This window comes from Urocitellus parryii, chromosome 7 (genome assembly GCF_045843805.1).
Source record: "Urocitellus parryii isolate mUroPar1 chromosome 7, mUroPar1.hap1, whole genome shotgun sequence".
NCBI classification, from domain to species: domain Eukaryota; kingdom Metazoa; phylum Chordata; class Mammalia; order Rodentia; family Sciuridae; genus Urocitellus; species Urocitellus parryii.
In genome coordinates, this window is record NC_135537.1 from 112,330,106 (window position 1) to 112,401,400 (window position 71,295).

The following is a 71,295-nucleotide window of genomic DNA, read 5'->3' on the forward strand; positions in this document are numbered from 1 at the left end:
TTATGTCCATCCACGTGCTCTGCTCCATGCCATCTTGTCTTTCAGGCTCCTGACAAGCTGGGCACTGTCTGGGAACCTGTATGCATTTCCCCCTTGGGCCACTTTATTTCCATACCAAGTGAATGACCAGTGGCACTACTTGTAGATTTGCCCGTTAAAGATATTTTGGTTTCATGGTCTTTCAAGGCCACCCCAACTAGCCTGTGTGGCTGTGATGCAGATGCTATTAACTTCTGGCTGACATCCCCACATTGAAGTGACCTGCATACAGACCTTTCTCACCTCTTTCAGCTGGAAGTGTGGCACGATATGACCATAGGTTGAAGCTGAGGGAAGGACACTGGTGCAACGTGGTGGGTGAGGTGGGCATCTGGGCTAACTGCTCATGCTTCACATACATGCCCTCCCTGCAAGGCCCAGTTCTGGAGGCTTCCTTCTTACTTTGTAATTTGATGGTTTGAAAGGACTCACCATAATGGACAATTCTAATAATTTCTTGGTTCCTTATTATGCACGTGTTCTGTCACCACCAGGGCCCAGGAGTCGATCAAGAACTATTTCTCAAAAAAATGTACACTTTTCTGCTATAGAGAATTCTTTGCTGGAAACATATTCATAGTTATTTCCTTAAGTCATCCTCTGCTCATGATGAATTTTGAGTTTCTGAGAACAACTTGACTTACCTTTAATCTGGAAAGAAATTTTGCAGAGTATGGAATGCAGCATTATAAGGTATTATCTGTCGTCTGCTGGTTTCCACTATTATAGTAGAGAAGTTAGCTGCCAGTCTTCTGCTTCCTTGAAGGAAATATCTTTTTATTTTTTTGCCACTTCTACTATTTAAGTTTTGTCTTTGGTCCTATAGAAATTTTATTCTGATGGGTTTATATGCACATTTCTTTTTATTATTGTACTTGGGATTTTTTTTTTTTTTTTAGTGTTTCTTGAACTTGTAGCTTGGCATCTTATAGCTTGGGTTTTAGGATGTGTCAGCCATTCTCTTTTCAAATAGTGATTCTGTCCCATTTGTCTTTTCTCCTATGACTCGAATCAATGTTCCAAACCTTCTCACTTAGTTCTCCAAATTCTCTCCACATTCTTTTATATTTTCCTGCATTCCTCTGTCTGGGATGCAATATGTGTTCTTCTCATTTACTTTCCAATTTACTAACTCTCTTCTGTGTGCTGCTGAATACAGTTATTTACTTTATTGATTTTTTGTATTTATAGAAGTGCTCCTTGGCTTTTTCAGTCTGTCACTTTGCAAGGTCTTCTATTCAGAAAAAAACTTGTATGTTTGCCATTTGTTTCTTCAATGTGGTTAGGGTAGTAGTTTTAAGCTCAGTGCATAATCATTACAAACTCTGAAGATTGTGTGGGTATGCACCTGTTGTTTCCTTTTGTTTGTTTCTTTTCCTTTCTCCCTCTTTGGTTCTCTTTCTTATGATCTTATTTGCTTGTATGCCTGGTAATTTTTAACTACTTGTGACTGGTGCCCTTTAAAATCTGAGTGTTTCTGCCTTCCTCTAAAGAGGCTTTCTTTTGGCTTTTGATGGAATAAGTTTGGATTACATTAAACCAAATAAAATTTGAGTTCCTGACTCAATGAACTTGTGAGTCCTGAGGTGAAAATCCCTGTGAAGGTGTGTCTACGGCCACAGCTTTCCAGCGATAGCTTCTTTGAATCTTTCCCCTTTGTTCTGTGCTGGGACAGCCCACTCCACAGTTCCCAGAACCCTGGAGAAAGGCAAAGGCGGGTCCAGATCTTGTGAGCTGTCACGGTCCCAGTTCAGGCACACCCTGAGCCTTGACCTCTTTCTTGTGCTGGTGTGACTACATTACTGAGCATGAGTGTGTGCAGAACATACAGCAGTTTTGATGCTCCTTTATTTCAGATCATGATTTCTTAGGTCTGGGTTGGGGCCTGAGATTTTGCATTTCTGACATGCTTCCAGATGATGCCAATGCCTCACCCACAGATCACACTTTGAGTCTCGAGGATGTGCACAATTGTGAAGGCTGCAAATCCTAAATCTGAACATGTCTTTCTAATATAAGCCTCTTACTTTTGCATCCTGAATACTATGTTAGTTTGGGTTGCTCCCAAGGCAGACTCTGGGTGTGGGGATCTCATTTGGGAGATGATCTCGGGAATGTCAATAAAGGGAATGCTAATAGTTACCATCATGGGTAACTGGTCCTGGGATCCCCATGGGCTGTCTGAGGAGCTCTCATATTGTCCCACCAGAGGACGGAGAGGCTGGGATATTAATCCACCAGTCCCTTCACCTATTGTCAGAAGTTGTCCATGCACCAGTAGACTGGTGCTGGGACCCACCAGAAAGGTTGGGAGACATCAACAGCATTGTCTCAGCTTCTCGTTGGGGAAGACCTGATGTCAGGCACTGCAGGCTCAGAGCACTGGGGCACCTGGCAGCCTGGCTCCCTTCCCCTGTAACAGCATAGTGACCAGGAGTCCACTGAGGGGGACAAGCCCCAGGAGCTGGCCTTGCTGTGGGTGAGGCTCCTTTGGTGGAGAAGCGGCATGCATGGTAGCTTTGAGAAGCTGGAAGAGGGCCCACTGAAGTCGGCATTTGCCTGGTCTGAGATTGCCAGAAGATGAAGTGACCGTGGTCTAGGGCTGGCTAGCAGCTGTAGAGGTCTTGGGAGACCTATGCAACCTTGCAACCTTGCACCCGCTGGTGGATCCTGCTGTCAGGAATAATGTGGCTGCATGTCATTTGACATCACAAGAGGATAGTGATCTGCCCTGGGACAGTCCCATCATATTCTTTTCCTCAAAGCCAGTTTCTGTGACACTATTTCCTGGTTGTTGGTCTTAAAGTCTCCTCCTTTTGTAGAAGGCTTGGATAAGTCATGACTATGCTACAATTGATATTTATTAATATAAATACTAAGCAAATCCCAGGACACCAGGAACTAGTGATTACCTAACCTGCCATGTAGTTCCGGCTCTAATGATGCAGAACCTTCTTCCTTCCCTGGGTGGATAAAAGACCTGACCCTGGTGAAGCACCCGAGTGCAATAGAAGCCACAACTCACAAAGGCAGGGACACAGGGTCCTGCATAAGCAGGGAACAGTGATAGCCAGCCCCTGGGAAATCTGCTGACCTCTGCTTTCCTCTTGCTTCTGTCCTGTTAGGAGTCTAGGCCCAGGTGGAGCAGGAGTCGTAGGTGTGACTGCTTCTGCTGAATCCAAGAAGTTAAGGAAGCCTGGTGCTTTATGAGAGCACAGATTTTGACTGGGGTCTCTGTTGGGCAGCCCTCCAACCCTGGGTCACACTGTAGCTTGGGACTGACTCACTCAGCACAGAAACAGTTCTGGAGCTCAGCAGTTCTGAAGCAACACCACCATAATGGCCAAAGGTAAAGATCTTCACCAAAAGGCAAGGGCTTGGAAAGGGGGCACCCTGAATTCTCTGCTGCACACATTGGCATTTGACTTTCTCTTCAGCATTAGCCTCGGAAGTACCATCCAGGAGGTATGTTCAGGATCTCAACCACCGTGCATGGGTTCTTCAGGACCAGATCCTCATGATAGTCCCAAGGAAGGAACGGATGGTTCCAAGTGAGTAGCCAAGGCCTGGTGCAGGCAGCCCCTTTGGCCAGTGTTGCTGTGGACAGCCTTGCATTTCAGTGTTGGTATGGTTTCTGGGTCTCCAGAGAGAAGGCCCCCTGTGGCCAATGATGGACAGAGGGTGGTCCTGGGGTTGTCTGGGACTACAGGAACGAGTCCAGGCAGGCTGAAGGGAGAGGGTGGAAGACCTTCTCTGTGAAACTGCAAAGAGTTAGACCAAAGAGTGGGATCTACCAGAAGGTTCGATTTTGAATCCACCAGAGGCTGACTTTTATAAGGGAAGGAACTCCTCAGGGACAAGGGGGTGGCGAGGGACAGGGTGGCCACTCTGTAAGAGATGGTCAGGCAATTGCAGCCTCTGCTGCTTTCAATTTCTACACAGAGAGGCCATCTGTGGAAGGGGCAACGGATTCACACTTCTTGCATTGTTCCCAGTCACCGTCACCTTGATGCCATGCAGACACCTGGAGACCCTTGAGAAGGACAGAGGGAAACCCATGTACCTAGGACTGTTGGAGCCCAATTGCTGCCTGTTTTGTAAAAAGGACGGGGAGCAACCAGTGTTGCAGCTTGAGGTAAGGCCAGCAAGCGAGGGTCTACCGTTGCCCGACAGGGAGAAGATGCCCACCTGTCTTTCAAGGTGCTCATTTGAAGGAACCTGTGATTTTAGAATCTTTCAGAAGACAGCTCGCTATTCTTATGCATGTTTATTTTTGGTTCTTTTGGGGTTGCCAAAGGTATTGTGAAAGGTATTGTGTATTGTGAAAGGATAAGAAATAAATGGTAGTGGTGTTTTGAATCCATTCGCTAAAATTACTCATTTTATTTTACAAAAGTGATTTAGCAGGGGGAGGGCTGAGCCTGGACGGGAGCTGATTGCATTCCATGCTTTTGTGATGACGTCAGGGTGTATCCTGGTGTTACATGTGACTAAAAAGAATTTTTGGAAAAGGATTTTGACAAGGAGAAAGGCTCTTAAAGTGGTTCCTGACTCCAACACACACACACACACACACACACACACACACACACACACACATTCTCTCTCTCTCTCTCTCTCTCTCTCACTGGGTAAAATCACCAAGGACATTTTTAGCCAACCTATCACAAAGGGCATGACTTGATTAAAAAAATTTTTTTTGAAATTGTTTGCCATTTTAAGTAAACAAAGATAGGTCTCTAAAACAAATATTTCAATAATTGTGATTTTTCCCATTATTTTAAAAAAAGTATACCAGACACTCAATTCAATGATAAGATATGAGACAGTGGTTGTAAAGTTAGGGATGATTTTGTCCCCTGGCTTCTGGGAAGAGCTCAGAAACAGTGATGGCCAGGCCAGTCCCCAGGGTCTTCATGATCCTCATTCCCTGGTGTGAAACCAAGCTCTCCAGGCCTGTATTAGAGACTGGGGATGCAAATGTAGATGGGCAATGCAATTATAGAAATACCAATCTGCAAGGAACATGGGACAGTTCCAGAGGTGACATTTCTCCCGGGGCCCTCTTCTTACTCTTCAGGAAAGAAGCATAATAGATCTGCATGCCTTCCGCGAGCCTGTGAAGCCCTTTCTCTTCTATCACAGTGAGACCGGCAGGACCTCGACCTTCAAGTCTGTGGCCTTCCCTGGCTGGTTCATTGCCGTCTGCTCCAAAGGAGACTGTCCACTCTTTATGACCCAGGAAGTGGGAAAAACCTACCTCACCGACTTTGAGTTGATTAGACAGAATTGAGGTCAGCCTGGGGCTTGGGTTGATTTCCCCAGTCTAGTTCTAAAGTGCTTCTGACACAAACATTGTCACACCAACCCCTTCAAGAAGGAGAGGTAGAGTTGCCACTACTGGGCCCAGTTTTCAAGGATGGAAATCAGGATGAAGGGAAGAGAGAGACAGTACAACCTCAGCCTGGGATAGGAAGAGAGAATCAAAGGTTGGGTTTTCCATCCAAGGATTTCTGGCTGCGCCCCCCCAATACATCCATGCAATGACCTAGGTTGCTTGGAAAATGACCAGGGGAAATCGAGGCCTTTGCCACAGCCATACAGCTGATACACCAAGAGAATACATAAAGTTCTTCTTAATGTACATGCTAGTGATGCTCCAACCAAGAAATGAGGATGGAACTCTTTTGCCTTAAATTCCAGATCTCTGGATTCTCTGATACGTCGCTCTGTGGCATTGTTTCAAGACCTTTTGGATCCCGACAGGAAGAAGCAACTATGGAAGTTTCCACAAAGAGGAGAGATCAGAAGGAAGCCGAGCCCTCGTGGGCTTGGCTTCCCCTCCGTGAAGTCTGTATTCTGGTTTGGTGTCTGTAAAGTCCTCACCTGAAGTCTCATCGCTCCACCTCACCAGGAGTTAAACTTGTGGAATAAAGTCTTTTCACGCAGGTGCTGTGTTGCGAGTGGGTGACGTTAATGGAGTAGCTGGTTGTGACATTGATTCCTTGCCTCACAGGGCACTTTAGGCGCTATGGTAGGCTCACACGAAGTCTCCTGTGGCAGTCAGGGACCAGCGAGATGGTTGGAGAGGGTGATAAGTTCATAAGCCGGCTTCTCCCGGGCCCCACACTGGGTGGCTGGGACAGCAGGCTCCACCCACAGAATCATACTCTATACCTCTGTGCACGGTGGGGTACACAGCCACCGGAAACTGCCCTCTCTGCCCTGGCAAGGGTGTCTGGGAGCCTCCCATGGGCTTTTCCTGTGAACTTACAAGCCACAAACAAATAGGGCTGTCCCTCCTTGTGAGGTGTTTATTAGGATGAAGGCCTGTTCTTTCCCGTGTCTTTTTAAACACACAGTTTCTTCTTATAGAATATCACTTGAAACTTTATCCTTTGCAATAGGACAATTCTTCAAATCATCTGAATAGTCCCATGGTAATTTTTTTATCTTTATTTTTTTTTAACTTTCTATCATGTTTTCACTTTTCCCCAAGCATTGGACATGGATGTGGGGATATTGGTGACCCCTGGGCCTGGCAGGCATCATCTCTTTTTGGCATTTGAACAGCCGTGTTGCTGTTGGAGATGACAGTTTTCTCGGCACAGAGCTCTCTGAGTTTTTATTTTCTTGGGATTCCTTCAGGAAGAGGGGCTAGTTCTCCCTGTGTGATTTTCCCTGGAGCTGTGGGGTGACCAGGACACTTAAGGGTATTGATTAGCTGGGTTAATAATTAATAATTAGCTGGGTTGATGGGCACATACTGAGATGCTCATGGACCACCTGAGGCAGATGGTCTCCTAAAGACAGAGCTGTGCAGGAGCTGGGCCACCTTGGACGTCACCTGGAATTTTTCTAAAAGGAATTTGATTGCTTTAGGAATTTCTATTACTTCTTCTTCTTCTTCTTTGTTTTCTTATAAATGCTTAGGACTCACGACCTTTCCTTCTAGTGCCCCCTGGGATACATGCTGTAATTTTTACATTGGCAAGAGCCCTTGACACGTGGTCACCTGCCTATGATTAGGTGTCAGAGCATCATTACCTGAAGCTCACTGTAGTCCAGACAGTCTCCAGAACTTCATCATCTGCTGCACTAAAGCCTGATACTGTGGAAAAGCAGCTCCTTGTTTTCCTTCCCCTGGGCACCACCGTCTCCTCTCTGTTTCCACCAGTTTTTCTGACTTAGGCTCCTGTCTTGAAGGGGATCACGCGGTCCTTATTTGACTGTCTGTGACTGGCCCATTTCACTTAGCACAATGTCTTCCAGTCTCATCCAGGCTGTCCCCAAGGCTAGGATTTCCTCTTTGTTAAGATTTCATAAAATCCCATGGCATGTGTATGCCACGTTTTCTTTACCCACCCTCAACAGGCACTTAGGTTGTTCCATGATGTGGCTTTGTGCATCAGGCCGCAGTGAACTTGAGAGTGAAGAATACACATCTTTAGAAGTTGGCAGGAGACTGGAAACAGGAAACTCCTAGGCGAAAACATAGGGGAAATCTGCACGACGAGGTTTCTTGGACTTGACCCCAAGGCAGGAAACCAACGCAAATATGGCCAAGTGAGACTCAGGTTGAAGGGAAAAGCTTCTGTATAGCAAAGCAGGGTCAGAGAGCCAAGGAAATGTATGGAGCAGGAGGAATACTTGAAAACCCTGGGTCTGGTAAGAGGCTCAGACCTCAAACCCACACAACTCAATAACTAAAGGCCAGTGTTAACTCGGTTTAGAAATGGGCAAAGGCCTTGAACACACACTTCTCCCAGGAAGACACAGAAGTGTCCAGCGGCCTTTGAAAAGCTTCCCAACATTTACTGATAACCAGGGAAACGCAGAGCCTTGGTGGGATGTGGTGGGGTGCAGCTTGCGCAGATTGGGCAGGGAAGCCGGGGTGCAGTCGCTGCAGGAAACAGCCTAGAGCTCACAGAGGTTAGGGGGGCAGCACTGTATGGTGGGAAGCCCCTCCTCTGGGCATGCATGGTCCCTAACCAAGACCGGGACCTGAAGGGCTGTCCGTGCTCCTCTTACTATTACGACATGTGCTTTTACTGTGGTTCATCTCCACTGTGGTCTGTTTCCAGCCATTATGTGAAGTTCACATGCATTATTTCTAAATGTCTAAGTGGGTAGGGGTCATGCTTTAATGCTATTAGTCTCTTATTGCCTATGGTCAGGTAGAATGGCCTGTATGATATTGATTTGGGGCTACTCGTTATTATTTCCTTTGTGACTTCGTGTATAAGTTTATAGATGCTCTATGAAAGCCTAAAAAATGAGTACCATGCTTTTTAGGTATGAAGTACATACACTTACACACATATGTAGACTTTTATTTATGTGTAATATAAACATGGTATAAAATTATGTTATACAGAATTATATATTTGTATATTATATGATAAGTACTTTAATATTAACAGATATATCATGCCTACTATTAAATATTGAATATATATAATATATTTATAAATGAATTTTGTTATTTTCTTTTTATATTTGAATTTATGTTATCTTGTCTATTCAGTCTATCAATTGCTGAGAAAGGGGTCTTAAATTATGCTACTATGATAGCATTTGTTTTGGTTTGTGTTTTGGAAACTGAATGTTACTATCTTGGCCAGGCTGACCTTGAACTTCTGGGCTCCAGCCATCCTCCTGCCTCAGGGTCCTGAACAACTGTGATTATAGACATAGGCAACTCCACTTAGCTTATGACTTTTTAGCCAGATTATCTTACTACTTTTCACGGTTTGTTTAAATTACTTTGGGCTCTAAATTGCTGGGTACGCCATGTTTCCCACGTGCCGTATCTTCTCTGGTTGTTTTCCTGAGTCTGTTATTGGCTGTCCGTGCACACCATCTTTTCATCATTTAAAGGTCACATCTGCTTTTTTGCATCTTAGCATCTCTGTAATCATGAAGCATTTCACTAAAGTAGATGGCATCTTGCATACAGTGGGCTAGGTGACAGTCATGCCTTGGTTGTCATGTGTGCAAGTACGTGTTTGGACCAATGTTCCCCTTTTGATATTTCATTCAATAAATCATCAAAAAGCCTTTTTTATTTTCTTTTTTGGTACTGAGGATTGAACTTAGGGGCACTTCACCACTGAGCCACATCCCCAGCCCTATTTTGTATTTTATTTAGAGACAGGGTGTCACTGAGTTGCTTAGCACCATGCTTTTGCTGAGGCTGCCTCAGCCTCCCAAGCTGCTGGGATTATAGGTGTGCACCACCGTACCTGGCCAAAAAGCCTTTTTTTTTTTTTTAAAGGAACACAATCCTGGTTATTGTTCACGAATCTTCCATTGACACCTCTTGAAGGTCCACAAAAGCAGCATGGTCAAAAATGTGGACAGGAGGCCAGCAGCCCCCAGCTTACTGTGGAGCACTGTGTGGGAACAAGGTGGACAGCCCACCACTAAGTGCTGTCCCCTGTGTCCTCGTTGGCAATGAAGAGGCATCATGTGGAACAAACACTGACAACTTTGTATGTTTTCTGATACTCAAGTCTGACATACTCTACAGAACTGTATTTGGCACACAGAATACCCCCTAACAGTTCATTACTGTTAAGTAACTAGCTAAGTAGCCTTTTAATACAGAAGCACTGTGGTATTGCATAGAGATTTAGGGCACCTGGTGCTATTTGGGAATTCACTTGGATTTTGAATGGCTTGGGAAAGTGTCATCAGTTTCTAATTTAATATAATGACATGATTGTTCTGTCATTTGCAGTCCATTTGCTACCCAAAACATGGTTTCCATAGGGAAGAACCTACTGGGGGGAAAAGGTGAGCCAGGGCCTCGTGGCTGCTGCCTCAGTGTCCAGGAGAGAGTGGGAAAGAGACATGATGGAGTGTGACAGAGGCGGGGGCCCGGGGTAGCAGGTCCTTGGGCTTTTTCTGCTGCGGGGATAATGAGCTGACATGCTGTGCTCCTTAACCACACCTGAAAGTTGTCTCCATTTTACAGAAGGGGACTCTGAGGCTCAGGGCTGTGAAAGGCTTGACAGATGTCATACAGCTGGAAGGTAGTGACATGGAATTCTGAACGCACAGCTGCCGAATGGAGTCCCAAAGTCCATACATCAAGGTGATGCTCAGAACTGCCTCCGTGTTTCCCCTCTGTTTCCAGCACTGGGGAAGGACAGGGAGAGGAGCTGGGAGCTGGAGCTTTGGCCCTGGAGGAGAGGCATCCCTTTCTGCACTCCTGAAAGAGGCAGCCAAATGAGTGTTCAGAGACCTGGGTGTCCGCCCGGTGGCCTTCCCTGGGACTTGTAGGGAGGGGTTGTGCTTACTGGAGCTCCTTTGCTCAGCCCCACGAGGGGTGTTCCCTGACCCCAGGGAGCTCACAATCTAGATGGGACGATTTCCAGGCGCCTGGCTTGGGAGAGTCCCACCACGTGCTCCTGTCACTTGTTTTGTTCCTGCAGTGCTGGAGATTTCAGCAGCTCTGAGCTGTCTGGCCAGTGCTGCACCTGTCCTTGCCCCACCTGTCCTTGCCCCACCAGGAAGCAGCTCTCTAGAGAGAGGTACCTCCACGTGCTCCTCTGGCCAAAGACTGAACCGCCCCCCACCCTGCCCCTTCTAAGCTGGTCAGAGCACAGGGAGCTGGAAGAGAAGCCAGGTGTCCCCCAAAGTATACAGGTGAGATAGATATGGATTGTCACATCCTGCAACCTGGTGTTCACAGGAACAAGGAGGCCCGGTCCACACTGGCGTCCCCCAAGTCCTGCTCATGCTGGGAAGCTGCTGGCTGCCATCCCAAGCTCACTGCTATGCCCCTGGCCTGACCACAGACGGAGTGTCTGGGCTGGAACCAAGGGACAGCTGCTCTCCTTGAGCCGAGCTGGTGGGACCTGCTCCCTGCACCTCACAGCAGTGCTGAGGCCGGGGAAGGACTGGGGACACTGCATTTGGAGAGAAAGTGAAAACGGGAAGGCCATTCAGGGGGCCAGACTAATCCTGCACAGAGGGGACCAGCTGCCAAGTATCAGGAAGCAGTCCTTCTCCCAGGGACGTGCCAGTTGTAAGGAGTCACAACACCTCCTTCGTGAAGGGACTACCACGTTCTCACTGAGAGGATTTGTTCTTTAAAACTACAGACAAAATCAGAAATTCGACTGTCTGGATTATAATAGGAAGGATGAAGCATCTCATGCTAAAGTGATACGAATCCCTGTTACCAAGAAGCAGCCTCAATTTCCAGTCTGGGTGCAGAGGTTCAGATAAAAGGTTGCTGGATGTGAAATTCCACGTCCATCTCACCTGTGCACCTTTGGGGACACAGACCCAGACCCACTTCCTGCTCCTGGCCTGACACAGACTCCTCTTCAACCAACACTCTTCCTTGATCCCATTAAAATGTAGAATACATAAGGGGAGAACAGTTCTTCTCTGCTGTTGGTGTTTCCTTCTGCTGTACATCTGACTTTCTTCTTCTCACTCTACCCAAGTGGAGGCATGTCCATACATCCTGGTGCACACCTGCTGTCCCAGCATAATTACTGAGGCCACCTTCCACTCTTGAAAGTGCCATGTAATATGGTAAACGATGTGCTCATGCTACTTATGAAAAATAGGGATTGGCCACTGGGAGACACCTGAAACGAAGAAAGCGTCCATTCCACCCTGCTCCCTTGTGATTGTCATTGTTGGAGGACCATCCTCACATGAGGAGGCCAGGGCACTGTGGAGCCACTGGGCCTGGGTGTGCCTGCCACTCTCACAGCCTTATTCTGTTTGTTGGTTTGTAGGAAGTCCACACTGTCAATACCAGCACCTACTGTAATAAATCAATGAATGAATAAACTTAGCCTTGTCTTAATTCTCTGTTGGTGCATACTCAAGAGGGGAAGAGGGACATTACCCGTCACACAACCCCTCAAAACCTAATGATCTACATGGCAGACCCCGATCCTTGGTTCACTGCCAACACCACTGGTATGGATGGATGCTCCCCATGCCGGACAGGCCTACTGTTGGGGTTAAGCTGGACTAACAGCTGAACCTGGGGGCAGGGCAGCACTGTGGAGGGCACCTGGCACATCGCTGGGCAGCCGCCTGTGTGCCCATTGATTTAAGATGTCATGACGCACACTTGGGTCTACCATTGGGGTCCAGCTGTGAAGGGTCATGCCTGACCCTCACGCTGCTTTAGCCCCATTAGACTGAAACCACAAGGGACTACTCTGTGACCCAACAAAGTCAGGTTCATTGACACTTCCAAAGGGGGACTGTCCATAGCATGGAGGGCCACCCCATCTGGGAAGACACAGGCATGGAGGGCCACCCCACCCAGGAGGACATGGGAATAGAGGGCTACCCCACCAGGGAGGACATGGGAATAGAGGGCCAACCCACCTGGGAAAACAGAGCTAGCGTAGGAGGGAAGGTAAGGGAAGGATAATCAACTTATAAGGAGGAAAGTGTGGTTTTTGGCTCACAATTTTGCAGGTTTCCATCCAAGGTCAGTTGGGGCCAATGATTTTGGGCCTGTGACCAAGTGACACGTCATGGCGGAAGGGCATGGTAGAGCAAAACTGCTCATCCCTTGGCTGGAGACAAGAAGAAAAAAGGGCCTATGGGCTTCAAGCAAGGGCACATCCCCAGGGAGGTTCCAGGTTCCTTTCCCAGCAGCCCCCAAAATAAAAGAGAGAAAATAACAATGGAATAATGCAATGGGTCAAGTGGGGAAGGACCAAGGGAAATGAATACACTGATAATGAACTGTGCAGGCAGGAGATAGGAAATACAGAGGAAGTTCATTCTCATACTCTGCTGCCTCACAAGTCATCTCCAGACCACAGCGCCTGACACTGTGGGGACATATCAGGAGGTGACCTGAAGGAGGCAGCCATAGATTGGAATAAACCAATCAAGGTCAAGGACTGTGAATGGAATCAGTGTAGGTGACAGTCCTGGGGCTGTGAGAACTTGGCACCTCCAGGGAAGACTGCATAGCTGAGATGTCACAGAGAGAAAGTCACCTGGAGCAGGGTTGGTGCAGGGGCCAGGTCCTCTAGCTGTGAGTTGTGGTGAAGAATCTGCTTTGCTTTCCAAGTGCAAATGGCCACACGGAGGGCATGTAACACTGGGATGCCAGGGTTGAGATTTCCCTTGTGGAGCAACCCCTGCTCCACGCGGAGGACCGATTCAGTGGGCACTGCTGACAGGTGACGAGAGGCAGATCTGCAGGCCAGGTGCACTTTGGTGGCAGCTATGGTGGTGTGATGGAGTGACTGAGGGGTTTCAGGGTAGGGAGGAACAGAAGGTGACCCCCAGATGTCTGTCTCGAGGAGCTGAGATAGAGAAGCCTGGGGGGTGGAAGAGGCAGAATTAAGGGTTCCAAGTGTGACACATTCATCCTGGAAGTTCTGAGACTGTCCAGACTGGCAGCCCCCCAGTCAAATCTGGGGTGAAGAGAGAGTTCTGGGCCAGAGATTGATTTGTTGGGTTACAGCTAGAATTTAAATTCATGAGCATCCCTAGTGTCAGCCAGAGAGATGGTAGAAAGACTAAAGGATGAGTCCTGAGTAACTTCAGCCTTCAGAGGTCACTGGGAAGGAACCAGGAAATGGGAGCCAGAAGGGAAATCCAGGGAGATGGGGAAAACCCAGGAGCAGCTTGCTGCAGAACGGCCTGCAGGTGAGCGTGGAAATTGAGGACAGGACAGGCTGGGCCTAAAGCACCGTGTCCTGGATTAGGCAACAGAGGTGTCACTGTGATGCTCCCGGGACAGGCTTGGGTGGAGAAGTCAGAAGTCAGCGTCAGACTGCAGTGTGCTGAGGGGTGGGTGGCTTATTAGTAATCAGGGATGAGCAAGTTGGAACGACAGTGAGTTGTCCTAGACACAGGGAGGGCTGGAAAATAAAGAACGTGCATGCTCCACAGTCAGGCAACTTGCTCTCTCTTGTAAGGAAAGTCGTGGGTGTGTGTGGGAGGCAGGCGCTGGGACCTCTGTTGCCACATTATTTATAAGGGAAACTCCCAGAAAATGGAAACTAACTATGTAGGAAGGAATGACTGGCAGCTGCTGTAGAAACACAAGATCAGGACATCCATCCTGAGAGAGTCCTCTAGGGAGCCGTGATGCTGAATGCAAAATTGCACAGAGAAAAACATGGTGGTGTTACACCAATCAGGGAGGTGTACTGATTTACATGTGTACTGATTACATGCGAGCACATGTAAATACATGCACAGAGGCACCAACAGAACCACCCTGTGTATTTTCACATTCCAGGTATGAGAAATAGATCAGAGGGATCCCAGCACATAACAATGATTACCATTAGGGTGGGGAGAGAGGAACCAGGATTGGAGGAAAGGAATTTGGATTTATCTGATATGGTTTAAGTTTTTATTTTATTTTATTTTTTACAAAGTAAATGAACCAATTCATTAGTGACAGCTGATGATCAACATTTTCTGAAGGGGGAGGAATGCATGGCAGGTCAAGACAGGAGTGTGAGCAGGGGCTCTGAGGGCCTCAAAGGCTGGGGTCCTGGCCATGTCCTTGGACTTGGACTTCTTCTGGCAAGATAACGAGCAGAGGGGTGAGAGAATGAGTGCCCAGGGTGGCCACTTGGTGGCCGCTGGTAAGAGGCCTAACCAGAGCCACCCCTTTCTGCTCGGCCTGGGAGATCCTGCCTTGGAAGAAGTAACTGACTGGGCTTCCAGGCGGGGTCCACCAACTTTCCACTGCCATAATTTTTTATTAATGGATAGTAGTTGAACGTCTTTATGGGCCATAGTGTGACACTTGGGTAAATGTATTCATTTTTTAATGTCCATTTATTTCCAGAGTCACATCCAACCATATGGCCTAGGCTGACTGCTCAGTGTTATTCTCATAATTAGGAACCTTCTGCTTGTAAGGGACTCAGCACCCGGTCGGTCCATCCGTCCGTCTGTCTTTGGCATGTTTGTCTTTCCTTCTCATTGGCAGTACAGGTGTTTTCTTGTTCCCTGTTCACATTAGGTCACAGAAAAAATAAAAACAAACTTCTTGACTAGGAAGCAAAGATTTTCAATTATAAGTTTGTAGATTCTTGAAAAGTTTCTTTTTCAAAGAATAAAGGGAACTGGATTTGAGGGAAGGAAAGAGCAGACATGGAGCTGACCCAAAGGAGAAAGGAAGGATGGTAGGAGCACTTGAAGTGGACTCGGGCCTGCATCCAGGTTGCTGACTGGGGGAGATTCAGGACTCTGTGTCCAATCATACACTGGAGGAAAGAGAGATAGGAGTCCATGCTTCAGAGACTGAACAACCTTCTCCACTGTCTGTCTTTGCTTCTCCTGTGTGTTGATGTTGGCATGATTCTCTCCATGCTGCAGATGGACAAGGGATTCACCTAGCTCCTTGCAAAGGAAGCATTTCCGAAGGATGCCCAAATCATGGAATCACAATGTTTGGGAAGTGCTTTCTGATACCCATGGAACAGAAATCCCTTTTCCTGGGCGTCCTCCTTTGGTTCTTAGCTTAGGTTCAAGCAAAGAGCATCCCACACCTTAACCCAGGGAGGGGGATATCCCGACTCCTCTGTGGTTCCACATCCTCTTCCTCTTTTCCCTCCCGCTACCACTGTGTCTTTGCCCCTCTCTTGGAGGCCATGGGGCAGTGTGGGTGCCAGTCTCTTGCCCATTTCCAGGGCCTCTGGAGTTGCTGGGAAGCAAACATTTACAAGCACATCCCTGTGACACTGTTTTCCAACACCACCCGCCATTCTTCCTATAGATTTCACTATTTACAGGCTCACATGCTCTGCAGTTGTGACTACTATGTGCCCAACTTCACTGTCATGAGTCTTTCAAGCCATCATTAGGGTCCTCCTGTGCTGAGTCCTGACTCAGTCAGAGAAAAAATTTGCAGCCTTGAATCCCGCCGGCTTCTTCTCCTGTGTGCCCATGCAGTGGTGCCTGGCATGCATGCGTGGGGGGGGGGGGGCTTGGGAAAAGTGCACACTCTCTTGTGCTGAGCCCTCTGAGAGGCAGGCGGTGCACACTGGCTGGCAACCTTGGGGGATGCTCTGGGCTGTGCTTCATTTCTGCAGCACACCCAAGTAGATGTCCCAGCCACCTCACAGTCCCTGGGTCACACTGGCGTGGGGGAAAGGAGGAGGAACAGAAGAGGCAAGCCCCAAGAACCTCTCTGTGCTTCCCCACTGCATGTTCTTTGAGGGAATCTCAGTCCCTCAGATGTTCCTCGAAGCCGATGGCTGCTTCTGCTTTTGCAGTTCAGGATCCTGCCTGACATGCTTCCCTATCAGGGGGCAGATGCTATCACAGACCTCACGGCACGCAAGGAGGATTCATTTGTTTCAGTAGTAGTGGAAACTGTTATTCTGAGGCAAGAATGGCACAAAGTCTAAGGAAAGAAATTGTCCCATGAAAAGGCAAAAATGTGATTTAAAACAAAAGAAAGTGACATGGGGAAGGTGAGAGGCCTCTAAGCCCTGCAAGCAGATTTGGGCTATGAGAAGCTGGGGGAGGTGGGGTACATGGTGGCAGATGGGCTGCAGATGTGTTCCAGGCACACACAGGGGCACAGAGGTGAGGTGTGCAACATGGGGGTGGCGAGCAGAGAGGTCTGGCTTTGATAGAATCAGTCTCACCAGAAAGCAGAGCCTGAGACAAGGGTTTGTATGCAGTGTGACCAAAAGTGAGTCCAGGGACCCAGAGAGGGGCCTGGGAGTTGAGCAGGAAATGGGGGAAGCCTCTGCAGGGGTGGGTCTCGAGTCCAGCCCTGCTGCGCCACTCAGGACTGTCCTGGTGGGGAGGACAGCTGCTCCCACCCCCATGGGTCAAGAGGTCCCTCTGGTCCCTTCCACTTCTAGGTTTATGCCTATGAGAGTGCCAGGCAGATTCCTGCCAGTGTCCTCCCCAGGTGTCTCAGGAGCCCTGGCTCAGGGAGAGCTGCTCAGTGGGGCTGCCATGAAATGCTGGAAGAGCCAATCTTTTCACATCAAAAGGGAGGCTAACAGGACGTGAAGGGGGATCAGAAGTCTCTGGAACAGCTCCGGGCAGGGAAGCAACAGGAGTTGATGCTGGAAGACAGGGTAGGGGACCCAGCTTGCCTGGCTGGGGCACTGAATTCAGCAGTGGGCATATGTCACAAGACCCGATACCTCTGCACGTCCTGTGCAGAGAGGGCTTGGCCTTCTGAGGGAGGAGGGTTTGTGATGCTGACGGATGTCCGTGTGCTGCGTGTTCTAGAACACGGCACCCTAAATGTACTCCGGTAGAGAATGTGCAGGCTGTACCTGCAGGAGCCTCACAAAATGAACAACGGGCTTGAAACTATCCCTCAAGAGAAGCTGTGAATTGAAAAAGACCACTGTAATTCCAGGAGATAATAAGGAAATATTAATATGTTCTTCTATTTCTAACTGCTTTAGAAAGAAAAAAAAAAGACAGTGCGATTAGCTCTGAGAAGTTGCCTGGAAGAAATTCTAACTGATATGAATGATTATCTGAAATGTGGATTAATTTAATCTCATCATGGTTAATAATTAATCATTGCCAAACTATACACTGTGTATTGAATGATTAACCAATTAGATTATGAATCCATCATGCTTATCAAGATATGTATTCATCTCATCCTTTCAATTTATCTTTTGAGATTATAAACATTATGATGTTTATATTATAACATAATGTTTATAATGTAAACATGTTATATGAATAGTATGTTTATATTAAATGTCTATATGATGTAATGTTAATATTATGACAACACTTATAGCATAAACAGAATGTTTATATTATATGATGTATTAAATAAACATGCCCCAAATCATTACATGGCGTTCTTTTATTGATGGGATTTACTGATGGCATTTATCAACGGGCCATGATTGGCAGAAAGAAGAGGGTGGAGGGTGTCACGTGAGAAGCATGTGGGGTTGACTTAGCTGGATGTGGCAGCTGAGTGGACAGTGGGTCGAGACCAAGAAAGAATAAAAAGCGACTCTGAGGTTTCCTGTGGGGATGGTGTTCAGGCGAGGGACATGGGGAAGAAGTGGATGTCCAGAGGGGCAGAGGTTTGAGGGGGGACAGAATGAGGTGGGCCACGGATATGCTGAATTGCGGATGACCTCGTAGGGGATGGTGACCTGGTCAGATGGCACTGTATTTTCAAGCAGAAGCATTCTCTGACAGCTTGATTGTATATCCTGAAATCTGTCACCCTCCGACCAGGCTGCATTTAATTCTCACGACCTAAATAAAAGTTTGTGTTAGCGAGGCCCCTCTCCTGGGTGAGCGTCACGGGCTGCTTGGCTGTGGAGGACGTGGCTATGAACCAGCCCGGGTGGGAGGCCAACTGAAAGGCAGAGGTGGAGCCCTCCAGGCTGTGGAAGAAGAGAAATGGCGTCCGAGCTTTGTTCTCCCTGTACAGTTCCATGATACTGACCTCCTGGGGGTGAGAAAGAGGCTCATTAGTGAGGAGGACTGCAGTGGGGAGCTAAGCTAACTCAGCCCTCTGTGCACAGCAGGGAGGGTCGGAGGCTAGGGACACAGGGCATGGTGGCCTATCATCCTAGTAACTTAGGAGGCCCAGGAAGGAGGAATGCAGGTTTGAGCCCAGCCTCAGCAACTTAGTGAGACCCTGTCTCAAAACAAAAAATTTAAAAAAGGGCTGGGGATGTGGCTCAGTGATAGAGCTCCCCAGGGTCAGTTCCCAGCACCGGGGTGTCGGGTAGGACCAGGCTGTCAGGGCATGGACCTAGCAGGTTCCAGGAGCCTGGCTCTGCAACACAGGTGCTGTCTTCTCTGTAACAGGGATGGGCATGCTCTCTTCCCTGAAGCTCCCAGGGTATCTTCATCTGCAGACTCTGGCACTCTTTGGAGTCCCAACCTCCCTGTGGATTCAGACATTACACTTCCCATCATGAGCAGAGGCTCAGCTTTGTACCTACTGATCTTCCTTTGGGTACATGGATATAAACAAACACTGTCAGAAATCCAGATGAACCCTCTCCCTCCACTTGTCAATGTGATAGTCTGTTGAAGTGGGAGCCTCCCATTCCCTTGGGGGCTTCTAGGGGGTAGCAAATCAGGACAGAGAATAGAGAAGCCATGTCCCCTGTCTTTTCAGGAACATCCCCGTGTGCATCCTCTGGCTTTCCGAGGAGCCATGCTGTGCATGGACCCGAGTGTGGTACCCCCCCTCCAATGGCACCACTGATGGACTTGGGGACCAGCCAGGTTAGATTTCCTTCCTTGCGTGAGACAACCCAGGATTGCAGGAAGATTGTTTCACGGTCACCCGTTAAGATTAAAGCCCACTTGCTATGCTTCCCTCATCAACTGCACAACTCACCTTCAGCTGCAGCGTGGGCTGGCCCTCAACTTCCGCACAGCAGAAGCTGAGGTCTTTGCCCTTGATTCCCAGGAAAACCAGGTTGCCTTTCTCTTCATCTTGTAATGCTGTGTCCCTGCAGGCTATCAAGGTGAGAGTGACTGGAAACACAGGAAGAACGGAGAAGGGTCAGGCCTCCAGCAGAGGGGAGTCTGGGCCTATGGCCTGACACTCAGGAGGCTAACAGGGACTGTCAGGGACTTCCCCAGATGACTCCTCCCATTAGCCATGGCAGGTCCCTTTGTCGCTTTTCTGAAACTCATTTCCTTTTTATTCCTGAATATCAGAACCCTAATTGTTCACCAGGGCACAGAGCTTCCCCAAATAAAAAATAAGATTTCCTACCCCTCTGGCAGATAAATGTGGCCACACACTTAGGCTGTGAACCTTGAGCCAGAAGTGGAAATGTTGGGTGGGATTTCTAAGAATGCTCCTTAAAGTTCAGGGAAGGCCACTAAGTGAAGAGAGAGAAATCGGGGCTTGAAAGAAGGGCTCACAGGGAAAGGAAAGTCCTTTCTGCTCAGTTCCACACATAAGAAGGTCCCTCCTGAGGCTCTACGGAGAATGGATTGGAGGTTCCATGAATGAAGTGGGAAGGAGAGTGGGGGCGGGGGCCGGAGATGATACTGACTTAGAAATACAGACTCAGTGGTCTTGCTGGTGGATGGATAAGGTGTGAGGGGGGTCAGGCATCCAGATGCCTTCTGTGTTCCTGGCCCAAGCCAGTAGAGCAGGGGGCAGTGCCCCTAGTGGGGGCCGTCTTCCGTTTAGAGAAGCCAGGTCTCCACAGTTCCACCCCAGGGCATGTGAAGTTAGAGAGGCCAGAGAAGATCGTTCAGAGAGATGTGTGCCAGGAGCACAAATGTCAGGTGAAGAGAGGAGAAGCCATGTACCCAACCACAGGACCTGCTCCCCACCCCTTCACAGGGCCTGCAGGGTTGCAGAGGGGACCCTGAAGAACCTCATGATTTGGAGGTTTCGGGGAGAAAGTTGAGTCATAAAGATGAACCCAGAAGAGGAGCCAGTGTACCTGAGGACCAGGAGCGTTCTTACAGAAGAAGAAGGTGGAGTGTGGAGAGTAACCTGCACTGCTCTACAGAGGACAGCTGAGAAGGGTGCCCTTGGGATTGGCATTTGAAGGTGCACTTGGAAAGAGGGACCTTAGGGGGGAGAAGAGAGCAGTGTAGAAGTCAGATAGTTTTGCTGTGAAAAGGAAGCTGTGTGGGCAACTCTCCAGGGAAATCGGCCTCTGAAGGACACAGGGCAACGGAACAGCAACAGGAAGAGACAGCGAAGGTCAAGAGCAGGTGTTAAGACTGGAGTGTGTCTGTCAGCAGTAGAGATGACGCAGGGGACACAGGTGGGGTACCCGCTGAGAGAGGGACTCCATCCAACGCAGAAGTCCTGCAGAAAGGGAAAGAAGCCGAGAGGAGCTGGCTTTGGGTGGAAGGAGGGAACATGCCCCCATTATTAGAGGAGATGATGCCAAATTAGAGAAATGTGTATTGGAAAGATGGGGAAGCTTGACAGAGGGAGTGATGGCTGGAATTTAGAGGAGAGAAACTCCAAGGTCAGCCATACCTGAAAGGACAGTCCCCCCGTAACCTGAAGTGGATTCTTCAGGTAAGAAAGCTGCCAATCCCTACACCCCTGCTTCTAGTTATGGGTTTCCTTTTACAGAAGGTGACCATCTTGCTCTTTCCTGCCGTTCCTCTGGACGTTGGGCTGGTGCCCAGAAGTTGGTGAGGACCAGAGCCCACTTCATGGAACTGGTGTTCCTGGCCCAGGCCAGAGCAACTGTGGATTCTGATGTCACTTACCAGGCTGCACGTTGTTGCTTGAAGGAGCTGCTATTAAAACATCTCCACTCAGGACCCACACCATCTGTTGGGAGTCACGAATGGTGTAGAATACGGGCATATCCTGAACTGCCGGAAGACAGAATCACAGAACACAGGCACTGTTATTGCAAACGTTGGGACCCCAGCTGCACCCTGATAATACTGGCTTCTGGCTTCTCGAGACAGGCTGAGTGTTGTGAGAAGAGGGAGAAAGAAAAGGGAAATGAGGAGGGACCAGTTTGTGGGTCAAAGCATCAGAAAGGATCTCAGCACATTCATGGGGCCAAGAGAATTTAAAGATTTGCCCCCGCCCCCTTTTTTTCTCGGGTTATTTTTTCTTGATGGATAAAGTCTCTGGGTAGTTATAGAAACAAAAACTACTTAATTGGTCATCGTTACATTGGTTTCTTTCCCCTTTTACCCTCTTGGTTAAAATAAACAAGCAATTCGGAACAGAGACAGTAAGAAAAGAGATTTTCTACTGTAGATTTCTGAGATTTTAGTCGAGTAGGTACATTTACAGCTGAGCCAATGACTCAGGGTCCTTGCACCCTATCTCTGGTGGGGCTGGGTGGTTTCTGGCTCTCCACTTACGCTCCGGGGTGAACATGGGGTCTTCGGAGCTGCTGGTGTTGGGGACGGGCTGTGAGGTGGTGGAAAGCTGCCTGTCTGCGGCTGCTCAAGGCGAGAAGGAGAGGAGGAAGACATGTCGCCGCTTCTTCTTCAGCACCTGGAACGTGGTCAAAATTCTTTAGAGAGAGCTTCTCACATACATATTTGAAAGGAGCATATTTTGAGGCCAGCAGACCCTGAATGGAAGCTCCATTCCCTTGGTGGCTGGGCCAACCCTGATTGCCCAGGCTGCAATGCCTGGGGACTCTGTCATCACACATGGGAGGGTTAGGAGGGTCCAGAACATCACCCGGACGTCTTCTGTGCAGCGAGACCCTCTGTCGAGAGGAGGGAAGGGAGCATGTCTTGTCTTCAGCCCAGGCCTCCCTCAGCTGCTGAGCAGCCTCCTCTGCTATGTTTAAGATGAACCCTCCTGAATGACTGGCAGCCAGCAAGCCTCTTGGCCCCCACCTTCCTCTGCTCTTTCTCAAGGAGGAATCTCTAAGGATCCTGCCTGTGGCCATCCACAGCCACATTAGGTATTTTGACTCTCAAGGGACATCTGCTTCTTGTTAGGGCCCCAGGACAGTTCCCTGAGGATCACAGACTCTTCAAAATGAGAACCAGTTGTTCTCAACGTTCCCTGCCTCAAGATCCTCAGGGCCTGACTCCACAGTTACCCCTACACAGTGAACAAGCAAATCAGCAACCACGCTCTTAAACATGGCACCAGGTCCTCCAGCATCCTGGGCCTGGGCCAGGGAGCCCACGGGCATCTCCAGATAGCCAAAGCAGTGAGAGAAGTTTCCCCACACCTGGCTTCTGAGCAGCAGAAGTTGCTTTTGCCCAGAAGTATTCTTGATCCTGGATTCAAAGTCACAGCTCCAGCTGTGTTTAAGGGCAGAGGAAGCCGGGTCAGGACCTCCAGGCTTTCTACTGAGCAAGGAGGGAGTCTTACCTTCTGGTCCCGGGTGTCCCACTTTGGTCAGGGAGCTGGGCTGGCACAGAGGTCCTGAGAGGCTTTGGATGAGTGGCTGGGAAGCAACACGGGTGTGTCAGGTCTGGGCTCCTTGAGAAATATGAGCAGAAGGGACACCAGGAAACAAGAGCGAGGAGACAGGCGGGGGCTGGATGCTGGACTGAGGGAGGAGAGCAACTTTCTAGACAGCCTTGGAGGCAGGGGTGTGGCCCTCTTGACGCACTAGTGGCGTGAGGCCACATCCAACCTGGCAAATCACAGCCTCCGCTCAGGGGATTTACACACCAAATATGCCACACTTGTAGAAATATCAAAAGCTTATGCTGTTACTGAGTGTTAAGAGCTTTACTGGTTAACCTTTTAATCCTCTTAATAACCCTTAGGGGCCATTAATCTTTATTTCTTATATAAGAAAACAGAGGCCCGGAGAGATGAAAACACTTACCCAAGTCACATGGCCAGAGACACCTAGCACGGTGGAAGCCAGTCTCTGGGTCCTTAGGCACTACGTGACGCGCTTCCTCGAGGTCTTGGTCCTCTGCTTACTGTGCTAGCTGAGAAAAAGGTGGTCCTGTGTTTAGCTTTGGATACTGAGGACCTGCTATGTGTCCAGGGGAGGAGGCTCACGTGGTTGTGTCAGGGGACAGACAGATGAGGATGGTGGGAATACAAGGGTAAGAGAGAAATTCTATAAAACCACCCCACTGTCATGACCCCCACATGCTTTCTTTGCCAAAAAGCAATTTACCTGTAGCCCTTCCTGGCTTAAGTGGGGAGGGTATGCCACATTCCTCAGCAAACTACCCATTATCAGTCAGGAAATGCAGGCAGGAAATAACTTTGATAAGAGGAGCCCAAGAAGGGAAAGATTTTTTAAGACCCTTTTCATGGACCAGATCCTGGGCGATAAGGACAGCTCCTCCTAACCATGCAATTCGTAAAAATGATTAAAAATCCAATTAGAACTGGTCAGCATGGGCAGAGGGGATCTAGAATTACTGCAGTGGGGACTTGAAAAGTCTAATGTCACCTGTCATCAGTCAGATGTCAGGAGGTGGACCTGGGCAGAACTTTCTGGAAAATTCTCTGGGATCACTAATAGAACTGAAGAGCAGGAGAGGCAGGTTGTCCCTCTCCTCTCTGAGAGGACCCACTTTCCCCCTTGAGATATCCTCCTTCCCTCTTCTAATCCCTTCCATAAGCTCATGCCTGTCCCTTGGGGTGACCTGTCTGAAATCTTTCTGACTTGGTCCCATGAATCGTGGTTGAAGGGTGGGTGGTCTTTGCATTGCCTCAGTTTCCTGGAAGGCCCCAGCTCTGACACGGCAGGAGTGGTCTTGAAGGTTGGCGGTTCCTTAACTCTGAATCAACAATCAGCTGCAGCCTCAGCGGGGGCAATGCAAGGAACTCATCACCCCTGAAACATAACATTGCTGCTCAGCCGGAGACATGAAAAAAATCCTATTCCTTATGAGGCCAGGGAGACAAAAGGACAGTTAGTGTATATAAAGAGGGATTGGGTCAGGAAGATGCGATGTGGGCTGAATCTAGAGGAAATTAAAATGCTAATACTTCCAGAGCACTTCCCTCCTCCACCTGTTGCCAAGGCTACCTGCCTCCGGGGAATTGTTCCTCCCTGCGAGGAGCTGTTATGAGTAGTCCCTGGGTGGTTCCCTTCCTGCCTGTACCCCTGGGTGGCTCGTTCAGCCCTTGGATTACTCCATCTTTGGGTCACCCAGGCAGGATGGGAGGAGTGCGCATGAGAACAAAGGGAATCTAAAATAATCTATAAAAAGGTCAGGACACCCCCACTCCCTCTGGCACCAGCTTCGGACCCCCCCTTTGCGGAGGAGTCTGTGTCTTTCTCTCTTTAAATAAAACCTCTTGATCTTGCCTCGGTGTTTCTTGGGTGTTCAATCTTCAACATTGGGGAGCGAGTCTGGGACCTGATTCTCAACACCAGTATCACCCTGTGTACCAAAATTTGCTGTCACACAACTCTCCATGAGTAGTCAAGCATCTACTCTCTGAACTCCCCCATTACCTCTCTTCCTTGGAGCGTTGCAATAACCCCAAATGGTAACCCTGTGTCTTTCTTACCTCCCTGGAATTAAGTGTCCACCAAGCAGTGACCCGGATCAGAGACATGGACACAGTCACACCCTCCCTGCTCAGAACCACTGGTGGCTCCACTTTGTACCCAGTGTAGTAGCTCTGGTGTGGCTCTTGGCACCCACAGGATCCCACGCCCACCTCCCACACTCAGCCCCTCTGCCTCCCCTGCTTTGCCCCCACAGGACCCCCCAGTTCTCCCAGATTGCTCTGATTTGGGCCTTGAAGTTTTTCATCTAGTTCCTGCCTGCCTTTGATCTACCTCGTCAGTGCAAATTTCTTTCCTTTTTACTTTTTTAAGGTATTTCTTTACTTTCTGTCATGACAAGTGTCATAGGCCACTCTGATGTGCTTCCTGCCCCAGCCCCAATTTAGCCATTTCCCCAAGGGTGCTGAGTGTTTATATATCACTATGAATGAACCCCATCTTTATACTTTGGTGCAACTGAGGTACTTGGAAAGGTTTTGATCCTTTGGAGCATGATACTGAGATCAGGGAGAGAGGTAGAACCAGAGAAGCATTTGATCTGGACCTAGCTACTTTCCATTGCTTAAGCAGGTCCTTCTGAATTATGAGTCTTTGTGAAGGCCTTGTGAATGATGAGTCTTTCCAGACCAGCGGTGGGAACAGGTATTGTTCTGTCTAATTCTTTGAAAAGTTTTTATCCTTAGCTTTAGGGATAGTCACAACCATATCACAAAGGGTGAGAAGGAGGAATTGGAAACATACTGTTGTGCACCTTATTTTACCATAAGGTGGTGTTGTGTTATTGGAAGTTAGTCTTATTCATTAAGGACATGCAAGCCCTAGGGTAAGCAAAAAATTATTTAACGGTATAAATAATAAGACAATATAATAGGTAAAGTAGAATCAAAATATTTTAACTCGGGAGAAGGAAGAAGAAGATAAAAGAAATACAGAACACATGGAATAAATAGAAAGCAGTAGAATGATAGATAATAATCTAACCATATCAGCACTTACATGTAAATGATGCAAAAGCACCAGTTAAAAGACTGTGCTTTCCAGATTGGATTAAAAAACACAAGATCTGATCATACAATATCTAATTATGAAGTTCTAAAGACGATGATAGTTTAAAGGTAAGGAGGTGGAGAAAGATGTCCCATGTAAACCCTAAACAGAAGACAGCTGGAGTTGCATGGATGACAGCCAAAGCAGATTTAGAGACCAGGAAGACTAGCAGGAATGAAGAGGAACATTCCTAATGATAAAGGGGCCAAAAATACATAAAGGATCTTCTATGCATGTACTCCCCAAAACAGAGCTTCCAAATACCTGGTGCCCCAAATAGGTGGCACCATCAGGAGGAGTAGACACATCTCCAATTTTTGCTGGTGTGTTCAATACTCTTTCCTCTATAACTGATAGAGAAGTAGGCAGACTCAGGTCTCCAGAAGGTACAGGACAGAAGAGCTGGACAATGCTGTGAGAACCTGGGGCTCAATGACAACACCCCAGTGGCAATAGCAAGAGAAGTCCCACATGACCCAGCACGTCCACCTGTGGGCGTACACTAGAAAGAATTAAACACAGAGACCTGAAAAGTTACTTGCATACCCACAGGCTATAGCTGCATTATTCTCTGTCATGAGAGGGTGGAAGCAACCCCAGAGTGTTCATTGACTGGTGAAAGGATGGAGAAAATGGAGCATATATATACATGGGAATATTACTCACCCTTGGAAAGGAATTGGAGTCCGGATATAAACCACAACCCAAGAACATTAAGTGAAATAAGCCAGCCACAAATCAGGACGCGTGCTGTGAGGTTCCACTTGATACCCAGGCGAGTCAAAGTCATGGAGATGGGAAGGAGGGTGGTGGCCAGGGCCTGGTGGGGGCAGTGGAAGTCATTGTTTACTAAGCACAGAGTTTCAGTTTTGCAAGGTGGAAAGCGTTCCTGTGAGGCCTGATGGGGATTGCTCAATGGTCTGAATGACGCCCCTGAGTAGTTCATGTAAATGTGGTTAAAATGGTAACTTGCATCTTACGTATATTTCCCTGTAATTAAAAATGATAACTAAAAATCTATCAAAAAAGACAGATGTACAGAGACCTGTATAATAAAGAGACGAGCCTCGTTTACAACAATCCCGTTTTTGAGGCACTTTTGAAAGAGGGTGATCCCCTTGGTGCCATGCCCCCCAGATGTTGCCTAGAGAAATGGAGCCCCCTGGGTCCTCTGGGAGCAGCTGTGGTGCCCAGGCTTGTCTGCAACTGCATCAGCTCGCTGGACGAGCTGGCCAGATACCTGTGGAGGGAGTGGAGACATGGGAAGCCTGTGTGTCCTCTGGTCCAGGCGGCGGGGACTGCCTTCCCAAGTGGTCCCTGCTGGTGCCTTGATGGTGCCCCAGCGGCCAGCAGAGCCAGCCCTCACCCTCTTGACCCTTGGCTCTCTCTCATTTGGACTTATTTCCAATGTCATGTTCGTCCCCTCCATCAGTGGCCACCCACACACCCCAGGGGAGGGGGGTCAGGCTCTGGAGCCTTGAGGTTCAGATGAGGCAGGCACCTGGGCAGGCTCTGGACGTCCTCACCTGGATCTCAGGTAAGGAGGTTGCTGGTGGCTCTGGACCTGCCCCTGGTGACTCAGTCAAGAGAAACTGCCTGTGGGTGTGACATGCATGGGGTCCCACCTGCCTCCTGGTTGCCACCCGCTCTCCTTGCAGAGCTGGCCATTTCTACTCCCCCAGCCTCCACCCCCACCCCTGCCCCCACCCAGGTGCTGAAAGGTGCCACAGGACAACACAACCAGGTGGAGACAAACAAGGGCAGCAAAGCGGGGCCCCTGCCCAGCACTGGCCACAGTGCCCTGCCCTGGCCCAGCCTCTCTGACCTCATGGCATTCTGTGGTCCTCAAATGTCTTAGTAGCCAAGGTGGCCCTGCCCTCTCTGTGAACCCCAGGTCACCCTGTGATGTGGCTTTAACTGGAGGCCCACTTCTGCGGCTGGCTCCCAGAGGTGTTCTGCACATGGCCACCATCTCTGGTGCCCAGCAAGGCCCTCCTGGGTGCTCTGTGCTATCGAGGTCACCCCAGTGAGTGACGAGTCCCCACCCTGGGCCAGCTCTCTTCCAGTGGCCCCTTGGTCCTTCATGGAAAGAGAGTCTTGCAGGGAGGTCCCTGCTCTAGCTCCGCCCTCATTCCTTGCATCTGTAAGCAAGGGGGACTGGGGTTTCCTGGCCTGGACTGAACTGCCAGAGTTCACCTCCTGCTGGTTCTGTGGTCTTGCAGGAGTCGCTCACCCTCTCCAAGCCTCCTTGGCCTCAGTCAGTTTAAATAGGAATATAAATTGTACTGATCTAGTGGGACCGATGTCACAACAAGAGGGGACGAAAGCGACACTTATTTTGACACAGTGAATGTGTAGCAGAAGTTAACTGTCCTCGTTAGACACTAAGACCCCACAGCAAACCCTGCAGCGATGGAGTCTGGCATTTTCCCTCTCTGGGGATGAGTCACAGGCACATGTGACAAAGCACTGGGTCTTGAGCTGCCATGGGCTTCCGCCAGTGTGCACTTGGTGCTCACTGTACCCAGGAGGGGGAGGGAGGCAGGGACTGCTGAAGGCACAGAGCACAATGCACATGGGTGACTGAGCTGGCTCGGCACAGCCTCGCCTCATGCAGGCCTCACGACACCCCAGGGGCCGGGCTGTTACTGTCCTCTTCACAGGGAATTGGAAACGAGTGGGTCAAATCCTCAAATCAGAGCGGTGAAATAAACTTCCCAGGTCATGAAGATGGTGGTGATGTTGGTGGTGATGAAGATGGTGGTGATGATGGTGGTGGTGATGATGGTGGTGGTGATGATGATGGTGGTGATGATGGTGGTGGTGATGAAGATGGTGGTGGTGATGATGGTGGAAATGAAAATGGTGGTGATGATGGTGGTGATGAAGATGGTGGTGATGACAGTGGTGGTGGTGATGATGGTGGTGATGAAGATGGTGGTGATGATGGTGGAAATGAAGATGGTGGTGATGATGGTGGTGATGAAGATGGTGGTGATGAAGATGGTGGTGATGATGGTGATGAAGATGGTGGTGATGAAGATGGTGGTGATGAAGATGATGGTGGTGAAGGTGGTGGTGATGAAGATGATGGTGAAGATAGTGGTAATGTGGGTGATGGTGAAAATGATGATGGTGGTGATGGTGATGTTACCGCTGTTGACCGGTGACGAGTTCTTGCTCCCCGATGTTGAAGAATAACACCAAAGAAGCACGCCGAGGCAAGGTCAGAGTAGAAATTAGAAATTTATTAAAGGACAGAAGAAAAGACTTCTCCCGGAGGAAGAAGGGGACCCAAAAGGTGGAATCCAGTTAGCGGGCAATGTGTTCCCCTTTTTATAGGTTTGGTGATGGAATGTAGGTGGGAAGGGTTTGGGACAAAGGAGTAATCTGGTCATTTCCCTAGTCGTCAAGTTTGCTGTTCATTAGCACTTCTTTGGGATGAGCTATCTCCAAATCTGTTGGGGGCTATATCCTGGGCTTCATTAACATTTCTTTGGGATGGGCTGTCTTCGAGAATCTGTTGGGGGATGTTCATTAACATTTCTTCCAGGTGGACTTTGGCCTAGGGCCTTTTCGGAACTTTATTAACACTCCATGAGTTGTCCTGTTTTCCCTGAGTCATTCCCAGCATGGCCTCCATTTTAGATTTCACTCGGTATTAGACCCGATTTACCTAACTACACTGACTACCTAACTTTAAATCTGGCTTCAGTGATGGTGGTAATTGTTGGGAGCTGGCGACCACACCCTGAAAATGGCGCTGGTTTCCTGCTTCTGCTTCTTTAGCGGTTAGAGTTGTTAGAGGCAAACAACTCCTTGTAAGGCTGTGGGGCTGGGCTCTGGCCTGCTTCCGCTGCACTGTACCTATTAGACTTTTCCACGTGGTGCTAGTTCATTGGCGGGGCTGGGTACTTAAGCTAGGGCAGACCGACCGCTCGTGCTCTTTCCTGTTTTCTCATCATGCTTCAAGGGTCCTGAATAAACTGCTGAAAGAAGAATCCTGTGTCGTGTTTCCCTTGCTGGCGAGGGGTCACGTAATGATGATAAAGTTGACATGTACACACCTACTATGTGCTGGCACCATCCTAAACATTTCATGTATATGAACTCATTTAGTCCTCATAACAATAGCAGAATTTTTATTCCCTTTTTATAAATGAAAACTCAAAAGCTAAAAGCTTAAGTAACTCGACCAAATGTACATGCTAGTAAGCAACAGAGGTAAGACTCGAACCCACACAGTCTTGACGAGAGCTCAGCTAACTCTTTCTATAAAAGGCTGTGGAGTAAACACAGTCTCTGCCATAGACATCACCGTGCAAAAGTGGCATAGTCATCAGGGCTGTGCTCCCACTAACTTTATTCATAAACCAAGCTGTGGGCTGGTCTTGGCCCACAGGCCAATCTTTGCCAACCCATGGTCTTAACTGTTCCAGGAAAAAAAAAAGGAGGGTTCACAAGCATCAATACTTTCTGGGAAATGAAATCATCATAATAAAAACAACGGAGATAAAAATAGTCATCAGCTCCTTGGCTTCTTAAACAAGGATGGTGGACAACTGAGCTCCTATTTACTAAGACATCCTGTGCACCTGGCACCACCGAGAGCAGGCAGTAGATACCACGCAGGGCACATTGGGTGGATTACACAGTCTGCTAAGTGGTGAGCCCCACGGAAAGAAGTGAGGCATGGTGGGGGGCGTGGGAGCAGGGGAGGGACGCACAAAGGGGATAACATGGCCTCGGTGAGAGGGGTGTCGCAGCAAAGGCCTTGGGAGGTGGGGACAACGCCAGCTTCCGGGTGGGGAGCAGAGCCAGTGGGAAGGCCCCTGAGAAGGACCACGCTGGCTTGTAGAGGAAGAGCGAGGGGCCAAGAAGGACCATGTCATCTTGTTCAAGAAGAGCAAGAGGTCCACCTGGCTCCTGGTCCCCTTAGTGGGGAAGGAGGAGGCTGAGAGCCCATGGGAGTCCAGTGGCATGGGCCTTTGGAGACTTGCCTTTTGCTCACAGAGGTGTGGGGACAGAGGAGTGACAGGACTGACTCAGGTAGCAAAAGGGTCACCCTGAGTGCCTTGGTTCTGGACTAGGTTTCCTGGACTCGGGTCTGACTCTAATCCTAGTTAGTGGTCAACCATCAGGTGATGTAGTTAGTCTTTCCGTGCCTGATTTCTCCTTCCGCATAACAGAAATGATAGTGGTTATCGGATCAGTAACTAAACAGATGTACAAAGAAAAAATCCAGGAGGCCCCTAAACATGATTCCAGGTACACTGTGAGCGCTGGAGGATATTGGTCATTTTAATCATTATTAAATCAGGGTTCCCAACGAGAGCTTCCCGCCTGGGGTCATGAGCTGTGTGAGCCTACAAACTCCCAGTGAGGATACACTGACCGACTGTCCTCCCCTCCACCTCTGCCCAGGACACTGCCCATCTCACACATGTGGTGATGAGTCGCCCCGGGACACGGTCCCCATGAGGAAGCGAAGAGTTTGCTGGAAAGGGAGGATCCCCACTGACGGTGAAGCTTGGGGGGCCCACGTGCTGCAGGAAGCTGTCAGTGCTTAACATGACTCCAACCCAAGCAGCTGAAAATGAGAAACGCCTGTGGTTTCCCATGGGCCTGGGAGGAGGAGGACCCACCTGGCAGGGTTCTCCCACGTGTAGGTGGGGGTCAGCAGGGGCTGCAGCATGCTAGGTCTGTGGGGATGGAGGATCTGCACCCCAGAAGGCTCACTCCCAGGGTGCTGTCACAAGGCCTTGTTCCTCCCCACCCGGGCCCCTCAGGGCCGCTTGAGGTCCGTCCCATGGCCACTAGCTTCCACTGGGTGAGCCACGATCAGGGTGACCTAGCTCAGATGTGACACACTGTCCCTTCCCACCAGGTATCACATTCATCAGGAGCAAGTGGCCAAGGGCAGGCCACACTGAAGGGAAGGTGTGAAGTGCTGCCTGTTATAGGATTAATACCCCATAACACACTTCAAAACCCCCGTACGGAGGCTGTGAGGTCAGGGCAAAGTAGCACCACCCTTGAAAATAAGAAAAAATGACCACAGTGTGGGCTTTCACGTTGTCAAAGGAGACAAAGTTTAAATTACCCCAATTAAAAAATTGACTCTCATACACACATGCAGTGAGTAGGAGTCAACGGCTTACTATTAATATGTGAGGGAATCACAATGATAAAACCGATTATCTAAGGATGGCTCAAGGAACAAAGGTCTTTAGTATTCATTGGGAAAGAAATGCTGGAATAGGCTGGCTCAGTTACAATTTTTAAAAATTACTGCCTTTGAAATTTTTTTTATCAGCCAAAAAGAGTTGGAATTTATCAATCTTCTCCTAGTTCACATCTAACTTCAGAGAATCTGTGTCTCAGTTTGATTTCTGTTGATGAAACAAAATACCTGACACTGGGTAATTTGTGAGAAAAAGAGGTTTTGTTTGGTTGTTTGTTTTTGTTTTGTTTTGTTTTTGGCTCACAGTTCTGAAGACTGGGAGGTTCAAGATTGGCATCTGCATCTGGTGAGGTCTTTGTTCCTGGTGAGAACTCTGCAGAGTCCCAAGGCAGTATAGGGCATTTTATAGTAAAAAATAGCACTATTATGGTTTGGACGTGACCCCCAAAATATCAGGGGTCAGACAATGCAAGAAGGCTTAGAGGTGAAATCACTGGGTTATGAGAGCCTTAACCCAATCAGTGGTGGGGATGCACTGGGAGCCAACCAATAGCAATTAGTGAGACAAACCAAGGACCCATTTCTGAGGGAACTGTTAGTGGGGCCTGTTTGACAATGTGAAAGCCCACACTGTGGTCGTTTTGTCTTATTTTCAAGCTTAGGGATATATCCCAGTGCCACATCCCCAGCCATTTTTTTAATTTTTTTTTTTTTTTTTTATTTTGAGATATGGTCTCACAAAGTTGCTGAGACTGGTCTTGAACTTGCAATCCTCCTGCTGCCTCAGCCTTCCGAGCTACCGGGCTCACAGGTGTGCACCACATGTGAGCTCATTGGTGCATTGCCCATTCATTCATCCTGTCTGGATTCTCATTTCAGCACGTTTTGTAATAGACAGAGCTGGTAGAGGCACCCCCGGCACCCCAGCCAGCTCGCTGCGTCTCTGCAGGGCCAGCCACGTGCATGCTCCATTCTGAATGGGCAGAACTTGAAGGAGCTCGATCAGCCCGTGGGCACACAGGGCTAATTCACTGTTGAGAATGGCACCCTGGCATTTAGGGGAAACGGTGTCCACCTCTACAATCACTTTGCAGACAAGAGCCTATTTTTCGAAAACCACTTTGTCAATAGCTTAACTCTGGAATTTGTTCTTGTAATTGGCAGTAATTTCTGAGTTGTTTCTATCTGGCCAATTTATAGTGCATTTAATTATTTTGCATAAGCAGCATCTACATTAAATTTATATTTCTGAATGCTATTTATCACATTGGTAGTCTTATGTGAATAAGAGGTTATTTTCTGTCTTTCAATCAACCCAATATTTATTTTTAAACCCCTTAAGGATTTTTTTTGTCCCACATGTTTGAATATGGTTTCTTTAAAATTCATGCTTTTACAATAAATAGTTACCGATGGTGGTCAAGATGTTGTTAAATTGTTCTGCACTGACGGGTACTAATTCAGAGCCATCACGGAGAGTCTTAAAAGCATATTGATGGATTCACAATCATGATTTTTTTTTTTTTGCCAATGAGATATTTAAGAAAGATCAACTGTGGAATCATAGATGTTTGTCACAACCAAGCGCTCAATAGCAAAATTGAACCAACACAACCCAACAAAATAAGGACCAATAATAATGGGCTGGAATAAATGAATGATAAAAGACCCTTAGGAATTTTTTGCAGAGCTGTTCAAACCTAGGAAGTCATTATTCATGTTAGTGTGGGAAACGAGTCTGCTGTGGTGCCCCAGAGAGCAGCAGGTTGAGAGTGGCCTCTGTGACGCTGCAGCAGGACAGCTGTCTGCAGTGACGTGAGGGAGGAAGAGTGTCCTCCCTCACCGGATTTTTGATGGTGCATTCACGGAAGCATTCACGTTCTTCTCCTGGTTTGCTCTTCTGGATTTTCAGGTTTTTCTGCAGTGGACCTGTAGCCTACACGCTCCCCCAGTAGGAATTCCCCATGGCCTGCATCTCCATGGCCCTGGCAAAGGCAGGCAGGTGGGGAGGGGAGAGGAGGGAAGAGCTCTCTGCAGAAGCTGCTTTTCTGTGTGCTCCTCAGAGCCCCAAGGGCCCGGCTCAGAGCTGCAGGGAGGTTGTCTCCAGAAACTCCCTTCCCAGGCTGGGCCGAGCAGCAGGTGCTTCAGGAGGCTCCAGGGTGTCACATCACCCTGCTCCTCCCTGGCTTGCAGTTTCAGTCTCCTCCCAGCGACTTGGGAGGAGTGCATAAATAATCAAGTATGCACTTAAAAAGCTGGAGCATCCTCAAGGAGCTGCAGACTCCGCAGGCTCCCGCCAAGGGAAAGGAGCCACTGAGGTGTCCTCTGAGTGCTGGCAGGGCAGGCTCTCCTGACCCCAGCCCCAGAAGCCCTGGCCCAGTGGAGGTGGTCACCCGCTGGGAGGCTCAAGAGCCTGCTTGCTACCCGGGCCCCTGACAGCCCTCAGCCTTTGTCTGCACCTAAAATTTTTTTGCTGTTTGTTTCAAAATAGGGGAATCTGCACATCGAGGAATTCAAGATGGTCCTGAGCGGGGCACTGTGCTTCCGGTGAGTGTGTGTGGGCCTCCGAGGGGAGTGAGATCTGGGTGGACCTGTCCAGCCTTGTGAGGGCGGGAAGGACCTGCTGCCCCAGCGGGGGCTCCCATTGGAAGACAGGCGGCTGGGAGTCAGGGCCAACAGTCACTGCCCCTGCCGTTCTTCCACCCTTTCAGACTGGGACAGGCCCCGGCAGCCCGCCTCAGGGGACAAGTAACCATGGGGAAGATGGGAGCCAGGAGCCCCCTCCAAGCTCCGCTCTGCTCCCCACACCATGAGTTCATGTCACTCCAGCCACTGTGCCACCTCCTCCCTGCAGCCCTGGGGGTGGGGGAATAGAACAAAAACAATCTCCAGAGGTCTGTCCACCCACAAGTGTGTAGCGACCCAGAATCTCAGCTGTGTGTGAACTTCACAGTGAAGGGGGAGAGCAGCCCTCTCTGACTTGAGTCTCGTCTGACTGGTCCTCCATATCCTTGGTTTCCACATCCACAGATTTAAAATATACATATATATCGCATCTGCGGTGAACATGTGCAGATGATCTTGTCATTATTCTGTAAACAATGCAGTATGACAGTGTTTGCATACATTTGCATGATGGTAGGTATTGTAAGTCATCTAGTGATGATTTATGGTATGGCAGAAGACGTGTGATGCTTCTATGCAAACACTACACCAGTCTGTGTTGGGGCCTTGAGCCTGGTGGATTTCGGCGTCTGTGGGACCAGCAGCCTGGGCACTTGGGGGACGACTGGCTAGCATGTTTCAAAGTGTGTTCTATGGGCCTCAGTCCCATGGGGCTCTTTGTACATTAGAGCTCTTTGATTAAGTACATGCGGCAAGTGGTGCCTTTCCTGTCCTGGTAAGAGCTCACCGTGCCACACAGTATGCCAGTGACTTTGGATCTTACTAAGTAATGGAGCTTGTTTAATCATGTAAGGGCAAACATGCAGCCAACGTTTACACTGCAGACTTTTCCCCAGTTAATATCTGCAGAAACCTGCTTCAGAGTACATCTTTCACCTCACAGTATATCAGAAAACCAATCAAGTCATATACAAGCAATAACTAAGAAAAGTAAAATAAATCAATTTTAAATTTAGAGAAAATCCTCACTCAGAAAGGAATACATGGCCAAGTGGAAGTAAATGACCACTGAAGTCTTCAGTAATACTTGAAGACACAGATTTTAATCAGGAAGAGACCTGGGTGCTACCTAACCCATCTTTAGCAATGAGGAGACTCATTGCTAAATGAGCCCAGAGAGGGTGGGTGACTTGTTCCTGTGGCTCAGCAGCATGGACGGCAGCTGCAGTCACTTCTCTCTGAGAGACTATGTGGGGACTGTGGATAGGAAAGATTGGATAGGGTGAGACTCAGGTGGGGGCCTGGGCTCATCCCCTGGTAGGGTAGGAGCCCAGCAGGCCTGGGAGAAGGCTGGGCTGTGGTACCCAGCATTGTTGGAAGAGAGGGTGGCAAGACTCTCAGACTGGGGGACTCTGGGCCAGGGCAAGCTGCAGGAGCCCCGCTCCTCACAGCCTCCTCCTTCCTCACATTTCAGAATGAAGGACTCGGCCCTGAAGGTGCTCTATCTGCACAACAACCAGCTTCTGGCCGGAGGGCTGCACCCGGGGAAGGTCATTAAAGGTTGGTGTAGAGCAGGACCTGAGTGGTCCCCATCCATGTCCCTCTGCGGGAGGCACATGAGGAGGCTTCCCAGCAGGCCTGCAGACCTCAGCAGCAGGGGACACTGTGTGGCCTCGTGCTTACCCACATGCTGTGGTGGATCTTCTCTGACAGTGTCCACCTGTCCACCTGGGGACTCCTAAGGGTCACTGGAGCCAGTGGGCCCTCTGCTGTAGTGTGCACATGTGTGCTGCTGCGTGTGTGAGCATTGTGTGTGTGTGCATGGGGTGGGGGGTGCAGGGGGAGCTAATCCACTTCTGGGAGGCTCATAAAGACAGGGCTCAGAACGGAGGCCTGGGCTTCAAACGAGGTGCTGGGGAGGGTCTCTTGAGGTTGGAGACAGCTCTAAATGTGGGGGCTGCAGTGTCAGGTGGCACCAGGTGCTTCTGTGCCTTGATGTCCACTCTGGGTCAGTGGCAGGAGGGTGGCCTTCCCCCTGTGACAACTGCTGAAAGATTCCCCTTCTGCCCAGCGTGGGGACAGGAGGCCTCATGCTGGCCCTGCTCCCAGAGTCCAAGAATGGGGAGAGGGAAACAAAGGCCCCCAAAGGCCCGTACCTTGACTCTTGCCCACAGGTGAGGAGATCAGTGTTGTCCCCAATCGGTCACTGGATGCCAGTCTGTCTCCAGTCATCCTGGGTGTCCAGGGAGGGAGTCAGTGCCTGTCATGTGGGACAGAGAAGGAACCAACTCTGAAACTGGAGGTGAGCCCTGTCCCTTGTCCTCACCATCTGGAGACTAAGCCGGCCAGTTCTGAGGCTGGGCACTGCCTCTGGGCACCTTAGGGACCCAGCAAGCTGCTGCTGGTTGCGGCTCTGCCTGCTCCCTAAGGGCTCTGCGTAGCTCTGACCTCCCACTGTCCGCCCCTGCCCCTCACCACTGCTCCTTGCCCCTGCCCCTGGCCCCTGCCCCTTGCCCCTGCCCCTCACCCCTGCCCCTCACCCCTGTCCCTTGCCCCTGCCCCTCACCCCTGCCCCTCTGCTGGCAGCCGGTGAACATCATGGAGCTCTACCGCAGTGCCAAGGAGTCCAAGAGCTTCACCTTCTACCGGAGGGACATGGGACTCACCTCCAGCTTCGAGTCGGCCGCCTACCCAGGCTGGTTCCTCTGCATAGTGCCCGAGGCTGACCAGCCTGTGAGGCTCACCCAGATCCCCGAGGACGCTGCCTGGGACACCCCCTGGGATGCCCCCATTACGGACTTCTACTTCCAGCCCTATGATTAGGGCCATGGTTGCCCTCACAACTCCCTGGGCAGCGCCAGCTCCAGTGGGGGCAGGGTTGAGGGGGACCGTCCCTGCTCTCAGAATTCAGGGCACCCAGCCGTGCTCCCTTCTTCTGGCCTCAGTTTGGGGATCAGTACCCACATTCATTGCCCACGGGGTGGTCCTACTGTGGAACCTTAAAACACCATGTGGGATTCCTTCATGCTTAAAGGTGCCTGACTCAGCGCCCAGGTGCCCACTGAGGTCCTGTCACCCCCCGGGGTGCAGGAGAGGGAGGTGGCCACAGGTAGATGGACCACGATCCCCTGCTGGTCCAGCCCCTCCCCATTCCTGCCATGGCCTTCCTCTTCCATCTCTGCCTCTTCCTCTGGCCCTGGGCCTGGGAGGGCCTGGGAGGGTGTCACTGGGGAAGCAGCTTCATCTCAGAAGATAGGAGGTGGGCATCCCATCTCTTTTAGAAACCCAAGATACAAAGAAAACCTCCAGTGCTGGTCTCTCCTCCCATGGAAAGATGCTTACAGCACGTTGTGAAGAGCATATTACAAAGTCAGAGCTCTTGCCATTTCTTTTGAATTTAAAAGAAATACCTAAGTATATATTTCTGAATCAAACCTCTCTGGAAGGAACGGCAGTAGCAGCAGGGTCTGGGTGGTGGTGCTATAGGCGACTTTTCTATTTTTATTTTTAATCTGCTTCCTAGTTTTTCCATCATGAGGATGGGTTCCCATTGTCATTATAAAAAAGATGTTAGGAGGGACCTTGAGGGAAGTGGAAAAGACACCCTTTCTGACTGTCCTCAGCCTCTACTTCCCTGGACGGAAACTCAAGCTGAGTTGAGCCCAGCTGCTCTGGGGGGCAGATGCAGGGGCAGAAACCTCCCCAGCAAAGCGCCAAGAAGAGGAATGTGATGGGCTTGTGTGGCTGGAGTCTCCAGGGTGAGGGAGTTGCAGGAAAAACCCCAGACAAAAGACAGACAGAACAAATGAAAAAACAACAACAGTAACAAAAAGCCTATATAATAAAAACTTTTTTAAAAAATCAAAGTCAACCTCAGCAACTTAGTGAGGCCCTCTGCTACCCAGTGAAACCCTGTCTCTAAAGAACATAGCAAAAAAGGGCTGGGGATGTGGCTCAGTGGTTAAGTGCCCCTGAGTTCAATCCCTAGTACCATCATCATCATCATCACCATCATCGTCATCATCATCATCACAACAACAATAGAATGTCAATAATAATTTTTAAAATCCTGTGCTTGGAGCTGGAATGGCCCACAGTCCCTGGAAGTCCAAGATCTGGGATCAGCTCCCAAGAGGGCTGCTGTACCAAATGAATAGTGTCCTCCCTGAGTTCATGTCCTTCCTGGACCTCAGCCTGTGGCCTTCCTTTGGGATGGCGTCTTTACGGATGGTTGCCACAGGGTCAGGCTGCATTAGCGTGGACTAAATTCTCCTGTGACTAGTGTCCTTGTAAGAAGAGGACCCAGAGACTCAGAGGAAGCACCGGGAGGTTGGACTGAGGCTGCCACTCTCCAAGGCAGGACATCAGGACAGTGGCAACCTCCTGGATTGTGAGAGAATACATCTTTGTTGTTTGACGCATGAAGTGTGTGGTGATTGGCTGCACAGCCGCCGTGACCCCACCTCCTGGAATTCACACCCTGTATGCCTGCCTCCCACACTGGGCCAGTGGGATGTGGCTAAAGTGACTGATGGCTTGCTGCCTGTGAGAGTAAGTTATAGGAGACACTGGGCCTTCTATCTTGAGATGCCTTCTCTCTCTCTCTCTCTCTCTCTCTCTCTCTCTCTCTCTCTCTCTCGCTATCCATCTCTCTTCCTCTTCTCCAGCTGGCTCTGTAGCCTCCTAGGTACACCCATGTGAAAAACCAGAGTCTCCAAACCACAGCCACAGGCATGGAACCAGTCCTGCAGCCTGTCTGGCCTTCAGTGATGAGAGCCGCCCAGCCGACAGCTGGCTTGCAGCCTCCTGACAGAGAGCAGAGCCGTCCAGAGTTCTGCCCCAGAGACTGTGTGAGCTCATTGCTCGGTTCTGGAGTAACTTGTTCTGAAGTGTAGATAATAAAGGCCCAAGGAAGGGGGATTCACTGCATTCATTTGATTATGATTGTAATTTCTCCAATTTTTTCCTTCTCAAAATGAACTCCGACCCTTTATTGATCCAAATAGTCTATTTAAATGCCTATAGTGCAAAATTTGCTAAATGTTCTCTGCTTCAGGAAGGGTTAGATCATCCTTGACTGCTGCACACATCTAGTTCTACAAGCCAGGGTCTGTTCCAGTGTCCCTACCAGTATCCTGAGGATTGAACACAGAAGCCACAACAGGGTCCCATATCTGAGCCTCAGCTATTCCACATGCAGCTCACCTGTTGGACCAGACTGGCAGGTTCAAAGCCTTCAGAGGGAGGGGCAAGTACAGGGTCAGGACAGGAGGGATGACCTCCATGGGCCTTAGCAACTCCAGCTCAGCACTGCTGAGGTCTCCATGGGCTCCAGGTACCAGGCTGTGTTTCTGTACACCTGTTCCTGTTCCCGCTCTCTGTGGGTCCAGACACAGTCTTAGGATGCCCTTCTGCTCTGGGGCTCTTCACCACCATCCCTGTCTAGAGAAACTGCCCATCTTTCATACCCTGCTAAGATATCACGTCCTCCAGGAAGCCTCTGATGAGCTGAGAGCCCTGGTCATCTGTTCTGGCAATGCTTCATGTCCACCCCCTTGCAGTAAGTTGGCTTGGAGTCTGTGGCCCCAGGATGACCTCAAGGTTAGGGCTTCTGAACATAAGTTTGCTTGGCAAACACTGGAATCTAGTGAGCATGGAATGTGGCCACTCTCTCTCCACCCTGGAACATTCTCTCCCTCTCCTCCACCCATCTAAGCCTCTAAGGGTGGAGCTTAAATTCCACTTCATTCTTGAAGGTTTCTCCAGCCTGAAGTGATTTGCTTCACCATTTACGGGATGACAGGATTCACAAGGGCTTCTGCCTAGACGAGCAGGCATTTATAAGTCAGTAGGAAAAGGAGGACATTAAACACTACCTTGGGGTATGTGTGGCTGTGGGTGCTAGCACCGTGGGTGTTCAAGTGAAAAAGACCTGGTGGTTTCAGATTTCTGCAATTGCTGATTAAACTGTAGGCCTGGACCAGTGTCACAGAAACACAATCTCCACATCATGTGGGGGTCATGCCAGCTCCAGAAATGGAAGAGCAGAGGAGGTCCCAAGGGCAGGTCACAAGGGAAGAGGTGAAGCTGCTGAGGGTCTTCACGCTGAAGAAGCAGCACACAGGGAGCCCTGCAGATACCCAAAGTTCTGCCGAGTAGAAGAATATCCTTGTTGTGTCATTCCAGAAAGCACAAATAGGATAGACGGGTGGAAATGATGTGGAGACGGTTTTTCCTGAATGAGCCCAGATTTTTAACAACAAACTCCACAAACATTGTTAGTGCTTCTTCCAGAGGTTGTGCAGTCCCTGGCCTTAGAGATGTGGAGGAAAAGTCTCATCAACCTACATCTCCAGAGCTCCATAACACAGACCTCTCCATCTGGAGGGACACCAGGACATCATGTCCAAGATCATTTTAATTTCTCAAGATTTTTTTTTAACCAAGGAGTTTCTCTGCAACTGTGGTCTCCAACATGCCCTTGGTCCACAGCTTAGAGATTCTGGTCATTTAAATTATCTTTCAAGTGTTTATGACTTTGCTCCCAGCTGAATTGTGAAGCTACTTAACAGCAGGAACTGAGCACTGTTCATGTCTTTGTCATAGAACAGATAGAAGCTTGGTAAACATGCACTTACTGCCTGATGTGACACCCATGCTTTACTCCTTCCCACAGAGAGGAGGGAGAGTGGGAGGAGTGGAGAGTGAGCGAGCGCTGGCTGTAGAAGCAATGTTCTGGCCTCCCTCCTGCCCATTTTCTCTCCCTTCTCGTCCTGCAACCGTCTGGGTCTTGGATGGACCCCTCCAATCTCCCCATCAAGCCCTCTATGGAAATTTACAAATGATAAGAGAGAGAAAGAGAGAGAGAGAGAGAGAGAGAGAGAGAGAGAGAGAGAGAGAGAGAAATGAATTAGAGAAAGGCTGCTAGTCTCCAGTGGGCATGACACCAACCTCTTTGCCCCTTGTCATAGATGGATGGGTGGATGGGAAAGTGGATCTATGGATGGATGGATGGATGGATGGATGGATGGATGGATGGATGGATAGAGAAATATGAGGATGGGTGGGTGGGTGAATGATGGAATGAATAGATGATTAGATGGGTGGATGGATGAATGGATGGGTGGACAGCCTGGGTTAGGTAATGTCAGTTAGGGAACTGGGTATTCAGTGCTGCCCTCTTTTACTGTCATCTTTCCTGTTAGTGTGGGGCACATAGCACCTGGCCAGTCCCAGGGTGAATATAATAAGGTCAACAGCTTCCACAGTTGGGTTTCCTTAAATGATCTGTTTCATCAAGGTGATGCCAACTAATTAAACCTATTGAAAAGCAGAGGCACCCCCCCCCACCTTTCCAAATAGGGCCACACACTCATGATGCTCTCAGCCCCTGATCTCCCTTTCAGGTGCTTTCAGTAATCTTCAGACCTACCCTATGTCCCAAGTAACCACATCCCAAGCCTTGATGGAGCCCCGTGGGTCACCGTTGATGTCTGACCCCACACTGTGTCCCCGGCTGCCAAACCAATAATAACATGGCCAATGACAGTAGCCACAGAGTGGGGCTCGGTGCCTGGCCTCTGTCAGGGCTTTATGGGTGACTCTCGCCCCCTTCGATAAATACTCATTAATCTCCCCACCTTCTTATTATCCATACTGTGTCAAAGGCATTGTGAAATCTCTGGGCTCTTCTTCCTCCCTGTCCTGGAATCAATGGCAGCGACTGCCGCAGGCTCGACCCACCCTCACCCACATACAAAGGCAGGGCCGAGGCCCTGGAGAGAGCAGTTGGAGGCTCCGACACCAGGGTTCCAGGTGCCCGGATCTGCAGGTCAGTGGTGGGCTGGCCGTCTTGCCTTCTTCTTTTTCTTCTATGTCCCCAAAATGTCCCCTTCTTAGTGCCCCCTGTCAAGCCATCTGGTTAACAAAGAATCCCCTTCATAGAATTGGGGGGACGGTCGGTAGATCTAGCAGCTCATGGTGGGATCTGGGGAATGGTTTAGGCTAAATCAAGTCTAGATTTTTAAATACTGAGAACATTGGACTTTCCAAGACAATGCCAGAAGGCAGCATCTAGGCCAGTGAGGTCAAGTCTAGTGTTTGGTGAACTCGGGAGACCTTGGGGATGTCTAGTGCCTGCTCTGGTAGACAAGAGGCACACCAGCAGGGTCCCCGCGTCTTCGTCACACCCTGTTCAGCAAAAGCAATATGTTCAGTAGTTTCTGTGTAAACTCTCACTGTGAAAACTGGTGACCTTGCCCAACCTCTCATTCCAAGGAGAGGTAAATTGGAGGTTTAGGCACAAAAGGCAGCAAGGCAAATAGTTGGCCGAGTTAGGTCTGGAACCCAGCCTTGCCATTCACAGCCTGGGGTGTGCATTCCCATGTCCTGCTCATGAGCACCCGGGTCTGTCGGCCGGGCGGCTGGGGAGAGCATCGGGAGAGCTGGGTGCCAGGCTTCGTGACCTCAAGAGCTTACCGGCTTTTACAAGAGGAACAAATGTCTTAATGGACATTAAACCACAGTGACACTTAATAGGCCTTCAGAGCAGGCTTACAGCAGTCAAGGAAGGTCATTAAACTCTGAGTCACGGAACCAAAGAGAATCTGACATAGAAAGAACCCGAGCCCTGTCATCTAACCCTGGGATTTACAGACACTGACCCTGAAGACGGGCTGTTAACCTGAGCACTGGCTGTCACAGTTGGGTTTCCTTAGATGACATGACCCTGCATGTCTGGGTTCTTTGTGTGAATAGTTAATGGGACAGAACTGGATACTCTTCTATGTGGACACCAATGTCCAGCAATCTTAATACTAGAGCTCTGGATGGACAGCGGTGAGAGAAATTGAGAAGCAAGTTAAGGATGCCCTCTGCGAAGGTGAGGAAGGAGCCTGCTGCCTGTAGAGGTGACTCGTGCCACCGATAACAGTCAGATGGGGCCAAGTGGTGGCAAAACGAGGAGCCACTTCAGATTCCAGAGCTGGGTGGGACGTGGTGAGAGAAGAGCTGAGAACAAGTCCAGGGGCCTCACAAGGGCTGGGCTGGGTTGAAGGCAGAAGAGCAGGAATGCAGTGGAGTTGTGTGGCCATTGAGAGCCGGGAGTTGTCAAAGGAGCCATCCACTGGGATTTGAGGACAAGGCAGACACACAGAGAGGTGGGAGCCAGGTTTGGTTCTCCTCAGGTTTTGAATTTGATAATGAATTTGATGAGCCCAATGCCTATTCTGGAGGTGTGAGGAATGGAACTGAGAGGGAAGTGGGTGGGAGGAGGAGAAGCTGACCACCACAAGCTTAGGTACAGGTGGTGGAGTGCAATGGTGGGATACCCAAAGTGTAATGGCGGGGTGTACTACAGATGGCTGGAGGTCAAGGTGTGGAGACATTAGATCAAGAGGTCACTGCGGTGGGAAGCCATGGACTGCAGCTCCACAGGACATGGCACAGAAGTGCTCAGGACATGGTGTGGTGACCTTTGGGACAGCTCCAGAAGGAGGGAGAATCTCCAATGGACCTGAGACAGAGAGGACAGGTGGGAAGGGCATCACCCAATGTCAAGCCTTCCTGGGAGCCAAGAGGTCAAAGCAGACCCCGTGGATGTTGCTCCACAGGAGCTAACACCATCTCGGAGAGAACAGACTCCACGTAGATGATGTGCAAGGGGCGAAGAGAGGCCAGGGCAGCTGTGATGTGCAGGGGGATGAGGAGAGGCCAGGGCAGCTGTGATGTGCAGGGGGATGAGGAGAGGCCAGGGCAGCTGTGATGTGCAGGTGGACATGGACAGAGCTCAGCACCACTGGTCACTGGGATTCGACCCAGCAGAAAAGTGAGGAGGTCTGAGACAGCTAGAGGTCATGTCCAGGGAGTAGTAAAGGAGGAAAGAGGGATAGAGGCCAAGGTTCAGTGCAAGGTCATCTGGGGCCTAAAGGGAAGCGAAGGCTTGAGGAGGGAACTCGAGGTGCACTGGGAAGGGCCTCGGCACAGGGGCAACCCAGGGGTCTCCCAGCGGCCAACTTCTCAGCCCTACTCACCACCTCTCAGTGTAGCCAGGACCCAGGCAGAGAGGCCCAATATGGAGTCCATGGGACACCCGCTAGGGTGGGTTACAGAACCAGAGGGTTCAGTGGGGCTGGACCACCACTGAGCTTCCGCCTGCTCTGTGAGCCGACTGGCCAGGAGGGGCAGTCTTCAGCCGCACACAAGGCCCTTTGCTTAGGCCCGCCCCTTCTGGATCTCAGTGCACGTAACTGGCTGTCCACATCTGAGGCCATCACCAAAGGTGCCTCGGCAGTGTGGCTAGGTGGGAGCACATCGTGGGCTGGACTCTAGGCCACACTGCTCTTGGACCACCTGGACTGGGTGTTGGTTGGTACTTTGTAACTAGAAGTATGGTCCAGGGAACAGCAGCGTGAAAACTGCCCAGTTGCATGTTTGAAAGGCAAAGTCTTGGTCCCTGTCCCAGACCCAGGGAACCAGTCTGCAGTTTATCCAGAGCTGCAGGTGACTGGCATGTGCACTGAACAGTGGGAAGGACGGAGCTGGCACACCGAGGCCCAAGGCTGGCCATCACTGAACCGCCTCAGGCCTCACTCAGTACCCTCAGCCCCTGAAATAATCTCCATCAGAGTCCCCAGGTGCTGGATGCTGTGGCGCTCACCTGTCATCCCAGCTGCTCAGGAGGCTGAGGTAGGAGGATGGCAGGTTCAAAGCCAGCTTCAGGAACTTAGTGAGGCCCTAAAAACTCAGTAAGATCCTATCTCAAAACAAAATATAAAAAAGGACTGGAGATGTGGCTCAGTGGTTAAGTGCCCCGGAGTTCAGTCCCCAGTACCCCCCCCAAAAAAAAAGTCCCCCAGGTGATCCAGGTGGTCAAGCATGTTTGGGAGCCAATGATTTTTGACTGAACACTTTTTTTTAATTAAAAAAACAACTTTATATTACAAAGAAACTTTGGGGTTATTATAGGAAAAATGTGGAAAGCTGTTAAAAAGTCACTCATAATCCTATCGGTCATAGACAAGTGTCATAAAAACACTAGCTGTCTTTATTAACACGTGTGCATCTCTGTATGTGTGTGGACGTGCTGTCATGTACGTATTATTCATAACCTGCGCGTTTCCCAGGTGTATTTGAAAATTTCACCTTCTAAACCTTCGTCGATGACGTCACCTTCAGTGTACACATACGTCTTCTTTACTGCAATTGCTGTAATTTTTTTGACCAATCGCCTGTTAGGTTCATTGAGAACACTTAGGCTTTTCCCATCTTCACCATATTATAAAAAGCGATGCAGTGTGCATCGTAATAACTGGACATTTGGGCAATCTGTCATTTTATTTAGACCAAGGAGAACTCATACCAACTCAGAGCTGTGGGATGACCCTAACGCCCGTGTCCAGCCAGCATCTGCCCCCTTACCCTGCTCTCCTTCACTCCCATCAACCCCCAAACTCTTGCCTCAAGGCCCAGGGATCCAAAGTGACCTGCCCAAGGGGACAGTGGCAGATCCAGGATCCAAGGACACCTTGGTTTCAGCCCTACTTCTTCAGCTCCCAGGCCATGGGGCTTGAGCTCACAGCCACAGCCGATCCCCTCGCCCGCCGCCCCAATGCCCGGGGTATCACCCTGCCCCTCTAGCCCTGCTCCTTCTGGTGGCCCTCTGGGCTTCTTTCCTGTCTCATTTCCTGTGTTCTCACGTGTTTCTTCTCTCCTCCCTTCTCAGTTAGCTGGGCCCACATGGGGAGAGGGAGGAAGGCTGCTCAGGGACTCCACAGACGCCCCTGGCCAACTGCAGCCCTGGCCATTCTCACGGTTGGCTGCTTTCCATGCCTGAATTTGGGCTGGCCTTTCTGCAGGTGGTCATTTCCTGGTGGCACTCTGGGGTAGGATGACCCCCCCTGAGGAAGGAGCAGGGTCCTGTGAAGCTTTGCACCCGGGCTTTCACAGGGACAGTCTCTTTGCAGGAGCCTCTGACTCTGAGGGCTGACCCGTTTTCCACAGGGAGCACACCAGGACAGGGGGGTGGGCTCCTTTAAGGCCCTGCAGAGCAACATGAGTCCCTGGGAAGGGTGTGCCTAGCCCTGCAGGAAGACCCTGCCTGGCCGGTGGCTGGAGAGGCCTCATAGCCATGCTGCTCTTCCCTCTGCGCTCCGGCTCTGGGACATGGAAGCCCTTGCTAGGTCAGGGGACAGGAATGTGGTGACCTCCAGGCTGGGAAGTGGGACAGGACCTGCTTCAGGTTCATCTCCAGCTGTGGGGCTCAGTCACACAGCCCCTCTCAGCCAGGAAGCGTCCTGCTAAGTTATTTGGGGGAGCTGTCTTCAAGTTTCCCAGAGCTAGCACCAGAGATGGGCATAAGTGAGCGCATGCGTGTGCGCACACACACATGTGCACACGCACAGGCACACACCCCCTCTAGGCTCACAACCCTGCTGGCTCCTCCTGATCCCCAGTGAGGAAGACACAGAGCTCCTTGGAGCTGGATGGGCTGGGCTGGGGCGCTGCTGGATTCCAGCAGGCTGGTTAGAGCTAGGTGGCTTTTGCAGCCTGTTGCAGGTGACTCTGTGCCCCTGGGTGACTCTACACCCTGGATGTGTGCCCCTGCCTGCTGCCCCTGCTGTGTGCCTGGCACTATGCTGAGAAGTAGACGCTGCATGGAGTACAGTCTCTGACCTTGCCCTGCTAAAGATCCCAGTCTGGGGATTTAAAGCTGGATGACATTGTCCAGCACTATGCCATTTCTTCACACCCCAGCTGACCTAGAGCCCCCAGCTCCATGGCCCATTTGCCTACAGTGAAGGCCAGCAGCAGAATCCTGCCATGGCTGGCAGGAGTGGGTGGAGAACCCCAGCTCTCTCACCCTGTAGGAAGGCTTCTATTAGTAGCATGATCTACATGGACCCCCAGCACTCCTTATCAGAACTGTGCTTAGTCACTCAGTGACAACAACTGGCTGGTACACCCTGTCTTCCAGTTCCTAATCACTTCCTGTTCCCACCTGGAGTTTTCTAGCATCGCCTTCCAAGGAAACTACTTTCTAACAAATATGGATCCCAGAGTCCCCACACTTTACCTCAGGGAAGCCAGAGCATGAAAGAAGGTTCTAGAAAGATGTACAGTGATCCCAGTCTATCTGGCCATTTTATGTCTGAATTTATAGTACTCCTTGGCTGCTCTGACTGCCCTGATAGGTTTAGGAGGAAAGACAAGCCATATTTTGGGATGTAAAATACATTCAGGCCGAGTCACTTTCACACAACCTACCAAGTAGGGGTAGAATCTCATGAAATTTTAAGTACAACAGAATGCCGAATGCCTACTCATTCCAGTGAAGACATGCTGCAAATAAGACTTAGAAGACATGCTGCAAACAAGTCTTAGAAAAGTGTCCTCAGAGAAGATTCTGTCATTCTGCATTTGCTTCTGAAAGTTGAAGCACACAGTTCTAATGAGCCCAGGAGGACAAGGTTGATACCCAGTTGAGTTGGCATATGATGTGCCAGAGCTCAGGACTTCAGGGCTGCTGTCAGGTGGTTCCTGGGCTCTTCTGGTCCTCACCTTCACTCAGTGTATTTTTGTTGGTGATGTAGTTCAGCAATGGATTACTGGCCCAGAGACTTGTTCAGTATTGCTCAGCAGTAGCAAAACACTGTCACCAGTTGTAGGTAGTCAACTCCAGGTGAGAAACTTGATAGATGTTAATGCTCATGGCTTCAAACCGGCAAGCTGCTTCTCAGTGATCATGCTCTCTAAAATATACACCATGCTAAATTGTGTGGAAGAATTCTACGTCTAGCCAAACCACAGGTGCTCTCAAAAGCCATCCCAATAACATTTACAGGATTCACTCTCCAAAGCAAGCTTGCCAATGCCTGAGCACCCACACACTCTATTGGCGCCAACCTCACCTCCTTTTAGAATGCACACATCCACCAAGATATCACTGCCTGTGGTAGTTGAACAACTTTTCCAATGGACGAGGTGGATGTGAATGTAACACGTGAATGAATTAGCATTTACCAACAACTGGAAGAAAAAAATCCATTCTCTAAGATATGATGGCGGAGCTGCTCTGTGATCTAGATCATCCCCCGCTCTCCTGCATCCTCTCTGTTTGCCTCTGCCTGGATGGACCTCCAACTCAGCCCAGAAGGATGTGTCCTTTCTAGTCAGAAGCCCTGTCATGGCTTCCAATTCCAGGCCCTGATTCCTGGTTAACTGCAGCCAGAGCTCGCTTTCAAGGTAGTCTCTTCAGATCCCTTCCCTACCCTAACCACAGTGTGGGCTCTGGCCCCACCCTGACTCTCTACACCACCATTCCACATTATTGTCTTCTTCTCCCTCATTGTGACCCAGGACTACCCATGACCATGACCAACTGTTGAACCAGGTTCCTCAGAGGGTAGAAATGACCAGAGATTGCTAACTTGAAGATTTCACAAATAGTTAATAAGACATCCTGACTAGTCAAATGACATAAGAGGAAGTCAATGAATTCTAACCTCAAGGGAAAATCCTACAGTACACTGGCTGTCAAATTCAGCTACATACACACTGGAGCCACCTGGGAGCTGTGCATAGTACTGACCGCTGGACCACCCACTGGCCCTGGGCTGATGGAATGGTTCTGGGCTAAGATGGGACACTGGGGTTTGTAAATTACCAGTTAAGTATAATATAAAGCAAACTTTGAGAACACTGCTTTTTCCCCACATGAAGAACTGTGTGCATACAGATGCAGAAGTACACAAATCTGCAGCATAAGGCTCCTTAAGATCCATAGATTAAATGCACTGCAGTCACCAGCATCCTGGCTAGGAACACCACCAGCCTCCTATTTCACCTTCCCAGGTGATCACAGCCCTGCCATCCAAGCATGGAGGAGTCCTCCCTGCTGAGAGATTTCAGTGTGGAGAATGGAGAGCCCCTCTCTCCTCAGAGTCCCTGCTTTGACAACAAGTGCACTGGAGAAGTTTGAATCAAGTGGGAGGCACATGGGCAGGCTCCCTAGATGAGGCCCTATTGAAGGGAATCTACATTTCCAATGGAACAGATACTTAAGAGAGAAACTGAGAGTGCCGGCTCTGAGAAGCGGTTCCACTTCATGCAGCTTCAACCAGAAACAAACCTCAATGTGCTTACAGAGAACAAGACCGTTCCTTCAATTGGAAGTTGCATGCACAAAATGCTTCTGTTCTGCACTTCCAAGCTTTTCTCAGCCAGCACGTTCAGACGACGTTTATACCCAAAGTGCAAATTGTGCTACCCAGAGATCCCTTGGGACATCACCAATATTCACGTGGAACATTGGATGGTTGACAAGATTAATGGCCCAGAGTTTCATTGAAATATTTTTCTCAATTTTTTTGAAAACTCACTGGAAACGAAGGTACCCATGAGCAACAAACTCTGCTTTATACAAGACACAGAAACTTCTAAGTAAACCCGTAACTGCTGGCTCTAAGAAGGATTCCAATTCCTACTAGTTCAACCAAGCCCAAATCCCAATATGCTCTCTAGAAACACTTTTACATCATGCAATTGAAGCTGTTTGTACACCCTGCTTCTCTTCTGCACTTCACACTCTTCTCATTGAGCACATTCAGAGAACAGTTCAGGCTCAATATCCAAAGTGTGCTAGCAGGAGAGCCCTTGTACCTCGGAGCACTTGCTCAGATAGGAAGTGATAGGCCTCATGGGTGGGTCAATACCTCAAAGATTCTTTGGAATCCATTCCTCAAACGGATTCTGAAAACTATCTTGAGGTTGCATGACCCTTTCTCCAATGACCTCTGCTTTATTGAGTGCATTGATGGTTCCAAGTGAAATGGTGCCATCAGCTCTGACAAGAGGTTCTGCTTCCTGCATGTTCAACCAAGGAAAACCCGCCATGTGTTCACTGAGAACAAATCTACTTTGTGCACAAACTTTTTCTATTTGCCCCCTACAAATGCATCTCAGGATGCACATTCAGAACACATTTCCTGCAAAAAACATGAGAAAGTATCATTGCAAAAGTCCACTCTGGTCTAGCATCACCAACATTGATTAGGAAATAAATTACACAAGTTTCATCTTATCCCCTTGGTCTCCTTCTTCTAAAAACTCATTGAAACTGCAGGTACCTGACAGTAACCAACTTGCCATTGACCAAGAGCACAGTTGCTTCCAATGGAAACTGGGCTTGCCAGCTCTCAGAAGCCATTGGATGTAAGGCTACTTCAGCCAGGTACAAAGCTCAATGGGCACGATGAGAAAAAAGTCATTTCCTAATATGAAAGCTGCTTGCCAAAATTCTTCTGTTTTGCACTTCCAAAATATTTTCAGGAAGCACACTCAGAGCACAGTTTCAGCCCATATGCAAAGAGTGCTGGCAAGAGAGCCCTTGGACCTAGGTTCAGCAACTAGAGGAGAACTGTGGGCCCACTGGGAAGAGCAATTTCCCAAGGTTGATTGAAATCCATTGCTCAATTGTTTGTCACAGAATTCACTTGAAATCCAAGTGCCTGCCTGCATTGGATTGACCAATTGTACAGACGCTTCAGAGGGAAACTGCCACCTCTGAGAAGCGGTGGTTCTTCATGCTAGTTTAAGTAGTGACAAACCCCAATGTGCTCACTGAGAACAAAATGAGCTCCTGAATGTTGAAGCTGCTGAGAGACTGCTTTACTTTTGCACTCCCAAACTAATCTCAGCAAGCACATTCAGATCCGAGGTCAGGCCCAAAATACAATGTTGGCTGGCAAGAGAGTCCTTGCGCCCAGGATCACCAATTTTGAGAAGCCAATGAGGACTGCTGAAAAGATCAATTCCATGAAATTCCATGGAAATCCACTCATCAGACCTTTCTGAGAACACTTAAAAAGAAGGTTTCTGCATGCAAGGAACTCTGGGTGACAGATGGCAATGTTTGCCAAAAGCAAACATGCCTACCAGCTCTGAGAAGCCATTCTCCTTCACACTGCTTCAACCAGGGAAAAGTCTCCATGTGCTCACTGAGAACAAGTTAGCTTGTGCTACTTGAAGCTGCTTCTGCAAACAGCTTCACTTCTGCACTTCTAAACTGTTCTTGTCAAGCACATTCTTAGCACAGTTCAGGCATGAAACACAAAGTGTGACAGAAAGAGATCACCAACTTGCAGGAGGAAAGAAGACCAGCTAAGAAGGTCCGTTCTCCAAAGTCTCACTGACATCCATTTGTCACACTTGTTTACAATATACAGTTGAATTGCTGGTACCCACATGAGTGAACTGTTTTGGATCAACAGCACCAAAGCTTCAATGTGAAAGCATGCCTATCACCTGTAAGAAGCAGTTTTGCTTTTTTCTAGCTCACACAGGAAAAACACCATGTGCCCACTTACAACAAAGTTAGTCCTGCAAGTTGAAACTGCTTGCAGCAAATGGCTTCCATTCCCCACTTGCAGCCATCACTGGTTGACAGATGGCACAGAGGCTTCAATGTGAAACAGTGAATGCCAATCATTACAAGTGCTTCTGACACTCTAGTTCAACCAGGGACAGCCTAAAGTGCTCAACGAGAACACACTTTGTTCCTGAAAGTGGAAGCAGCTTGCACGAACTGCTTCAGTTAGAAAATTCCAAGTTCTTTTAGCAACCACATTCAGAGCACAGTTCTGGCCCAATAGAAAATGGGTCCTACCAAGAGGATCCCGTATCTATGATCACCTTCATAAGGTAGCTTCCCAACTTCTGTGTGGAAGTGTGTTTCTCCTTGGCCCTTACACTGTTGTGGAGACCACTATGAGTTCAGCTTTGTGCAGGATCATCTGACCTGGACTTTTTGCAAGACCTGTACAGCCCTCACACATGCTCAGATGATACAGGACTTTTCAGACCAGTCCAGGCAACAGTAGGCATCCATTCATTGTCTGCAGTCTACAGATTCCTAGATGCATGGCATTCATTACCATCAAATGCAGAATTTTCATCAGAAACTAATATATATATCATTCCAATCTGAATCAAGAAAATCGGAAATATCCCCAAATCCAAAGAGTGGATCCCCATTGTGATGCTACAAGTTGAAAATTCCACAGCTGACCTCATGGGATGGTTCACAGTCAAAAGACAGCTGCATGAAAAATATTACATGACATGACTTTCCTGCTATGTGAAAAGTGGCATGTGAAGTACACATGCATGTCTTCCTCAGACATGGGTTCATTTGCAAGACACCTTGTGCACTTGAAAATACTCCAAAAGGGGAGAAATCAGAACCACGTCTCCAAAGTATTTCAGCTGAGACCAACTCCATCTGTCTATCTATCTTTCAGTGAGTGTGTGTGCTCTTGTGTGTGTTTGTGTGTCTTTGTTTGTGTTTGTACCATGATAGCCGATACTTCATTGCCCCCATTGGAAAACTGACTCAGATAATGCCATCTGCCAAACTCCTAAAAACCAAAGTTCTTGCTGATAGAATGAAACATTCCTTCCTGTTGGTTTGGATGTGTCCTTTAGGAATCACTGCTACATTTAGTATACTCAAATCATCAGAGTAGATCAGGTAACAAAAACATATATATTTTAAAATAATAATATATTAATGGAAACAACAAATACAGGATAGAGTAACAACTGTGTTACTAAACAAGGTCAAGGACAATGGCAAACTATAGATTCAAACTTTGAAGCAAATAATCATCAATGTAAATATTCCTGGGCTGCCTCAGCCCCGCCCAGGCACACAGCCGCAGAAGGGTTTTGCAAGCATCCTCAGGAGGGCTGGAGCCTTCTTTGCAGGATGAGAGGGAGGTTGAGGCTGGATCCATTCATCATTCTTTTGGGAGAGGCTCCTTTTCCTCAGCACAAAGTTGGATTTTTTGTGAGGATTCTTGGCATAAAATACATTGGCCTGCGCTGGAATCCTCAGCTCTGGGGAGAGAGGGGTGTACAAAAAGAAGGTGGCACTCAGGAGGTGCTCCCTAGGACACGCCAACATCTGAGAGCCTGTGCCAGAAAAGGCCAGAGCCACACACCTGAGAGCTCTCCAATTCAGCACCAATACCAACAAAGACAGCCTCCACAGTCCTCCCTGAGGAAGAACTAAGCAGAGCACTTCAACAGACCTAATGTCTGTTCCTACCAAAGGCTTTGGACTCCAGAACATCTCAGGTCCTCTTGCATCTGCCAAAGCACACCACTAGATTTACATCTGAAATCTCCCACATGAGGCTCCTGTGCCAAAGATTCAGTCCCCACATGAGCCATCTTCATAGGTAGGTTTGGAGGGAAGCATTGGATGGTGAGTGCTCTAATGTCAACATGAAATTCTCATTCAAGATGAATACACTACTGGGAGGTGGGAGGGCCTGGAAGAAAGGTTGAGCATGGTTGGAGGAAGACCTAAACAGGGTTGCACCCTGGGAAACAGTACCTTGTTCCTGTTGGCTCCACTGAATCCTCATTCTCCAAGTAGAGGTCCTCCTTCTCCTCTCCATCTTTCTCTCTCTCCCTCTCTGCCAGCCTCGTTTTCTCTCTCCCAGTCTATGCCTGTGTGGCAACGGCTGAGGAGCTCTCCACTGCCACACACTAGAGCTTTAAGGACAGCCTCAGTGCACAACCAAAGAGAAAGCTATGAAACCCAGAGAAAAGGCCTAGGATTCCTCCTCTGAGTTATTTTCCTCAAGTATGGCCACAGTGAGGACAGGCTGACCAGCACGGATACCACATTAGAGCCATGCTTTTGCGTTGGTGGAGGCCGCCTCCATGTGAACCAGGCTTCTGAGAATGGAGGCCACATTCCAAATGCTGCCCTACTGAGAACAATGGTTCCAAAGAACAGCAAACGGACTGCTTCCCTCCAACATGGTGTATGGCCCAGTGGTGCCATGACCCCGAGTTGGGGAATACAACAGCCTGCTTCTCCTTCCTCTGAACACCTGTTTCCTGTTGCCCTCCTCTAACCTAGAGCCTGTTCTCCATCACTTCTGGGTTGGATGTGGGGATCTCTGCTATGAATTTCTTAGGCTACCAAGGCCCCAGACAGACTTCCTCTTCCATAGACTCTACTAACCTAACAGTAGGTTAAGATAGGAGACAAGTGATCCTAGAAATCATAGGGATGGTGGTCTTCAGGGTACATAGGCTGGGATAATGGCTGCTGTGGTGTTTGGCTCACAAAAACCAACCAACCAACCAAAGAAAAAGCACTGGCATTATTATCAGATGAGCTTTGTGGCTAAGTGCTCAGGAAGCCCTCATCTGACTTTAGTTAGGGATCTCACAACCTGGCTATTGTGATCACTCCTTGGCAAGTGGACTCAGGTGCAGAAGACCATGGAATTTATGCAAAAACAAATGATTCAGGCTGTCTCCCAGGCTGTGTTTTCTTCCCAATTTCTTCCTGTTACTGCTTGCTAGAATCCTGGCAATGCTCTGCCCAGGCAGTGGATTTCTGGTCACACAGAAGGCTTTCAATAGTACTGCTTCAGTCCACAAAATGCCAGTTCCATCTTTAGCCCATGCATTCCCATGTTCCTTTGAAACCACTCCTATCACAGACCATGAAAGCATACTGCTCCTGGAAAGAGGCTTTCCTCCTCACTCCTCAATGATGTCAGTTTTGTATGCCTGTTCATGTCCAGGGGAGGGCACCTGGTGGGGAGCTGCAATATCCACTGGGGTATACTATTGGACCTCAAGACCTTCCACCAGCAGAAGTGCAGTTGGCTTTGTGCACGAACCCAACACACCTGTTGGAGTGTTCTTGGGGATCAGAGACTACTCTTTGGTGCTAAGAGTTGACCTGAGTCCACATCCTGACCCTTGCTCTCTGCCATCTGATTGTCTCACTTACTCTGACGGCGAGAGATGATTTGGCCCAGCTCATAATCCTCCGGTTTCTCCTCAGTAAGCAAGTGTAGGTCGAGGGCGCTGCGGATGACGACAGGAGCCCTATCGTGGCAGGTCACCTGGAGCAGCATGGGAGATAGGCCTTCAGAAAATGGGCCTTGAAGTGACTACTCAAGGACAGTGGGCAGGGGCATTCCGGAGGCACCTCCACTCTAAATACAAGGGCAACATCCATGACCCTACTACCTGAGGCTGACCTCCTGCTCATCGTGTGGGCTCTTCCCATAGGCTACTAGCCCAATCCTTGTACATAGGACTTCCTGGGCTTGCCATTGCTCTTTGTGGAGCTGCACTCCTCTCGGAGTGAAAGGACCCCACTACCTGCATACAGATGCAATCTCATCCCACAAGTTGGGAGGAATGGGACAATAGCCTCAAGGATCCCAGGTCTGCCCGAGGATGCAGGCGGCATTGGGAATGGCCTAGGCACAAAACCTAGAGGCTTTGGTCTGGATTGCCAGGGCCAAAAACAGACCCAGGAACATGACCACACACAGGAGTGCTGAAAGATAGCCACGAGAGCTCCTGGCCTCCAGAGGCTCAGTGCTGGCTGGGATGTAGGAGGTCACCTCATCCGGCAAGTTTGGTCATTGGGTTACCTGGACATTTAGTGTGCTTGCTCCACATCCATATCGACTCTGCAGAGAGACTCTCTCAGCTCCTTGTTCAAGGAACATGGAGAACCTCACACTGCTGTCCTCCTCCATAGACGTCAGCATCCCATACAGGGGAACCTGCAACCTAGGTCCTGTCCTATTCTCATCTGTCACCCATATCTGCCCCTGCCCTTCTGGACTGCATGCTGCCACCTGACACACAGACTCCCTCAGACATGGCAGTGGACAAGCTGCTGCTCTCCCTCATCTCAGCTCCAGCCCTTCACACTGACCTCTCCCTTCTTGATTCCCATCTATCCTCCTGATCATCCAGAAACTCCAACTTCAAGAGGGCATGAGTAGTTCATGGTATTGGACCAGTGTCTGCTCCCCACCCAGGTGTAAGCACCAGGGGACACCCCTGCTCCCAGGCTTACCAGAACACTCTTGGCCATCTTTGGACTTTGTGTTTCTAAGTGGACACGAATTAAGCAGGTGTCTCCCACCTGCTTGTGGGAAAGCAGCCTGGAGGACTTGCAGGTTGATTCTGAGAACTGTGGGGGATGGAACATCAGCAAACCCAGAAACAGAAAGCCACCCCAGCCTGTCAGTTGGCTCTATGGGCTTCTAGCACATATGTCCAGGTGCTGAGGCTTCTTATTTCCTCAGGTGGGAGTGGAATGGCAGCACAAGTACAGCTTGAATAAGGTAGGTGTTTACCTCCTTTCCCTTGACCTGGGGGCATTTCCTCAAGATGAAATATTTTATTCCCGGATTCATGGACAGACACACGAGTGAGTGGTCAGAGACCTTGATTTCTGCAGAGTGAAGTGGAGAGAATTGTTAGGTGGCACTCAAGGATTATACCACAAAACACCCACAACCCCTGAGAGTCTCCGCCAGGCCCATGACACTTTGGTATTTTGGGGCCAAGGCCCACTTTCTCTTGGCTGTGAGTTATCCTGAGCCCACTGTGGATCATGTCTCCCCACTGTCTGATTGTCCTACTTACTCTCATCCTCAGACATCATACTCAGCAGCTCAAAGTTGTCCACATCCTCATGCTGCAACAAATTTTGGTCCAAGGCCCTGCGGATGAGGCTTGTCACCGTCTCCTGACAGGTCACCTGGATCAGGGTGGGACAAATGTCATCAGAGAATGGCTTTTAGAGGAGCTACCCAGAAGCCTGTGGTCAAACATTTAGGAGAAATCTCAGCTACATATACAAGGGCACAATCTTGTTATCCTGCTACCCGAATGTGTCCTCCATATACCCCCTGGGTTCTTGCCATGTGCTACTAGAACAATCCTGGTACAAATATCTGCCTGTACCTGCCATCTCCCCTCCCCCTGGGGAGCCACATTCCACTCATGTCAAAGGACCAAACTGCCTATGCACAGACACACTCTCATCTCACTGAGATGAGAGCAATGGGCCATTGATCTGCGCACCAAGTGTGCTCTGGGATGCAGGCTGCCTTTGTGGGTGGAAGAGGCAGATGCACTGAAAATTTTGGTCCTGACTGCCACTACACAAAACAGACTCAGATACAAGAGTGTGCACTTGAGTGCTTCATGATAGCTTTGAGAGGCCCTGGCCTCTGCAACTGGACACCTGCAGCATTAGCGTGTCTACTGCACATCCATAGAAATTCTGCCAAGAACCCCTTTAGCTCCGTATTTACATACATGCAAAGGCTAACATTCCGAAGCTTTGGCATGACCCCCCAGGTGATCCCAACCCCAAATTCCTACACCTAGTCGTGCTAAGGAGGTTCTCTTCCCTGCCACCAGGAACACATCCCCTCCTACACATGTGACAAGTCACTGCCACCTCCTCTGCTCCAACTTCACTCATTGAGAATACCAAGTTCTAGGCACTGCAGCCTGCACCCTGGACATATCTCTGCCTTCATCTGTCCACAGCACTTCCATCTGCACTTCTGGCCTGCAAAACCCACAATACACAGGCCCACTCACCACTGGAGCTGGGCATGCTGATGCTCTCCCTCCTCAGGTCAAGCCCTTAAGAAGGACTTCTCTCTTCTTTATTTCCCACCACAGCCCCGGGGTTGGCTGTGTCTCCTGCCTTCCACTGTGTGGACACCCAGGAGGCAGTCCTGCTGTCGGGCTTACCAGGATGCACTTTGTCTCCCTCAGGCTCTGTCCCTCTAGGAGGACGTGAACAAAGTGGCTGTCTTCCACCTGCTCGCTGGAGTGAAGCAGTGAGGAGCTGCTACTGGTGACTTTTCTCATGCAGCACTCATTGCTTTGGGTGGCCTGGGGCAATGATCCTGCAGCCACTGCAGAGCTGCTGCTCACAGCTGCTGGGTTCATGGATGCCACTGCCACAGAAGGCTCCAAGAACTGTGGGGGATGACAACATCAGCAAAGCCCAGAAACTGCACCCCACCCACCCTGGCAGTTGGTTCAGTGGGCGTTCTACAACATCCATCCAGAACCTGAGGTTCTTGTCCCCTTGGAGGATGTGGAGTGGCACCAGGAGTAAAGAGTGAAGAAGGTGGCTGTTTACCTCATTTGGCTTGACCTTCAATGACTTGCTGGCAGCTGTTTCCTGAAGAAGAAAGTTATAATCCACTCCTCCATCCAGGTCGTAATATACTTTCCCATCAGCAGGGATCCTCAGCTCTGGAGAGGCAGGGGCAGAGGCGTGGTAGGTGACACTCAAGGAATACACTACCCAACATCCCCCACAACTGAGAGCCTCTGCCAGCTCAGGTCTCACGCACAGACCTGAGAGCCCCCGAATCCAGCTACTGTTCCACCAAAGACTCCCCACTGATTCCTCCCTGAGGACCCTCTATGCACAGGAGGTCCACTACAGGAACACCTTTCAAGGAAATAGCCCCTTGTACCCCAGAACCTCTTAGTTCATGTTGGACCCACCAAAGAGAAACAGCTAGACTTTGTATCTGGATTGGTCCCCAAAGACTCATGTGTTCAAGGTTTTCTCCCCACTGCAGCAATGATCACAGGTGGGTTTGGGGAAAAGCACTTGATGGTGGGTGCCTCCACCTTGCCAGTAGATTCATCCACTCATACAGGGCTACACTAATTTGAGGGGTGTGGTTTGGAGGTCTGTTGAGCGTGGGTGGAGGGTGTCCACAGCAGGGCTGTGCCATCCAGAGCAATATATTTCTCTTGAGTTCCCCACTTCTGCATTTCCTCCTCATTAATATAAGTCTCATTCACATTTTTAATCAATTTATTGTTATACTTCTTGTTCGGCTTGTGTTTCTCCTTCTTGTTCTTATTCTTCTTCATCTTCTCCTCATGCTTCTTCTTATAGTCATCTTGACCTTCTTATTCATGGTCTCCTCCTTCAACTTATTTTCATTTTTCTACTCCTCCTTCTCCTCCTTCTCATCCTCCTCCTCCTCCTCCTCCTCCTCCTCCTCTCCTCCTCCTCCTCCTTCTTCTTCTTTTCTCTCTCTCTCTCTCTCTCTCTCTCTCTCTCTCTCTCTCTCTCTCTCTTTCTCTCTCTCTCTCTCGGGTTTACAAGCTGTGAAGTGTTTTATTCTACTACATACTTCTCTCTAGAAATGGCCTCTGGTCTTAAGTGGACTCAGTTTGCAATGAATAGAAAGATTGGAAGCCAGAAATGATTCTTCATTGAACTGCTTTTCTCATGTACTCGTCTAGTCAGGAAAGGCTGCCAAAGTAGGCACCCTGTGGTTGTCTGTCTTCTTTGACACAAGACAAAGAAGCCTCTCTTCTTGGCCCCATGTGGATAATAGCTTTGCAATGCCTCCTCAGGCCAAGGTAAGAACACATGATAGGCAGGTCCACAGACCCTGGGGAACATGAAGAACCTGCAGATTTATGCCTCATCATTACATTTTGTTTTGTGCACAAGTCCCACCATACTGGGCATTGGGTCAATGCACACTGTGTTTTGGCTCCCAGTTATCATGAGCCCACTGTGACTCACTGCTCCCTACCCTCTGATGGTTCCACTTACTCTGATGGTTTGAGACAATTTGCAGAAGCTCATAGTTTTCTGGATCCTCCTGCTGGAGCAAGTGTGCATCTAAGGCCCTGCGGATGATGACTGGAGTGCTGTCCTGGCAGGTCACCTGAGCAGGGTTGGAGAAAGCTCATCAGAGAGGGAATTTTGGAGTAGCTACCCAGAGGACAGTGCTCAAGGACAATCAGAGACAAGAGAGCTCTCAACACAAGGGCACCATCTTGTTACCCTGCTACCTGAGGCCTTCATGTGATCATGTGGGGTCTTCCTATGAGCCTCTAGTCCAATCTTGGTACAAGAGTTTGCTTCAACCTGCTATGCCCTACAGGGTCAAGGGAATAAGGACCAAAAGGCTTTGTACAGACACACTCTAGTCCCATCAAGATGGGAGGAATGGTCCAGTGGACTTCCATATCCCTGCTCTGGTCTGGGATGCAGCTGCATTTTTGTGTGGACCAGGCACAAACCCTAGGTGCTTTGGTCTTGACAGCCAGGGCACAACACACACTAGGACTCTTTAATGATAGGCATGGAAGTTGCTGGGCTCGAGAGTGTCAGTGCTTGCTGGGGTGTCAGGAGGTTTGGACCCAGCAGGTGCAGTGGTTCAAAAAGTCTCCCCTGGAGGTGGACACCAGAGTCTCAGGATGGATACTCCACACCCAGGAAAATTCTGCAGAGAGACCCGCTAAATCTCTATTCACATACATGCAAACTAGGACACTAATGGGCCCCTCCAAGGCACCCAGTTGTCTGTGACCCACACCTACCCACCCTAATCATTTTACAATAGCTCCCTTCAACAACCAGCAACATATCCCCTCCCACACACAAGAAAATGACTGCCAACTCCTCTGCTTCAACCTCCATGGTTCAATATACTCCTCCTCAATACCAAAATCAGTAGAGGATGGCCTGTACCCTCAATATTTCTCTGACTTCCTCTGAACCCAGCACTCACTCCTGCACTTCTGACCTGCACACCCCAAAACACGCAGGCCCACTTGCACCCAGACCTGGCATGGTGCTGCTCTCCCGCCTCTCTCTTCCTCATTTTATGCTCTCCTTCCTGACGTTCCATAAGCTCCAGTTCAAGAAGACAGGCCTAGTCCAAGGTGTTTGCTGTGGACTCAGTCTTCCCCAGTGTGGGCTCCCAGGAGACTCCCCTGCTCGAAGCCTCACCAGGATGCTCTTATACTGTGTCGTCCTTTCATTTTCCAGGTAGACGTGAATGAGGCACCTGCCTCTCACCCGCCTGTTGTACTGGGGCCGTGGGGAGTACCCAGTGGAGACCCCTGATGTCCTGGACTCTGGCTCTGCCCCTTCCCAGGGAGAAGGCTCTGGCTCTGGGGTTGGCTTAGGAGCCGTGACAGGAACTGAGCTTGTAGCTAGAGGAGAAAAGATGCCAACATGCTGCCTTGCCCTGAGCTTCGCACAGACAGACAATACCCCTGCTGCCAGGAAGGACTCAGGCCCTTAGCCCACACAGGACCTCTTTGCAGACTGGGGTCACTCCCTGAATGGACAAAGGCTTATCCTAATTTCCAGCCCAACACCAGGCATACAGACTCCCCGCAGTGGGACAAGAGTCGGACCTTTCCTCATATACCCTTAGGTACTCACCCCGGTCCGCCTGGCTCTCAGGCTCTGCCTGGCTTGATATGCCATCTTCAGTTGGGGCCAGCAGGTGGTGTGCTTGATGCTCCAGGTACAAGCCAACCAGCAAGAGCCCCATATATGGCAGCAGCTGCTGCAGACTCAGAGAGCCTGAAGGCTGATGGGAAGCCTCGGAGTAGAAGTTCACCCAGGTCCCCAGGAAGGAAGGTGAGGCACTGTGGGGAGGCAGGTGTGGAGTCAGCAAAACCCTGGCCTTGCCTTCGCCATGGCCTTCAGAGAGAACCTCTGACCCTACACTTCTGAACCGTCCCTGGTTCTGAACACACCAGTCCACCTCAGGCAAGACACAGTGGCTGTACAGGCAGGGACAGGACAGGTCGCTACAGGCAAAGAACCTTCAACCAAGGAGCGTTAGATCCATGGTATGACCAGCTCTCCCCTCCTCTGGGCAGGCCTGACACTCTTCTTCCCCTTGGCTACGTGCTCTCCAACCTGGAATGCACCTTCCGGGAGCGTCTGTCCTCCTGCCCACTCTTCTCGGGGCTCAAGAGACACCTCCTCCCCTGGCGTGGGCTGCAATGCTACCTCATTCTCTGTGAGCTATCACTGAGTCCCCCTGAGTAGCGGTGGACAGCTCTTTTCCCATGAGTGCAGACCACATCTCTGTGGCCCTGGGGGAGGACAGGGAGGTGTAGTGTGGGGGGATCCCTTGTCCCAGGGGCTTCCCAGAGGACCATGACTCCACCTACAACTCCCCGCCTTACCCCTCCTACTGTTGAAGCCCCACACCTTACACTGCAGGCAGAAAACTGAATTGGGGAGAGCAGTCTTTCCTCAGCCTTCCCAAGTCAAATCACCTTGCAGGTCCCTATTCTGGAAACAGGAGCCCACCCTCTTGACCCCAAGCCCATTCTATGTTGAAGTTGGTCCAGGGGTCCACCATAGTCACTGAAGAGGACAACGTGCAGTTATGCCTCATGGAGTCAGGTATGCAGTCACATGTAGGATATGTACTCATGGCACCTGCGGTTTTAGGCTGACCCCCATGAAAAGGGACACAATGGCAGTCATTTGCACCCCATTTTTCACTGAATTATGAAACGTGACTGGAAACGTGTCTTCACACAGTGGGTGCTTTCTCCATGTTCATCAGTGAATGAGCCCACATATCTGATTCCCACATATCTCTGGGTGTGGGAGCTGCCATGTCCAAAGCCCCTGTCCAGCTATGTCCCAGCTAGGACGCTCTGTCCCACTATGTATACTAACATGTCTTTATTAACCCAAAAGTGCTTTTCCCAAGGCCTGAGGTTTGAGACGCCTCTGGCACAGATCTACGTTCTTCACAAAGCCAACATCAACCAGAAAGGCCACCTGGCCTCGCTGAGTCCACCTGGGAATGAGCTCAGTGCACATCATTGAACTGTGGTGCCCAGTGTGTGGGGACTGCTCCACGGACCTCTGTGGATCAGCTGGAGTCAGGATGGTTTCTCTGCCTGAGAGGGAAAGTTCACTCCCCTTGCAAGGCTGTGGCAGGCACCTCCAGGACTCGTCCCATTCGGGGCTGACATTCCACTATGAGTGTTGTCCTCTATCTCATTAGGTATCACACACCTTTGGGTCCCTGAGAGGTACATGGAAGCCGCAAGACCCAGGCATAAGGGGGCTGCACACTTGGGCTTGGTGGTCTGGTGCTTACCTTGGGAACAAGAGATCCAGCACCTGCTGGGTGGGGATGGAATCCCAGGAGATTAACCCCATGTTGCTGCTGAAATGTAGGTTCCTCCCACCGATGACAGGCAGGAGCTCATTCCTAAGCTGGTTCTGCCTGTAAGGTTCAAGGCTCTGTACCCTGAAGGGCTCCTCCGTGTTCTGATCATTTTCACCCTGGGTTGGAACCAAGAATGGTGGGTTCAAAATGGAAATGGTGACAAACAGAAAAATGACTTGTGCCAATACACTAGAGTCAAAGCACAATGGGACAGTTCCCATCAGTACAAACACACACACACAAACAAACAAACACAAACACACACACACACACACACACACACACACACACACACAAACACACACAGAGTAAGAATAGGAGTCCTTTGCCATTCATCAGGGATCAGACTAGAGGGCCTGCTGGGCTCACCTGCCCTGTGCTACTCACTGTTACTCTTGAGCTCCTCTGCGACAATTGCCAGAGGATCTGGCGTCTAAGATGAAGCCTCACCCAGTGTAACCACAAAAGGGCTAGTTGGCCCCCCTGAGATTCCTGGGAGTCTGAGGCTCGGCATTGTTTGCAAGGACAGGGGAACATCCTTCTCACTCCAGTGTCTCCATCCAAATGAGCTCGGATGGCTTGGTCAGTGAAGTGGGTGCCTGGATACCAGGGTTCTATGTTCTGTTTGATCCATTGTCAAGGCAATGATGTCATTTCCTGTGCCCATACCTGAGCCTCTTTTCACATAAGACCACTTTCAAAAGCCCTATGGGCTGCTGATTTCTCCTCCATGCCTACCCATCTCAGGTGCGCAGGTGTTCACCAACAACTACCCAAATACCCCCACCAGCATCTGCCCTGCTTGGTGCCACTAGAGTTCCAGCTTGGAGCCTTCAAAAATGCATTCACAACCAGTCCTTCCTTCTCAGCAGCTTTTGGACCCTGGTCCCAACATTGTGTGACTCATGGTGTGCCCAGTCTTTTCTGGAAAGTAGGGTAGCATCTAATCAGGGATTGGTGTCCCTGATTCATACATAGCATATGGTTTCTATGAAATCCAGTGAGGGAGCAGGAGTAATGAAGCTGATTGCACAGATGACCTCAGGGAATACTGACAGGCCAAATGAAAAATATGTTCCAGCTAACCATTGGTATTTGGGCTTCTCAGCCCAGTCCTGTTTTTAAAAAAGGTGCAGATAGACAGTGTTCATTAAAAAAAATGTCTGCCATTTAAAAGTGGGTAATTTAAATGGCATCTAGTTACACATCTGATAGAATGGTCTGGCAACATATGAATTTCATTCTAACAACAACAACAAAACATAGAAAAAAATAGACATAAAGATAAAACCTTGTCTTCACTAGGATGCCTAGAAATAGGTTTTATTTGGCTCACACAAATATCTTTCAATAGAACTTCTAATTTCTGAATGAACTCATTCAATTTTATAATGTCTGAAACCCTCTGTGAGCATGGGAAGCACTGCTGACAAGACACCAGAGGGCCAGAGCACTTGTGCCCCCTGTAGGGGTGTCTCTTGGCTATCACCAAAGACCATTCCACTCCTGGGGCAGCTGAGAGCAAGCTGGGCCTTGGAGCAAGGATTAGTGCTTCAGGTATAGACTATGCAAGCAAGGGACAATGTCTTTAATAAAACTAAAATTAAAAAGTCACTTCGAAAAAAAAATTTAAAAAGAAGAAGAAAATAAGGTCAAGTAGAGGAATGGGCAGAGGCATCCAGAGGAAGCCCATTTTCACAGGAGAAAATCCCCCAGTGAAAAGCATCAGAATAGATACCAAGAAAAATACCAACAAAAACAGTGTGCTCCCACTATGTATCTACTCCACATGCAAAAGTTAGAAAGCTAGATAATACAATCCTGGCCACAGGTAGAGCTATTCAGAAGAGCCACCTGGCAGTGCTTAGTCAAAGAAGTAAACATGCACACTTTGACCTAGAAATTCCACCTGTGTGTAAACCAGGTGGTGCTTAAGCAGTTTCACAAGGGGACATGCACAGGGAAATTTATCCTCAGGTTCCTTATAGAGTTGTCTGTGCTTACAGAAGGTTGAGGGCTGTCAGGGTGCCCACAATTGGGAAAGTGAAATGCTTAAAAGGTAATGGATGCCAACCTGGATATATTAATAGAAATCAATGAAAAACAATAGATTTACATGACAGTAAAATCCCTGAGTTCAAGTTCTTGCTAGCCTACCTACCAACAATCATGCTTGGTTAAGACACTGACATACTTCAAGGCAAAAAAGGAGAAAATACAATGTCATTATTACTTTTCTTAAATGCAAAAAAGGAAATGGTAATATTTACCCAGCCATGACCTGTTATGCATAATATGTGAGATTACTGTGGACATGTTGGTAAATGATTATCTACTCAGATACGTTCCGTGACTCACCAAATGCAAAGGTCCATGAAGAATTGCCGTCTCCATACATGAATTCATTGTCAAAGCCTGAGACAACAGGGGCTTCACAAAATGGCTTCTTGGCCAACTTGATGAGTGTGTCCTCGGACAATGCTTCCACCTGAAAGATGTCACCAACTTGTTCTCATTCACATTTCCACAGTGCCCCAAAAAAGAAACAAAGTCTGATACTCTATTGAGTGAATCCTCAAGTGGACCAAACACCATACTTCCTTCCATATTTTAGAATTAACAAATGCAACTTCAACTCAATAACTTGCATTAGGCAACATGCAACCACAACCTCTTACACGTACTCTTTTTACACACTCACGTGTCCTAGGTTCTGATCTAACTGTCCATTGAGCAGTCAGAACACATGCTACTTCACATTCCTTACAGGCGACCATCCCATTCTCTGCCAAGCTGAATACAAATCCCTGGTCACAGGAGAACGGAAGCCTATCTCCCACAACAACATGCATCAGGAAACATCGGGGTTTTCAATAAAAACTCTGGGGACACCCTTTTGAAAATCACTTAACCGCTGAAAAGGCGCCTGCCATTCTCCTTGCTGTGGGGGGCGGCGTATTTGAGTTGATTTTCAAACACCTCTTCACAGTTGAGAACATCACTGCACACACACAAAATAACAACAATTATTATTATTATTATTATTATTATTATTATTATCATTATATTATTATTTTAAAAAATCACTGCAGAATGGCACGGAGTAGGGAAGCAGCTCAGGACAGGACACCCGGGAAGCTGAGAGAGTGCTCCCCTCACCAGGACAGAGTAGCAACCCCAGGGGCAGTCCCCAGAGACCCACCTCCTCCAGCCACACCCTACTGCCTACAGTTACCACCCAGTTAGTCCCCACCAGGGGTTCAATGCACTAATTAGGTCAAGGCTCTCCTCACTTGCACTGTCTCACACAGGAACTTTTGAGGGACACCAACAAACCATCACATCTGTGAGCTACAAACATCTGTACCCTCACCCTTTCTCATAGGATGTATTCCTGAGCTGTCAGCCCTCAGGCCTTCTGTAGTTTCATGGATTGGAAATCTCACTTATAAATGGTGCATCCAACTGAACACATTGCTCTACAGGGAGTCAGGTATTTCTGGTCCTATATACACTGGACAGAGAGATGTTGAGATCCTACTAGGTGTCAGGTACTATTCAACATTCTGGGATACAGCACAGACCTGGCCTTGGCCTCCCAGAGTCTGTCATTTAGCTACTTGTTTATGTGTAGCCTGAGATTAAGCAAGCTTTGAGGGGAGGGTAGGGTGTGTGTGTGTGTGTGTGTGTGTGTGTGTGTGTGTGTGTGTGTGTGAAGATTGTCACCATTCACAGATTACATTTAACTAATTAGTGTTGGGAGCATCAAAGGCAAATGAAACAAAACCTCTTCCCCAGGGCAAAAGAGGGGAGATAGGGTGCATACTCAAATTTTAGTAATTTTATAGGTTACTTCCTATACACTCTTATAATTTTCCTCGCGTCTCTATGGTTCTACCCCTCATAAAAGAAATCTGTATTTGTTGTAGAGGGATCTTTAAATAATATATTATGGAAAACATCAAAAGATAATGCCTTGCTTAAGAAAACAGCAGGCATACTAATGACCATTATAAAACATTGGGGTTTTTAAAGTCAACATCCTGTTTTATACACAGTCTACTGGTAAGAATTACGCTTCCCACCTGGTGTGGTGGTGCAAAAAATATGTGGTTGGCCATTATTTTTCACATCCAATGGACTGGTTTTTTTTAGTGGATTGATGTTATATTTTTATGAACAAAACTTCAGTTTTCATGAAGTCCAATATTTCTATTTTTTTCTAGTTGCCTGTGCTTTTGGCATCTTATCAAAAAAAAAATCATTGTCAACTCCGGTGTCCTGAATCTACTGCCCTATGTTTTCTTTTGTAGGTGTTGTATTAGGTAAGAGTTCAACTTCATTCTTTTGCATATGTATGTCCAGTTTTCCCCAAAATGATGTGCTGAAAAGACTGTTCTTTTCCTCACTGAATGGTCTTGTGTCCCTTATCAAGAGTCATTTGATCACATACACCAGGGCTTACTTCTGGGCATTCTATTCTGTCCCTTTGGTCTCGGTTTGGCTTCCTGTCAACACCGCCCAAGGAGCGGAGGCCACACAGTCGGCACTGCAGGCCAGCCTTGTGACTGGAGAATGATGTGAGCTCTGAGGCGCAGGCCAGCATTCTGCCAGGTTTCCACTTAACACACTGAGGAGACTGAAGTACTTTCTCACACAGCTGTATTGCCAGAGGTCCGTGAGGCGAGGCCGCATCCTCTGAGTGGGGTCTCACAGGCACCCATAAATGCACGGGCTGAGCCTTGCTCCTTCCTGGAGGCCTGGGGCTGCCCCTGCAGGTGGAGGTAACAGCTTTCCAACCTGCCCAGGGTCCTTGGTCGGCTTGGAGTGGTTCACCTCCTCTTCTGTCCTCTGCTGACATTAAGAGCCCTTGGGATTCCATGGGGCCAACACAGGTCATCTAGGGTGACCTCCCTATTTTTAAAGTCACTTGATTAGGAACCTGAATTACATCTGTAAACTCCTCATTTGTCTGAAAAGAAATAGATTATACACTTCCAGGGATAAGGGATAGAATCCTTGGGGCTGTAATTCTGCCCATCTTTCTCTCTCTGACCTTGACCTTACCAACCATCAGGACCTAGCAGATTCCTGCTGAACCATCCAGAAGGACAGTATGTGCCTACAATCCAACCAGCAGACAGACAGACAGACGAAGCAGCTGTCTCCTGACAGAGCATTGCTCAGAGAGGGAAAAGGCGGACTTGCTGTTTAATCATATTTATTGTACAAGCATTGAAGGATATAAAATTTGACAGTAATGGTAGCTTAAATTTAGACGGGTTCTTTTAAAATGGAAAGCTACAAGAGGTATATCTAGATATTCTGCTCTTAAGTATTGGAACCCACTTTCTATTCTGGAATCTTCTCTGAGTCTTGATTTAAGGGCCTGCTCTGTCTTTGGGGGGGGGAGCATTGGTGGGTTCTCCCAAGCACGCTTGTCGTCGTTTGGCCGCAGGAAACAGGAGAGGCAGGTGATCAGCAGTTGGCATCACCGTACCCTCCACGTGCCAGTTCTCTGCCTGTGTGGATGCTGCAGTGGAGGAAAACCTGTGTTTCTTTCTGGCGTCCTGTTTGTTATGGATCTGCCTGGTTCCTGGGGCTGAAGTGATGGAGCCCTGCTGCTCTGAGCAGAAAGCCCTTCCAGAGTGTGGGTGGGGCTCTCCCTGCACAAGTCCCTGAAGTGCCTGGGGAAGGGGAAGGCATCTGTCATGGAGTGATGGGCAGGACCCTCAGTGTGGCTCTCGCTCCTTCTGGGGCTGGCCCTGGTGAAAACATAAGCCAGGGAAGTCCCTGTCCTGCTGTGTTCTCGTGGGTCTTTTCTTCCAGCCCTCCAATCCCTCCTGTAGGAAATCCAGTTTCCATGGAAGTGGTTTAACTGTCGCGTCTCCTCCTGGCCAGGCGTTCACTGTGGGTGCCCCTTTCATTCTTACTGACATCGGGGGAATCTATCTGTGCCTCCCGCCATGCAGCGTGACCATGCTTCCGGTTCCCTCCATCGCTCAGGTCAGGTGGCTCTCCTCCTAGGTCTCCATAACTGCATGCGAGGGACAGAGTTGGACAGCGACATGGCTCAGGTCCTGTCCATGTTGAATGCTGGCGCCTTCCTAAGGCACCGAGAATGTCAGAAGGGCAGCTTTGGAGCGAGCTTCAGCATTAGGGACGGGGATGGCTCTGAGGACCCTTCGCAGCCCACAGGGGAGAGGGAGAGTGGGCAGGTTTTCCAGGGCCTGTGGGAGGGGGGATGTCACCTGAGGCCAGCCTGAAAGGGGATAATCTTTTCAGGGAAATCATTATATTATTATTAATATAATAATTTGGAAATTATTATAACAGAAAATTTTCCAAACCTTGAGAATGAGACGGACATCCAGATATAGGAGGCATTCAGAACCCAAATAGACATGACTGAAAAAGAACCTATCCATGCCATAATATAATTAAAACGACTAACACAGAGAACAAGGATAAAATTGTAAAAGTCTCAAGAAAAAAAATCAGGTCACATTTAGAGGTAAGCCAATCAGAATCACTTCTAATTTTTTAACAAACTCTAAAAGCCATAAGGTCTTGGAATGATGTGGTCTAAGTTCTGAAAGAAATTAAATGTCAACAAGATTGCTAGAACCAGCAATACTATCCCTCAAAATTGAAAGAGAAATAAAAACCTTCCAAGATAAGCAGAAACTAGAAGAATTCAATACTACTAAACCGGTAATACAAATACTCCACAGAATAACCAAACCCCAGAGCTCACAATTAAACAAATCTCACTGGAAGGGTAGCTCTAAGCAAATGAGAAACAGGATCAAATTAAACATTATAAACAAATCAAAATGGCAAGAATTAATAAACATCTCTTTATAATAATATTGAATGCAAATGGTCTTAACTCTTCAATTAAAAGATATAGCTGGCAGAATGGATTAAAAAGCAAGACTCAATTATATGTTGTTTGGAAGAGACACACCTAATAGGCAAAGACAGGCTGAAAGTAAACAATGAAATTGATATACCATGTGCATGGAGCCTGAAAATAAATAGGAGTAGCTACTCTATATCTGACAAAGCAGACTTCAAACCAAAATTAATCAGAAGAGACAAAGACGGTTCATATTGGTAAAGGGACAATTCAGCAAGAAGATATAACAGTAACAAATATTTATGCTCCAAATTGGGTGCAACTAATTACATAAAAGAGATACTACTCAAAGCCTTAGTAAGACCCCAGTACAGTAACACTGGGTGATCTCAACACAATTCTCTCACCATTAGATAGGTCATCAAGACACAGACTCAGTATAGACTCTTAGGACCTGAAAGATATTATAAATCAAATGGACTGAACAGAGATCTATAGAGTATTTCATCCAACATCAGATGAATATTTTTGACCATGGTTCATGGAACCTCCTCCAAAGTAGATTATATTTTAGGTCACAAAGCACCTCTTAGAAAATACCAAAAAAAAAAATGAAAAATTCTTAAATAAGAATAGTGATAAAACAACAACCTGTGGAATACTATGAAGGCAGTTCTAAGAGGAAAATTTAAAACCAGCCTAATGATATATCTTAAAGCCCTTGAAAAATAATAATGAAACAATTCCAAAATGTGTAGGAGAAAACAATTAAAATCAGAGCCAAATCAA

General features: G+C 49.0%; 2 protein-coding genes across 2 annotated transcripts; one reads left to right on the forward strand and one right to left on the reverse strand.

The window, feature by feature from the left end:
• Positions 1–18,256: 18,256 nt before the first annotated feature.
• Positions 18,257–21,862, reverse strand: LOC144256107 (interleukin-36 beta-like). The gene is made up of 4 exons (XM_077801229.1): positions 21,847–21,862; positions 21,232–21,339; positions 19,373–19,512; positions 18,257–18,466 (listed from the first exon to the last, which is right to left on the reverse strand). The coding sequence occupies exons 1-4, from the start codon at positions 21,860–21,862 to the stop codon at positions 18,257–18,259; spliced, it is 474 nt and encodes a 157-aa protein (XP_077657355.1).
• Positions 21,863–34,693: 12,831 nt separating this feature from the next.
• Positions 34,694–37,623, forward strand: LOC144255706 (interleukin-36 receptor antagonist protein-like). The gene is made up of 4 exons (XM_077800489.1): positions 34,694–34,722; positions 36,275–36,360; positions 36,975–37,102; positions 37,387–37,623. Exons 1-4 carry the CDS (start codon positions 34,694–34,696, stop codon positions 37,621–37,623), a joined length of 480 nt encoding a protein of 159 aa, XP_077656615.1.
• The last annotated feature ends 33,672 nt before the right edge of the window (positions 37,624–71,295 follow it).

Bases quoted from the DNA above. Each gene is read 5' to 3' on its own strand.
- LOC144256107 (XM_077801229.1), bottom strand. The intron at 19,513-21,231 runs GTAAGTGACATC...CTGTGTTTCCAG, and splicing joins AAGCAACAACGTGCAGCCTG to TCACTCTCACCTTGATAGCC. The intron at 18,467-19,372 runs GTGAGTTGTGCA...TCTCACCCCCAG, and splicing joins AGCCCACGCTGCAGCTGAAG to GAGGTCAGTATCATGGAACT.
- LOC144255706 (XM_077800489.1), top strand. From the start codon at position 34,694: ATGGTCCTGAGCGGGGCACTGTGCTTCCG. The intron at 36,361-36,974 runs GTTGGTGTAGAG...TCTTGCCCACAG, and splicing joins CCCGGGGAAGGTCATTAAAG to GTGAGGAGATCAGTGTTGTC. The intron at 37,103-37,386 runs GTGAGCCCTGTC...CTCTGCTGGCAG, and splicing joins AACCAACTCTGAAACTGGAG to CCGGTGAACATCATGGAGCT.